This window comes from Cyprinus carpio, chromosome B9 (genome assembly GCF_018340385.1).
Source record: "Cyprinus carpio isolate SPL01 chromosome B9, ASM1834038v1, whole genome shotgun sequence".
NCBI lineage: Eukaryota > Metazoa > Chordata > Actinopteri > Cypriniformes > Cyprinidae > Cyprinus > Cyprinus carpio.
Genome location: NC_056605.1, coordinates 2,473,588 through 2,534,535, shown reverse-complemented (window position 1 = coordinate 2,534,535; position 60,948 = coordinate 2,473,588). Strand labels below are relative to the sequence as shown.

The window sequence follows — 60,948 nt, the reverse complement described above, 5'->3', positions numbered from 1 at the left end:
TGTTTACATGCACCATCATAATGTGATTTAGGCAAAATTGTAATTAAACTTTTCCTTATTTAACTACTATAATTCGATCAAACTGAAGCGATTAAACTCAAAATCGTAGTTACCATAATCGTTTTAAAAAATGTGGCATATGCCAGTTTAAATCGCATTAAACAGGCATGTAAACACTGTAATTGCGTCTATTCCTCACCGATTAAAGTGCATGAGCTCAGACCTATATATATGGCATGCTTTGTTCACACAACTCCTTGACTGAACTCTGTGACATGCGGAAGTATTCTACCAACAATAATTTGCTATGGATGCAGTGTCTTTCACTCACCAACAGGTGTCTCAGAAAATCGTCTGTTCGTTTAATCGGTTTCATAAAACAGAGTCAAAAAAACAGCCAATTAAGGTTCAAAGAGGTTCGCAAATGGGTTTTCTACAGCATTTCCTCTCTGAGGTTGAAAAATTGTGATCCAGAAACCTGTTATTGGTAATCAATACCTTCACAACAGAACAACAGATTCCAATATCTGTGAAATAGCTACTCCCCCACTACCCCAACCAGTCTTTGAGAGGCACTAAGGAAGACTCTAATAGACCTTTTCTGAGCTCACAATGGAGGCAAACAACATCATGCAATAACTCTGATGAGAGTGATTAAGGCACATGGTAGGAAACAAGAGGATGATTGTCTGGAGTGATTGGCTGAGTGACCCTGCATGGAAGTGCTGCGAGAGAATTGAACTCAGTCATTTTGTGTCCTCTTTCCTTGCTGATTATATTAATAAGATAAATCCAAGATCCCCCACCAGGCCTTAACCCGACTATTTTCATGAAATGGGTTACACAAATTTCTTTCGCTGGTCTCTGGAGAGCAGAGTATCAGTTTTGGAGAGGAGGTATAAGGGGTCATTGCTCTCATAGGATTTGTCAGAGATCGGAAATAGATAGAAATGGGGCAGCAAATCAAAGTCAGAAATAAATAGAATTGGGGTAGCCAATCACAGTTTTCTGCCCCAAAGTGGCAAAGACCTAATTAGTGGTGTTTACTACGGACATAAATGATCCCTCAAATCATGCGGCTTGACAAGCAGAGTGTTTAGTTGCTTTTCCTGGTGGATGATGCAATGGGTGAAACATTTCCATGAACATGCAAAGAATCCAACACTATCAGAAATAAAGGTACAAAAGCTGTCACTGTGTAGGTACCTTTTTTCAAAAGGTACACTTTTGTACCCATTGGGGTCTAATATGTACACTTTAAGTACTAATATGTTCCTTTAAGGAAACAAAGTGGACCCTTAATGTACAAATATGTACCTTTTGAAAAGGTACCGCCCCAGTGACAGCTTTTGTACCTTTATTTCTGAGAGTGAAGCATATCTAGAAACTAGAATATCCTATAGACTTGAGGTGGCCTCCAAGCACTAAAGGTGAGGTCACAACATTTTGCAGGAGAAATCTAGTCACCCCAGTAGGAATCCGTGCAATCGGGAGTTTCGTGTGAGGACGGAAAAGTTCGACACCCAGATTTAGCTTATGTTCAAGTTTATCATGCTTATTCACCACACTGATCAACGGAAAGCTGCTTGGAAAGTGACTTGTGCAAGCACTGCTTCATACATCACTACACTATTAACAATAGACACCTGTTTTTGCATGCAAAATGTGACCACATCTTAAGAACACTTTAGAAGCCACATAGCAACACCCTGACAACCAATCAGAAAACCTATTTTTATTCTGATATATGAGCACCTTTAAAATCTAGTTCTAGTTTTGTTTGATTGTTCTGCTAAATCAGTCTTATTTTATGCTCTTTTCTTGTCTGGCAAATAGTTTATAATTTATTTCTGACAGAATCTAATATTTTAATCATTTACAAAGCTTGTCTGTACCACAAAAAAACATTCTTCACCCACTGCACCCCCTCATCTCTGGAAGATTTTTTGGCTGCTGTGTTAACATCGAAAGTTTAAAATGCATTAATTGCTCCTCGCTGATGGGAGATAATCTGCACAATTAAAATAATTGTTCTGCTGGAGCTGTGCTGGAAGAGTCCCCTGTCACAGCTCTTGCAGGAGGCTGGCCATAAATAGCAAGATGCTCCTCGCCATATGCTGCCGAGCTCAGAGGGGACCGCTCTGGTTCAGACTGTCCTTATGCGCCACTTAAGAGCGAATCTCAGCGATAACAGTGGTTAAATTACATTTGTATCTGACTGTTTTTGAGCATTACAAAGATCAAGATAATGTTGGAAGTCTTGCCAGGAAATGTGATGTGTTTGTTTTACCTTGAGTGAATGTGTGTGTGTGTGTTGGGGGGGGGGGGGGGTACAGTATGTCATACCGTGTTTGAGTTATTGCCACAAAGTAACTAGAAACCTGAGATTCTTGTCATTCTTTTCATGCTGCTTGTCTTCTACCTTCAATCCATGAAATTTGTGGGGTCAGGATTTATATAAGTTGAACAGTTCATGGCATTAAACTCTGAAACAATAGTCAAATGCGTCCATTTTATGCATGTTCACACAGATTACTTGGAGTTTGATGTTAGCATGCTGGTTTAATAAAAAATGTATCTGTAATGAGATCTTAATGACATTTTCAATATTGATAGAGAATAATGTTACTTCATACAGTATATGCTACATTTCAAAACAGCCTGTGCATCTGATGAGAATAAATTCTCAAAATTCTGTACATTTGCATGGTTCACAAGGGTTTGGAACAAAAATTGTTCACGAAAAGTTAGCTACAATGATCTTGTGTCTCTCTGCTCTCTTTTTTTTTTTTTACATTTTCACATAAATCTAAAGTTTTGTCTCTGGGGCTCAGAAATACCTTGCTGGCATCAGACTCGACTCTGATCTTAAAATGCTCCAGCACCGTTGTGAATTTCTTTTGTTTAGAGTCTGCCATTAGCAGAAACTCAAGACAAACAGAACCTCTTGTGCTCATTAAGCAGCCGTTACAATGACCCGCTCTCACCCGGAACTCATTAATAACCACTGACGCTTCCGTAAGCCGGAGCTGCTGCTCTTCTTATCTGACAACTCACCATATTTAAGACTTAGTAGACTGGCCACGGGAAAGTTCATTATCTCTGAAGGAAAGGAAAAGGCCAGGAGAATCTGGATACTAATTGGATATATCTGTATATAACTGAAATCAAAATATTCCTGGAAATTATCCCATTAAATAGTGCAACAGTCTGTGGAAATGTTAATAATGGTGCATGTGGATAGTTATTGTGACAAACGACATTTAAATTTTAATAATTACATTCAAACATTCAAAAATATTATTATTATTTTAATTGCAGACACCAGTATATTTCAATTAGAATGTTATGCAGAATTATGCAGAATTCTTCCTGCTGTCTTCTGTACTGATATTGATCCGTTCAAGGCAGACTGAGAAAATGTGCTAAATTGGCTGGGAAAATATCTATACAGAAACACTCTGGGCAAAGTGTGATATGTCAACTGACAATAAACAAATTGATTTAAATACTGATATTTCAGCAGATGATTTTCCTACAGTGCTATAAATATGATCCATTATTATGTTCTAGAAAAACAAATCACTGAATTTATAATAAAGCATTGTTATTAAAAATCAACTGGTCATAACTGTTTTATTAGCTCTCAAATATCTAATTTTGACCAAAACATTTTGTTGTCAAATACCTTTTTCAATTGGAAATACATCTGCACTCATAAAAACATATTCAATAACTTAAGTAAAACATTTGTATACTGATGGAACCATAAATTGTTGCTAAGGTTGGCAAATTATTCAGCTTTGTCACAGCAGTTTGGAGAGTTTTGTCACCAGTGACTTACTCCAGTTACCATACTTCACACAAAAATAAATGGCAGAGAGAGACAACGAAAAAATACAAAAGGGAAAGGTGAAACAAAAAAGGGCGAGATGAAGTGCAGGTCAGGTTGTGCCAAGGGGCAGACTGCTTTGTTTTAATAGTTTAGTACTTAATAGTTTGAAACATTTCTAGAGAAAACTTGCATTTGAGTAATTTGGCTTTTGAATCAAAACTTTAGTTATTGAAAAATAACCCTGGTGATAATATCCCTGTGGCTGAATATCTGACATGTCAGTGAAGCTTCTTTTTCTGAATCTAAAAAGAGATAGAGAGGGAGAAAGAGAGAATCCGGGAAATCAGTCTTTATCTTTGTGAGCTCTTTGACGTAAACACAGCACTCATATTATTTACTGTTATTACTGCTGACAGTAGCTTCTTCTTTAAATCTTTGAGTCAGTTTCAGAGGTTTTAAAGGAAAGTGTCTTGCTTTAACAAGCACAGATCAATAATCTATTTATCCTTGAGTGATGGGAGGAGCTGCTCATTTTTCCAGGGGTAGTGGAATGGAACATTTCTTTTGATTTGTGACAAAAGGCCTAGACACGCACAGACACACTCAACCGAAAAACAGCTTTAGAGTGTAAATATGCTGTTACTGTTTTGATAATTTCAGATGATGTATGTAAAATATCATTTATGCCTTCACAAGACATACTAGCAAATGACTCCCTTCTAGAATGCATTACTGTTACTGTTACAGCTGACTGTCTCACTTACGTATGATCTAAAAGCTTTTCTGTTTTTAGAAAGTGTTGGGAATGTTCAATGTGCATCTACATCCTCCCAAGGCCTCAGTAAATCAGACTGTCAACACAAATCAAATTAGGCAGGTAGACTACAGCGATATGCCAGGCAGGTGGCTGGTCATCCTTCTCTTTTGATGGGTAAATTACATTTGACATCCCCACAAGCTATAAATAGATACACACACATACAACAAGGTGTTTGATCTTGACAAAAGAAATATTATAGCAATTTGATGACATGCTAAATCATGCCTTTTCTGTTTGACTCAAAGGTTAGGGGCATTACTGTGTTTGCTTTGTTGTGTAAACAGATACCATAATTGGCTGTGCTGTGTGCAAATGGGGTGGGTGGGGGGGGGGGGGGGTGGCAATTAAACTCCCAGATGTTTAGTTGCATTTGAAATAGTCCATGTCTATGCGTATGTGAGTGTGGCCTCATTAATACTGTACTGTTAAAACTTAGTACTGTATTTGCAATGGATAATAGATTCTGCATCTGCTGTGTTGTGTAGGCTTTTTAATTTACTCACTGAATAACCCACCGCGACATAAAACAACATTCACAACTTATTTTAAATCAATAATGACACTTATTTTGGAGAGAAAATGAATATGAGACTTAATGTTTTTAATCAGGATTTGACTGAAAATTTAACCTTATGAAGATAAATACACTGATGAATTACACACAAAGATCAGGAACATGTATAACGAAAGAGTCTATTTTGAATTCATGTTTACGCTAAGTTGGTAATCATTGTTTATTGCATTATTTACAACACTATGCATCCAATATATAGATTGTATCCTATTGTATTGTATGCAGTGTTGTGTATTGCATTGTGTTTTCTATGCATGCATACTGTACTAATGTATGGAGCCCCGCTCATGACATGAAGAAAAAAAAAAATATTGCACACGATTTATTCATTTGTTACCTCGATTTATTAGATCGTGCGCACAATTTAGTAATTCGTTCCCTCGTTTTAAGTAAATTGTGCACTTGATATAATAATTTGTGCCCTTGTTCTAGGTAAATCGCACGCACTAAATAATAATTAGTTGTACTTCCTGTCGGCGTACACATTCTCATAAACGTTGCTTCTGTTATGTTATGTCATGTTATGTTATGGACAGAGACAATTTAATTTAATTTTATTTGGAGTTCAGCTTTGTTCACAAAGAAGGCGGATATGATAAGCAGCCTACTGAAGATGAATAAAGCAGCACCTGTTAGTAATGATTGAAAAGTGTGCACGATTTACCTAGAACAGGGTTCCTCAATAAGCGGCCCACCAGAGTAAAATGTTTGGCTTGCGCTAATTTCAAATAAAATTCAAACGCAGCATCAATGATTACCAACTTAGCGTAAACATGAATTCAAAATAGACTCTTTCGTAATACATGTTCCTGATCTCTGTGTGTAATTCATCAGTGTAGTTATCTTCATAAGGTTAAATTTTCAGTCAAATCCTGATTAAAAACATTAAGTCTTATATTCATTTTCTCTCTTATATATATATATATATATATATATATATATATATATATATATATATATATATATATATATATATATATATATAGGTCAGTGGCCCTTGGCTTGGCATTGTTGGCAGAATTCGGCCCTCGGCGAAAACTAATTGAGGAACCCTGACCTAGAACGAGGGAACGATTTATTAAATCGTGCCCACGATTTATTTATTTATTTTTTAATTATTTTTTTTTTCTTGCATGTCATGTGCGTGGCTCCGTATATGGTACATCGATCGTTTGCAATATCACGAATAACTGTGAAGTCAAATTCTTTGTAAGTATAACTTCCTTAGCCAATAAATGTGAATTGTGATTGTAAAGTTCCGCCCTCCCCTGCTGAATGATACACACCTCGGTATCCTGTGAGGAGCTTTCAGACGCGGCGAGAGAAACGCTCAGGAGAACCGAAGAGACTGCCTCGCACACTCACTCTGGGGTCTGAAGGACACGACCTGGCCGTCCCTGCGTCCGTTTGGCCATTGTTGTCTCATTCTCTTGAAACGAGCTCGATAACGCTGGAACGAGTGAGCTTTGGGTTTATGAAGGAAACCTACTGTAAATCTGGCTGTCTAAAGCGCGTCCGGATGAACTGATAACCATCAGCTTGGCTTTAACACACAGGCTCCAAGCAACGTAATCTAGTTAAGTTGTATATGTTCCGCTACTGAGCAGACAGAGGTGGAGAAAAACCTTCCAGAAAGCATCTAGTTTTTGTACCCATCAGCAACTCGTTTCGGATTCGCTCATCTGTGTTTGGACTGTGATGAGACTGACGGAAATCATCCATAACTTTGAGCTGGGGTTTGTGAAACTCAAATGAACAGATGAGTGAAGACCGAGCTGATGGACAGCGCCTGTGGAGAGTTTCCTGCATCCCTGCTTGCAGACCCAACGAGCAAACATGTATCCTTACAACGTTTCAGAAAATAAATAAACGACAGTTTCTCTTTAAACTTCGCTTCTGTCTGAAATGCTACGCAGGTAATAAGAAGCGAGGAAAAATCCCTGTACGGTGAAAATCGGTAAGATTGTTTTCTTCTCTTCTTATTCTTCATATTTTAATTAGACCGGGGCTATCCTCATAATTTGTGCTGACTATTTCTCAGGGTACTGTAGGTTGAGTTTTGAAAGTCAATATATGTTGACAATAACAATGTAGTATTGGGACCAATTCTCACTATTAAGTAGTTGCTTATAGCATGCCTATTATTAACATATTGGTTATTACATATAAATATTAACATTTTATATTATTAACTATTCTACATCCCCGATCCTACCCAATACTAACAACTACCTTACTTCCTAACTACCTAATTCTATTACTGTTAGTTACTGTTAATATACAGTTACTATTAAAATAATAAATTGTGCATAATTAGCCTACATGCAAGTAACCCTGACCATATAGTAAGTACCTGTAGTTAATTAATATTATGCAGTACATTTATAATTAACAAGGGCACCTTAAAATAAAGTGTACTGGCCAAGATACAGTATATTTTTACAGCTATAACAATGGAATCTGCTGTCCATTAACTCTTTAACTTTTTTTCTGTCTTAAGTACAAAAGCTACCTTCCACAAAATCTTAATGATGTTACAGCAAAATGTAAACAATGAAGTAATTATGGAGCAAAGGCAATTAATAAAACAAACTATTGAGGAAATAAGCCAACAAATGGAAAGCTGTAACAATTTATTTTACAGTGTCCTGTTGCACGTAATTACTAAAGTAACAACTGTAAATTATGCATAATTACAAGCAACTAATCTCAAACCTGACTCTTAACCTATAGTAAATAGCCTACAGTTTGTAAGGTAATATCATGCACTGCTTATTTGTGTATCAGTGACATCTTACAATAAAGTGTAACCTATAAGGCTACTGTGTAGGCAAAAATCTAATTATTAAACTAAATAATATTGCTATAAAACGTGGGAAAACTAACATGTCAGCCTTTCATTTAAAATGTACAGTGTAATGATGACCTTTGTTGAAATGTAGTGAAATGTTGATGATATGTAATGAATTGTAGTGTTCTGTGTTCACTTGTATAATCACCAGCTATTAATTATTTATGAATTATACTAAAAAAAGGAACGCTGCAGTAGTTACTGAGAAAATCCTATGTGAACTTATTCATGTGACAACCAGCTTTGGTCTGTTTTTGCTTTTGTTTTTACTTATAACATCTTCATCCAGTGAAAAGGTCATGACATGTCTAATACACTGCTGAAATATCAGACAGTCAAGAAAGCTTCACTTCTGTCTCTGCAGGATAAAATGTCTGCTCTTCATAAGAAATTTGGAAGCGACTATCAGGTAGTGACCACCACATCTTCCAGCCATCAGAAAGACAAGAGGAGGAAACGACAGAGATTTGTCGACAAGAACGGACGATGCAACGTCCAGCATGGAAACCTGGGTGGAGAGACCAGCAGATATCTCTCAGACTTATTCACAACTTTAGTAGACCTCAAATGGCGATGGAATCTCTTCATCTTCATTCTCACATACACAGTAGCCTGGTTATTCATGGCTTCGATGTGGTGGGTCATCGCATACATCAGAGGGGACCTGTACCGAACCCATGATGAGAAGTACACCCCATGCGTGGCCAACCTCTATAACTTTCCCTCTGCTTTCCTTTTCTTTATTGAGACAGAGGCCACTATAGGATATGGCCACAGATACATCACTGATAAATGTCCAGAAGGAATCATTCTCTTCCTGTTTCAGTCCATCTTGGGCTCCATAGTGGATGCCTTTTTAATAGGCTGTATGTTTATTAAGATGTCTCAACCCAAGAAGAGGGCAGAGACTCTAATGTTTAGTGAAAACGCAGCCATCTCCATGCGCGACGGCAAACTCACGCTGATGTTCAGGGTGGGAAATCTGCGCAACAGCCACATGGTTTCAGCCCAGATCCGGTGTAAATTACTCAAGGTAAGGTTCTGCCTTTTGTCCACTTATAGAGTTTATGGGTTACACTACATTTTTCAAGTGTCCTTGTTACAATGTAATTAAACATTTAAGTACTGAGTAATATCAATTGATTACATGTACTTACTGTATGGTTAGGATGGTGGTTTGGTTTATGTGTGCTAATAGGTCTAACATGGATAATATAAAAAAGCTTGTGTTTTCAATACTTATTTACATTAGTATTGTTGAAAAATTATTAAAGGGATAGTCCACCCCAAAATGAAAATTATGTTATCATTTAACTACCCTCATGATGTTCAAAACCTGTCAAGTCAATTTATTTATTTAGCACCTTAAACAATACAGAATGTTTTAAAGCAACTTCACAGAAACATAACAGTATTAATGTTGTAAAATTAATTATAAATTGAATACAGTTCTGCTGTAAAGCAACTAAAAAAAAAAAAATTATTTAGCTTAATTTAGGTCCTGTAACTTGCAACTTGTGTGACTTTCTTCTGTGGAACATAAACGATATTTTGAAGAACATTTTCTGTACCTATTGTCTTCCATTGTATTTTCTTGTCTATAATATGGATGTCAATAGGAACCAAAACTGTTTGGTTACTTACTAACAATATTCAAAATATCTTTTATTATGTTCCATAAAGGGAAAAACGTCATACAGGTTTGGAGCAACATGAGTGAGTAAATGATGATATATTTAAAAAAAAAAAGTGTGTGTGTATGTGTGTGTATGTGGGGGGGGGGGGGGGGGGGTATGTTTCAAACCATTTATACCTACCGTTGCTTTCTACAGCTGCTAAACGCTAATATTAATATTATTACTGTTGTAGCAAGGCCCATATTTACATGAAATACCAGTAACACGGGCACTGTAATGGAAAGTGTTACCCTGCCCTCTGTTGTTCATTAACAGACTCAGCCAGTGCTTGGTAGTGAATCACGACATTCTCTCATTTAATTAGAAATAGTTCAAATAAAAGAGAGCGAGAAAGAACCTTATTTCACTTAAATGTTAAAGTTGTCAATTAGAACAGCATAAGAGACTGTTAAAAATAGGTTCGCAATCCCTGTGGCTGCCATGTTTCAGTGTAGGCCTATATTTTAGTATGCTGGCCAGAAATGCTGCCAAGATTCTTGCCGCATAGTGTCTTGGTAACTTGTGATCGGTATAAAAATAGCATTGGTTTCTTTATTGTATACTTTGAGCTTTAATTTGATGTCCTACCTGTCTGTCCTTTGATGCCTGACTGTCTATCCTCACAGCTCAATTCACCGTACAGTGTCTAAAGCAATTTTTACGCCCCATCTCCCCTCTTTTCGCTCCTGCAGTCCCGACAGACGCCCGAGGGTGAGTTCCTCCCCCTGGATCAGCTGGAGCTGGATGTGGGCTTTAGCACTGGAGCGGACCAACTCTTTCTCGTGTCACCACTCACAATCTGTCATGTGATCGACACCAAGAGCCCTTTCTACGAGCTCTCACAGCGATCCATGCAGACAGAACAGTTCGAAATAGTCGTGATTTTGGAGGGTATTGTTGAAACAACTGGTAAGTAATTCTGTCTGCTGTTTTTAATCATGCATTGCCTTAAGCCTGGATTGCAGTTAAAAGTATTGGTAACACTTTATTTCAGGGTCTCTTAACTAGTTGCTTATTATCATGCATATTACTAGAATATTATCCATTTATTAGTACTAATTATGCACATATTATTCTACATCACTAATCCTACCCAATACCTAAACTTAACAACTACCTTACTAATTATTAATAAGCAGCAAATTAGGAGTCTATTTGAAGGAAAATCCTAGTTGATGATGAACAAGTGTTCCCTATTCTAAAGTTTTACTAAAGTATTATTTTGATGTTGAGTCAAAAAGCATCTGAAAGTTACAGGAATGGTTTTAGTTTTAGAATTCTCTGACGATTTACTCATCCTCAGGCCATCCAAGATGTAGATGAGCTTGTTTCTTCATCAGAACAGATTTGGAGAAATTTAGCATTACATCACTTGCTCACCAATGGATCCTCTGCAGTGAATGGCTGATAAAAAATAAATAAAAAATAAATAAATAAAAATTAAAAAAAACAACCAAACAAAAAACAACATCACTTCAACTCCACACCACTTCAGTACAGTTAACATCTTAACAGCACTCTATAAAATCCTGGGTTATTTTTTTAACCCAAATGCTGGGTTGAGCCTTTTGGGTCATTTTTGAGTGTTTAGGTAGTTTTTGTGTTACCCAGCTCCTGGGTCAAATGTAACAACCCAGTGTTTGGGTTGTTTTGCAGTTCCTTGGTCAAATGTAACAACCCAATGTTTGGGTAGTTTTTGTATTACTTAGATCTTGGGTCAGACGTTACCCAGCAGTTGAGTTATTTATCGCGGTGATTTTGCTTCTCTTCTGGAGAGAGCAGTTCTGACTAAGCACCACTGAATTGATGCATTCGTCGGTAAAATACAGGTTTGTATTCATTTTATTTTGTCTATTAAATGCATTACTGTGCTGTTTATTGTTAAATTTTATGCAGAGCAACATACAGGCGCGGTATGAATCACAAGTGTTGCGGTCTTTTTGCGTGATTGAAAAGACTGATGCTTTGCATAAAATAAACAATTTTATTCATAAAGATACAGAATACAAATACTTTGGATGTTAAAATATTTCCTCAGAGCTGTTTACTGTTTGTTTTTGGGCAGGTTATAAAGGCAGTCGCAGTTTATTTCTGCTATGAGTGAAAAGCAGGGCGGCGGCCTCAGCCGTGAGCAGTTCCCCGCCGAACACGACTCTAGCTCGGGCACGAGAACCAGTGCGGTGCAGCGCAGTTACGGTGGAAACAGAACAACAGAGACTGGTTAATAACACATAAATTACTTCTGTCTAACGTTTGATTTTTACTTTTAATGTTTGTTAAAAGAGTTTAAATATGGGCAATATATATAGCCTATTAAAAACGATATAAACAATGCTGTAAATGATAAATAAAACAAAATAAAGGAAGTTATCATGTTTTTTCATGGTTTTGTGGAGTTTTTTTTGTGGTTTTAGTTGATTTTAGTTATTTTGTTGTATTTATTTAATGTATAAAGTAAAAAATAAATAAGCTAGTAATATAGTAAAAATAAATAAACAATAGCTGGGTTAAATCAACCCATTATGCTGGGTTAAATAAACAACCCAATTTGCTGGGTAAAATTAACCCAAGATGGGTTCTGTTCTATATTTACCCAAATTAGGTTGTTTTTAACCCAGTGTTTTTTAGAGTGTGCATGGAAAACTGCATGTTTGTAATAAACAAATATATATTTAACTTCAAACATTTTTAACTTAAAATTTAAATAGAAAAGTCATCTCGCCTGAATCAGGAGAGAAATATGCACAGACCAAACACTGTTTACAAGCAGCAATGCAAAACAATTATATATCTATAAAAAAATAACCTAAATTTGAGAAGACAGCGGGATGGACTTCACATTATTCTGAATTAAGGACTGATATTTTGGCCAGAAGAGACAGTTTAACTCACTGTTAACTATGACTTTTGCCTCAGTGAACTCCTAATTTGCTGTGTATTAATAGTTAGTCATGTAGTTGTCAAGTTTAGGTACAATATGGGTAGGATTAAGGAATCTTATTTATGGTGATGCAGAATAAGGCATGTGCTTTATAAATAAAAGTTGTGTCCTGTTTGGACTCTCATTCTGATGGCAACCAGAGGATCCATTGTTGAGCAATACTACATTTCTCAAAATCTGTTCGGATGAAGCAACAAGCTCATCTACATCTTAGATGGTGTAGCAAATTAGCTCAAAAGGGAAATGTATATAAATAATTACAATGAATTATAATTCATTAATTCAATTCATTTTTATTTGAATTTGTCATTTTATTTAGGGATTCTTCTCAAAGCAACTTTACAGAAAATTAAGTTTCTACAATATTTAGTAGTAGCTTATCAGTGGTGACTGTCAGTTCATGTGCATATGGCAGTAATGTTCAGAAAAATCAATAAAAGACGTAAACAAACAGACGATTAACACTATTAACAGCAATTATGCAATCAAACTTATAGCAAAAATGTGGTAGTTCTGTATGTTGTCTCTGGGTTAGTCTCTGGGTCATTACAATTATTTAAATCAGCTGCGAGATGTAGCTGTAGCAGAATTAATTGGCATCAACTAATCTGTTCGTCCAGCGAACATTCAGTGTATGTTCATATCAGCTCTAAGAAAGGTTATTTTCGTGGCCACAGATTAGAATGCATTAGAATATGTAGCTGGATCAGAATCGTAAAGGGACATTATTCACAAGCAGGACCAGAAACTCATGTAATTTGTGCACAAAAGTTTTATTAATTAAACGCTTACACACATAACTAACCTAAACAAACACACAAACATACAATCACTCATACAGTACATCGGGAAACGGGACATGAAGTTTGATGGATGAAACCATCAGGAAAACCAGAGAATAAAGCCATGTCAATTAGCCACCTGAGTAAAACCATCAGCACCATTTTACAACAGGGTTTATATCTTATACTAAACCTCTGTTTCGTTTAGTATAACCTCCCAACCAGAAGATGGGAGGGTGATGAGAGATGAGTAAAGAGACTAAAAAGCCAGGCAGGTAACTGAAGTGAGGCCTTTTAAGTTCTGTGGAGGTCACACCTCTCGGGGGTCAAGAGCCAACGGTGACTTGCACTTCTGGAGGGAAAGACTCTTTGTCTCCGAACATGGTCATTTGCTTATGTAACTGGATTGGATGTTGATGCAAAGACTACTAAAGATTCTTAGAACACTAATATGTTGCATAGGTATAAACATATAATATACACTCTCAATTAGATCATCCGAAGACAAACTCATAGAGACCAAACATGGTATAGGTAAGGTTACGTGAATGAGTGTTTCTATCATAAGCATGCATACAACAGTATACAATACAAAAGACAATATACAAGAACAGTAATAATATACAGTAATAATGACCTGAGGATATGAGATAGGAAGGTCAAAGACAGGTTTGTCTGTGAATGAGAGTCCATTTATATGCCATTGTGTGTCTTTCCTATGGGTAAATGAATTGAGAGCTGCTCTGCCCGCATTCCTCTGGGCAATAAAACCAGTGTTATCAGCATTGGTTGCCATGGAACCAGAGGCCTGCTCTGCCTTTTTGAGGGGAAGGGTTCGGCGGAAGGGTTCATAGACCATCAAAGTTGTCTTGTTGATTGAGGGGTGTTACGGAGTATTTCTTATCTAAGATTATCTCTAAGTTTTCATTTTCAGGTGAATTATTAATTTAAGAAATGGTGCAGGGAAAAGGGACTTTGTACTATTTATTCATTTAGAAAGACTACCACATCCTGTTAAGACGACTTACTAAAACAGAAGTCATGGGGTGTCTCACTGGCCTTGAAGTGCACATAATTGATTGTGTAATATTGATCAGCAGTGGAGTGTAATTGTAAACATGCTGTTTGGGGAGGTTGGTAAAACCAGTATGTTGTCAGTGTATATCCCTTAGGATACAAAGCAACATTTTAAAAATCTTATAATCTTTTTTTTTATAAAACTCTTTTTAACACAGAGCTCTTTTTTTAAACCATATTCTATTTAATATTGATACGTTTTATTTTAAAATATGATCAAGCATAAAATAGTCTTGTTGGATGTTTGGAGCTGGAAATATGACTACGGTTGGCCAGCACAATGAGGTTTTCATCTAACAATGTATATTAGTGCTATTCACTGACATTTTGTTAATAACGCACAGGAAGTTTAACTACTCTTTTCCTTTTCCATTTTTTTTTTTTTTTCAATATCTTCCTTCAAGACTAGTTGGTAATTTGGCTTTAGATACGGTATATTAAAAAGTGGGCATGATCACATAACAAAATTCTTCATTCTTCTGTACAAAAAGAGTATATAAAAGCAGTTAGAAGGGGCTTTAACCCAATTTCTGATTCAACAAAACAGACAGTCCCATCATGCATCCATAACATTGCAAACAGCATTGTAAGGTTGCATGGATGGAACTACAACACTGACTATGTTTTTAGAAGCATAGTTTCTGGTAGACAAATACAGTACACATTGATTAATAAAAAATAAATAAATAAATAAAAAAAAAAAAAAAATTTTAGTGAACGTAGTAACTGGTAATTAGAAGTATACACCAAGAGGAAATTCCAAGTCTGGACTCGTAAATATTTTTCAACCTGCTATGAAATAAGAAGTCACTGAAGTCCATTACTTTCTTTCCAGCATTTCTGCTGGAGACTCATGTGGCATGAGCACAATACAACGTTAATAACTGATGAACAGTGAAAGTACAGAATCCCAAGACTCTCCAGTTTCCTGGTGGCTGTAACACTGTTTCTATGGCAACCCACTTTAATCCCCCCCCCACCTTTGTGTTTCCATGCAGCCTTTGAACGTACGATTATTATGAAGCCCTGAAAAGTGTGTGCAAAGCACTTTTTCCTCAGAAAGACAGAGCTAACAGAGGGAGAGAACATGCATCAAACAGAGCACAGAAAGAGGCAGAGAGTGCAAAAGTCTGCCTTGACACTGGGTTCCTGTTAAACAGCTCAGGGATACAAAAAATAGGAACTATTGAAAGTTTGTTTCATATTATTCTTTCATATTATAAGTTTCTATGGTCTGAACAGAATAAACTCTCAACCTAAAAAGAAGTATATTATTTCAAAATATCCAGTATTGGCAGTTTAACAGATGTGTTAGTTCCTCATTGTGTCATTTCCAAAATTTAAATCTTTAAATATTTTTAGTAAGTAAAAATGCAATAAAATGACTTAATTTCAGCGTACAGTATACAGTATGTGTATCACAAAATATTGAAAGATATTAGTCTATAACACAAATATACATCAGCCAAGCCAATACCTGCCCTATAGTCATTGGAATTAAATGCTGAAACATATTTCAGACAGCCACTATAGGACTGGGGAGAGTGTGTATGTGAAATAGATGAGGGAACATTCATCAACATCAAACTACATTCCTTTTAACACTTACAGAGCCTTTTTGTTTTTTTCAAGGAGAGGTCTATTTTGAGAGCTGCCAGTCCACTCAGCAAATATTCCTGAATAGTTCTGACACAACAACAAAAATGTCAGAGGTAGATTTTTGTGCCCGTCATGGTGATTTGAGAAATTTTGTGAATGCAGAATCTCTCCAGCAGTCTAAAGCTTTAAAATAAAACTTCACACACTAGTTTAAATTCCATGAAAAATCTTTCTAGACCTTAGGGTTAGGGTTAGGGTTATATATATATATATATAAATCAATCAATCAATCAAAATAGAGAATATCACAGTTCAAAAACATAAATATGTGAAAGTGCAGAGAGCAATGTTATGTATCGCCTTCTCCTGCGCTGTCGTTACTAAGCAACGGGTTCAATTCACATGCATAAAAAATAAATGAATAAAACCACGTGCGCCACAAAAGAAAAATAAACAAATAACATAACTAAATAAATAAATACACATCCTCAAAAACATATGTTTTTCACAAAAGCAATCCCCATGCACAAAATAATGTTTCACTCGTAAAACAATTCACAGATGTACAACTGTGCACTAAAAGGTTTGAAAGTTTAAAATGTACAAGTTTATTACTGAATCTGAATTTGTGTGAACTACCTTGGATTTGTGTGTTTTTTTTCCCACTTTTTTTTCGTGAACATGAATATGTAAACTCTACATTCTCAGCCATCTATTAGTGTTTGAAACTTTACAGAGGAGCACACATATCATGTTTCATTTATTTATTAAGTTAAGTTTAATTAAGTTTAACTACTCTTTTCCTTTTCCATTTTTTTTTTTTTTTCAATATCTTCCTTCAAGACTAGTTGGTAATTTGGCTTTAGATACGGTATATTAAAAAGTGGGCACAAAAGAAAAATAAACAAATAACATAAGTAAATAAATAAATACACATCCTCAAACACATGTTTTTCACAAAAGCAATCCCCATGCACAAAATAATGTTTCACTCGTAAAACAATTCAACATTTCAAAAACAATTCAAAACTCTACATTCTCAGCCATCTATTAGTGTTTGAAACTTTACAGAGGAGCACACATATCATGTTTCATTTACAGGATTATATTGTTTTATGGCATGCCTCAGACAACCCATCACTGAATCATTCATAGAAAAGCTTGCCTGAAATCACAAGTTCAGGTTAATCAGAACTTCTGTGAAGAACTACTTATACTGTAAAAACCTTATTTTGTTGTTGTTGTTTACAGGTAACCTAGAAATGTGTATAATGTGGTACCTCATTTAACTGATTTAAATGATACAGTACATGATGCACATTTTAGCCTAAATAAACTGCTAAAATACTGCCAAATATGTACTCAGTGTTTGAACAGTTCTCTATTAAAAGTGACCTTGGTCCCAGAGATTAAAAAAAAAAAAAAAAAAAAAAAAAAAACATTAAAATATGTGGTAGCTATAAGGAATAAAGTACTTTTTATGAATGAATGCTTTACTAAATTAAAAGTCTGTTCAGATGAAACAGGCTGTGTTAATTGTTTTGAGCACACTGACCTTTGTGTGGAGATAATTAAGAATAACAGTAATCTGGTGAGAAAGTTCTAAATACAGTGAAAAAGATTCTGATGTTCTTCAGCTCATTGGCTCTGCGATGGGTTCTGGGCTATCCACGTTTTCTTTTCTTGGAATATAATATTGTGTCCTTCACTATCATGCATGAATGTGTTTGCATCCATGCTGTTTGTTGTATTTTCCATTAAACATATCCCAGCATTTTGTGTCCCTGTCCACATTATCATTTCATGAGGAGGATTTTATTTTCTTTGTAAAGGATATTGATGCTTTTCTGGAAGGATGCAGCCCGCAGCAAAATCCCTTCACAAAGAATAATCAAAATCCTACTAAATGCAGAGTGTAAATTTAGCCCTGCTCTGAGATCATAAAGATCTTTATAAATACAGACTGTAAGCTTTGAGCTGTGCTCACCTGTTCTGCAACCAGTGATAAGGAGTTTAATAAATGATGAAACCAATGGGCAGAATATACCACATTGTGCTAGCAAAACCATAGCCTGAATTATGGATATGCAGAGATAAGCTAGTGGCCCTTGAGTGCATACACTGTAAAACCCAATTAGGATAACTCATTTTATTTGAGGAAAACGATTGCCTCAATCCATTCAAGTTTAGAAACCAATAATAATGGGAACCTTTAAAAGCTTTTTAAACAAAGCAGCGTCAATATAGTCTTAGCGTCTGTCCTCAATCTAACCACAGGCTCTACTCTTTAGCATAATAGTTACCCAAAAAAAGAAAAAACATATCATGAAATCTTTTAAGTCCCAAAATAGAACAATACACACTGACAGATTTCCCCTAGCTAAATAAATAAATAACACTCAATTTTACTGAATTTAATATTTAATTGAAATTGTTTCATTTGGTACATTTGATTGATGTGCTATTAGTGTAATCTAACAACTTAGAGGCTTAATTGCTGCTCACTTTGACTGGATATTTAATGTACATTATTTCATATAACAGAATGACTACAAACCATTTAAATCTATATTAATACCACAATTGCGGTTTTAGACAGTCTGTGGCCCTAACTGACATAACATTGCAAACAACTGAGTAGGTCCGGGTTTCCCGATAGCGATTGATCTTAGCGCTTAAGGGCGTTTTCTTCGAGTCATTTTACGATCGTTTGTTATTGTTTCACGTGTGTTTCCCAAACTTAGTTTCTTAGGAGTCGCTATCCATTTGCCAAGTACTACACACTCGTTTACTGAAATGTAAACCTAATGCTGCATTCTAGACAGCTCGGAAATAATAACTATAATACAAAATTATTATAATACAATATTATTATATTATAATTTACATAACAATATACTTTATATAAACATATACATATATTATAGTACTACAGTATAAAATATAGAGACGTTATTTCCGGGTCCAATATTTTGCTGGTCCCCCCTCCGCATCCCAACCCCCCCCACCCCCCACCCCCAGACTTTGACGCATATTTCCTACATTATTTATTTTATTAGTTTTATTTTTTTTATGTTTCAGTCATTCATTTTCGATGTGTATTTCTGTTTTTTCTGCCCTTTTTAATTAGTTAATTTAAATATTCATTTACAAAAACAACAACAATAACAACAAAAAAAGAGTAATAAAGTGTGCAATAAAGTACAATCAAATCCTTATATTATAATCACATTGCACTTGAATAAACTTAAAGGTGTAATCTGCCGATTGCCCTGAAGGTGACCGCATAAATCTGTCTTCTTATGATGCACTTAGGGCTTTACGATTACTCCAGAGCACTCTTAGATCTACGATGATTTTCAAGTGCTACTTAAGTTACGATGCTTTTGGGAAACACCATAATATTAAGATCAGTTGTACGATCATTTTTACGAACTTCTTAGGCTTACGAAGCTTTTGGGAAACTCAGCCCAGAGCAGTATTTTGTGTTGTATTGTGTGTTTGTGTGTGTCATTTCTCAAGTGAAAGGGACTTTGTGGGTAATTGTGTCTTTAGGGATTTGCCATGGCTAGGCTGAATGGTGATAAATTATTTGAGGGTGTGGAGTGGCGCATAACCCCATGTGAACCCTGTTTGGTGAGGAAAAATATCTTCCAAGGTTCTGTCATACACCAAAAGAGAGAAAGAGAAATAATTGGCTCAGCAGTGCAGCTGATGTTGTTCTGTTGTATAAATGATTTGTTCTGTACAGGGCTCATGGGGTTTTAAAGTCATAAATGTTACGATTAGCCCACCTGCATTGAACACGTCTGAGTAATCTGTCAAATCCGTCTATATCAGGCAAAAAATTGCAATAATGACCAAACTTAAAAATATACACATTTTTACATACAGACAAGACAGTAGTAAGGTGAAAATCATTTCTCACCTTTGAAAACAACATTTTGTCTAATATTTGTAGTAGGGGGATGATCGTCAAAAAAAAAAAAAAAAAAAAAAAAAATTCTTATGGACAGACAAATCAAAAAAGTGGAATTTTTGGTAAATATCAAGGTTGAAAATGCAGGGTGGTGATGTTTTAGGCATGTTTTGCTGCAACATAACTTGGAAGCCGTCACTCAAGGAACTACGAATTCTGCTCAGTATCTAATTCTTTAGCACATCTGTCCTAATGAAAGTCTGGACTTAAATCCTTCTGAAATGCTATTGCAGGACTTGAAATGCACAGTTCATGCTTGACAAATGTTGCTGAACTGAAGCCATTCTGAATTCTTCCACAGCGATGTAAAACAGTCATAAATAACTGCTATACATAAAATGAAATACATAAATACTTGTTCTAATTGTTGGCCCTACATTGAACAGATGGTTTGGAAAATGGATGGATGAATGTATCACTTGAATTCTAAATCAACACAGCAATACAGTAAACATGCTTGGTTGCTCACCTGGTATAGCGTTGCATTTGCGATTCAGAGCATTCATGTATGAGTCCCATGAAATGCAAGTTGTGATAAAGTCTTACAAGATTAAACTCCATGGTCGATTCTGCAAATACATTTTTTTTTTATCTCATACATTTGCATTGTGATGTGATATTTTATTTTTTTAAAAGCAGCACTATACTTTTAGCACAACTCAACAGATTTAATTTCTGATTTGCCTCAATACATAAGACAACCAAGGTAATAAAATATCCGCAGATTCATGTTCATTCATTTCAGATAAAACTGAAAGTGTTTTTAGTGCCACTCACTGAACATTTCACTTTAAAAGTGTCATGACATATCCAAGAAGTAACGTAATATGTCACAAGTGCATAAAAAAAAAATAAATAAATAAATAAAAAATATCCTGGATCGTCCATTTCAGTCAAGGTGTTTGCCCATGGCAATAGTTAGCTCACTAGGTTTGTAGACACAACCAGTATAATAGCTCAAATATATTAACATTTGCAAGACATTGTCCTGCTTTTGGGTTTCTCACCTGATTGCTTGGATTTGTAATAGTGATTACACAAAACCCATTATGTTTTCATGGTCTCTGAAAAAATCTCTGACCCATCTGTGTCAGATATAAATGTCTATAATCAGGCTTATAAAAAATTGATATGAATGTTTGTGGCATTCTGGGTCAAGCATTGCTTGATGACTGTCACATAAATGTCTGTATTGTCCCCCGGTCAAAGTAGAACTGTAGCTTTTGTGTTTGGGTCTTTGGTACTATTGATTGATTGTGTTTGAACGCCTTTAAGGAGCACTTTAATCGAGTGCAGATAAACACATGGGCTCATGAACATTTTGTTGGTTGGAATGGCTCCTTGTGAGGTGATCCTCTGGGAAAGACAGTAGCTATTTCTGTCCCATTGCTATGCTATGCCTGTCAGAGCCCTGGAAAAGCCTTTGTGAAAGGAACAGAGAAAAGGAATGGTCTTTTCACTCCTTTTCTCTGACCTTATTTGATCTACAACCTCATTTATTCTGTGTCTTTCTCTACCTATCCCAGTGACACCCTATTTACAAATCTCTTCTCTCTTCTTCAGCTTTACTTAAATGGAAAACCACTCCAATAAAAAAAGAGTTGGGTTTGAAGGTGCAGGAATCAATAGATTGTCTGAAGTAGTAACTAGGGATTCTTTAGATGTTTCTTCCTAATGTTAGTAATTTTCACAAAGATTTCCTTAAACTTATTGGCAGTAATTGCAGTGTTAGTTTATATAGTTTCTGTCCTGCTGGGCTAAATAGAACATGGGAGTGAATTTGTATCATGATGGTGTCATATAACAAAAATATGAAAGACATCCTGCTCTTCTGAAGTACAGTATGGGTCTGCATATTGCCAAATTAAGTTTTTGATGAGACACATTAGGCAGAATCGCATTTTGCTTAGCTCTTGAGACCAGCACAGTAGATTACATAAAGGGAAATCTAAATTCGTCATAGCAGATGAATCTATAGTGCATACACTATTGAAGGCACTGTAAACTGCAGTTCACAACCTGTTTTACTTCAGTAGTTTGTTATATTTCAGAGTGAAACAGTCTAAACAACGAGGAAATGTAGGATGGGAGTTGATTTAATTCAAGTAAGAATGGATTAGACTTCAAAAAATCAAAATAGTACAAATGTTATATATAAAACTAATATTTTATCCTGTGATATAACATTGCTGGAACAATGTATTGATATATAGACATGAGACAGGTTAGGACATAGCCCATAGAAATGAAACAAAAGCCAAGCGCAGAGGCAAAGATCATGGTAAACGGGACACAACCCAGACCATGTGTCAATACAAAAGTCAGAAGAAAAAAAAACCCATCTTGTTCTGTTAAGTTTGTGTGTGTGTGTGTGTGTTAGGGGTGGGAATCGCAGGGTACCTCCCAATACGATATGAATCACGATACATGGCTCATGATATGATAATATCACGATACAGCGATTCTGCGATAATCAATATATTGCTAGACAATTCTATACCGATACATCACGATATCAGTCTAACTATGAAAACAAAATGCCTGTGAAAAGGTTAAGTGCAAGTTCTGTTGACGTAAAACTAGACACACCGTCGGCACTCTCTCACTCATATCATTACTGAGGGAAATCCACCTGCGATCCCAGAGAAGAGGTTAGGCTACTCATGGACTGAATATGCGCTCTGCAGTAATACCGTGATTGGTGCGTATGGTCCACGCTGGAAATCTGTTTATTCTTTGGTTCCTCGTGCTTCCCCGTCTTCATAGAGAGTGCGGTTCATGGCTGCTCAGAGTGCTTTGGAAAGAAGGTGGAAATGGTGCAACCGCAATTTCCACGCATTTTTTATCTATATAGAGCACCTTATCGTAATAATTCAAATATTGTTATTTGGTGCCAGATATCAATTCTCGTATCGCATGAAGAAGGACAACGATATATCGCCAAATCGATATATTGTCCCACACCTAGTGTGTGTGTGTTTAATATATGCAGATCTGTTGTAAATTGTTGCCTTTGTGTGCTATGAATCATTGAATTATTCACTCACTGAGACATTCAAAAAGACCTTTGTGTGCAGCTTTGACACATCATGTTTTGGTTCTACCTTAATTGTTTTATTAATATTTGTTTAAAACTTAACAAAGTAACAACACGTCTTCAGATTATTATCACGATTGTGATTTTGCAAAATGTAATCATCCAGAACAACATTATTTTTTCTCCTGTGATATCGCTTAGTAATTATAGCAATAAAGCGGACTTAAACTGAATTTCAATCACATATGTAACTGACATTCAGGAATTAATGAAGGTATGTGCAGTACATGAGTGTGTATTGGTCACCTGCTCACCGTTTAATATGTATTACTTTATTGCTCCACTGTCATCCTTTTCATTCTCTCTCTTTCCTTTATTTTCAGCCATACCCCATCATCCCATGCAATCTTCCTTCTCATTTTTTTTCTCGATTTATTCTCCTACAGAGCATACTGGGAGATTCTGGAGGGTCCTCTCGCTCTTCTGGCTGTATGAGAATGAGGTTTTGTAGCCTTGAGATAGAACTGTAGTCTTAAAACAGGAGTGAGGAGAACCTCTTGCTAAGAAATTCAGTTTCACTGTGGCATCCATTACTGTTGTTGCCATAGAAACAAATTACTCAAGAAAACATGCAAGATTTGGAGAGTTAGAATATTTAGTTTGTCTGTCTGTAATTTAAGTTTATGTACATGACCATAACATTTTTGGTCACACCTTCTCATCCTTCATTTGTACTGCTATTATTAGTATTATATTACTGATGTAAGTGGATGTATGGGGAAAAATATCAAACATGTATTCTGTAACCCTTAAAAACAGTACTGAAGGCAACCCAAGCTCATTGAAAAACATGACTTTTGCTGCATTTCTGAAAAACCCAAAATACGCTGCTCCATGCATCTGGGTACATTTTTGCTAAATTATAGTGCAAAGTTTGTAGCATGAAAGTGAAATGTCCAGTGACTTTTTGTGAATTTTTTGTTGTTGTGCCAAGTGCAATACTGAGCATGTTTACTACATCAGAAAATCTATTACATATCTGTAGTAATAAATAAATTAATTAATTAAAAAAAAAAAATATTGGCCGGTCATATTGTGCAAGAAACTGCTAGAATTCTTTATTGATCTGCCGCTGTAATTTATTCGAAAATTGACAAATGTTGTTGGTGTTTTACTGCCTCTAGTGTCCATTTCAACTGGAAACTGGAGTGAAATGTGTGTATTTGTACATTTATGCAGTTTTACAGGAATGTAGACAGAGTCATGTATTTCCAGTGAGTGACATTTCATTGAAGGACTTCACGGCTGCTTTTCCTGATCTGATAAAATAAAATAAAATAAAATAAAATAAAATAAATGGAAACTTAAATTATTTTTTTTTTTTTTTTTTTTTTTTTTTTTTTAGCTTTAAGCTAAAACTTTATGCTTTTTTTCTCCCTTGGTCTAGAAACAAAAATAAGCTCTTTCTTTTTAAGTGTATTATATAAACGTCTGCATCATGGATGAGGAAACTAGTTTTTACTGTACTTTGACCAGGGACTCATGCTAAAATAGCAATGTCATTGTATGCCACTTCCACATCAGTGTCCAAATTTTCAAAAGGAGGCTACAACTATATCACCATGGACACTATAGTGACTCTGGACAATTAATCAGTTTCATTGCCAACCAACTCCAGGGACAGGGACATCTGCATGGTTACAGAATGATGTTTAAAAGATGCCCATTAAATAGCTTGTGTCTGACCAGAAAAATAGTGAATGATTTTCAGTTTTTACGATCACAAGTAAACTGTTTTTGAGGAATGCATGGCTTAATTTACTTTAAATACACATACACATTTGCAAACAAACAAACAAAGTGCAATCTCGTCTAACATTTTATGACCCCACTTATTTTAAAGTGGCAAAAGTGCCTAAATAAATATAAATCATGAAATAATATGTAATACTGAAATCAAAACAGCATTTTTGTGTAACATCATTGTTTTGGTGTGGTATTCTGTAAATGAATATGTTCTTTATCTTATTTGCACACTTCTCTTGAAACCTCTGGGACTGAGGACAGGCTCATGCAGGGTTGCCAGGTTTGAGAAACATAACCAGCCCAATTGCAATTCAAACTAGCCCATTCATGTGTTTTTTCCCCCATGGTTTTCCCTTTGACAGGAGTCCTCCTCTGTCAAAATAGCATTCCAGCAGGGTGAGCGAGAGATCGCTTTAACCCGCGGACTAAAAAACAACCCATGGTAACCCTGGTAAACCCAAGAACTTGGCAACCCTGGGCTCATGACCTCATTCGAATGTGTGCATGTGCTACAGTGAGATGGAACAGAGTGTGAAAAAAACTGAAAATGTAAAGACCATTCATCCATTCATCTTCATCTGTTATTTTCACACTTTTAATCCTGGCGAGCTTTTACATTTTGGCTTGGAGAAAATTCATATATTATTGATGGTTAAGCCATATATGTGTTACTCACAATCAAATAGTTTTAGTGGAAGGATAAATCAAGTGCAGAGAGAAGAATCAGCCTGAGTCGTCCTCAGTCCTTGTGTATATTTGTAGAGGTAGCTGAGTGGTTGCTAGCATTCATGCTGGGGCACTGGCTAAGAAGTACAGTACTGCCTGAGAATTTTTCTTTTCTTTTTTTTTTCACCCTTATACTGTCCAAATCCCAAAAGACTGAATTCTCACCTCACATTATCAGGAGAACTCCTCTGCTTTTAGTCTACAGGTGTGAAGGACTGGATTTGTGTGTCAGTTCCACTCACCTTCATTTCTAGCTGTTATTTAAAAGATGTTACAAACACTTTCCAGTCATTGCCTCTCTTTGAACCCTAAGTAATGTAAGTTCTTCCTCCCTGGTCATTTCTGCTTAAGTGATTCTGTATGCACAGAGTTTAGGGGTTTCTTTTCAAAAAGACAGGATCAAAGAAAGAGACAAATAAAGAAAAAAAAGTTTAAAGAACGTACATACTAGTATTGCATCACAAAATCTCTTTTTGACTGTTAACACTGAACCAGTGAACAAATTACAACAAAGAATATAGGTGATGTACTCTGCTTTCTTGGCATGTTTGTGGCTGTTTGTTTCAGCTATAGAAGCACGCAACATCCTGTAGGTGATGCTTGCTCGCTCTCATTGGCTATCACGGGGATCACATCAGAGGCAGCCCGAACAAGAGTCATAAATATCAATTGTGGCGCTTCGTCTCAATCGGGAGCAGTTAAATAACCGTAATGACACCACACAATCGAGGGTTTTCTGGACAAAAAATCGCTTGCAACAAGCCACGAATCAGGCGATCGGGGGTGCAAATCGGGCTTAAAATCGGCTTTAAAATCCTCTAGTGCAGGGACAGGCAACGTCGGTCCTGGAGTGCCGCTGTCCTGCAGAGTTTAGCTCTAACCCTAATCAAGCACACCTGAAAAAGCTAATCAAGGTCTTCAGGATTGCTTAGGCTACGGCTACAGACAAGGTTTTTTTCAGGGTTGGAGCTAAACTCTGCAGGACAGCGGCACTTCAGGACCTTAGCACCTCATACCTAAAGACACTACTTTCTTTATTTAGCCTCACTTGGTATTTATTCAAATCAGCACATGGGAAGTCTACTTCCTCAGTTATAGTTACTTTGATAAAGTACAATTTTCTTTCAAAGAACAGACATTGATATTTTCATGCTACGTACTGTAGGTGCGGTTCCATTACAGATTTGCACAAAACTTTGTCGATATTTTATAAATGCCGATAAAAAAGTGTTGCGAAATGACGCCATTTCCATTAACCAGTGTTATGCAACTAAAACATAACCTTTTGACGGATTTTGGCTATTTTTATTAAAAAAAAAAAAAAAAAAAAAAAAAAATCCATTGCAGTTTGCTTAATATTTCTTTTTCGAATTGCCTGAAAAACCACCTCATGCAAGTGTAAAAACTTTTTTGCGATATACAGTATGGGAGTTTTTGCAAAATTGACGTGTTTCCATTAGGTGTACTTTCAAATCACAATTTAAATTTGTGCGATTTGAAGGGTAATGGAAACGCAGCTTGTGTTGTTTATTGAGTTTAACACTCAGGTGGTTTAGAAGTTAAATTAATGTTGAACATATTTGAATGGTCAGAGGAAAACTCAAGGCACACGGCTACAGATGACTTGATTGCTTTTCTTTCTGCTGTCATCCACAGAGCTGACAGGGTTGTTCATTAAATTATACTACTGTATGCTTGATGCACAGAGGAGTTTCCCCACAATATACTCTACACCACTGCAATGCAGCCCTGCATCCAGCTGAACACAATCACACAGATATTTATGGGATGATACTGGCTGCGAAACATCCGGAGTGCGTGTGTTTTTACAACCAACACTCTTCATGACTTGGGGAAATAGTGGTGACTGAATGTGTAATAACCCTCAGACTGCTGTGCTGCTGATTTCAGATAAATTGTCTTTTGTTTGTTAATGACATTAACATATGCATATGAGAGAACAGCTTTGGATGCAAGAGCTGTGCATATGTACATGGCAAGATTGGGTTTCCATAGAAACAGTGTTGTAGTTTTGATTGCATAAAACCTATTGCTTATGTTTGACATTATTAGCAGTGTTTGCAACTATTGCTGTTACTATTCTTTTTATGTAGGTTAGGCAAGTTGATCTTCTGATCATATTTTTTTTTTCCAAGAACAATTTACCAATTCAAATCCACATCAATCTTAATTAATACTAGTTTTGCATTTAATAATTTATTAGTGATATATAATTGTCCATGAAGGCTGGAAATGAAAAACTCCTTATATTCAGGTGTGCATAATCATTAGGCAGGTTTTCTTTTACAGATAAAATCAGCCAAAAAAGAGATTTAACTCAGACTGAAAGCCAAAAATTATTAAATGCCCATGATAAGGATGCAATACTAATGCAATTTGCGAAGTTAAGGCATGACCACTGGACAGTGAAATGCTCACTGGGTCAGCACAGACAGAAAAAAAGAAAGAAAGAAAGAAAGAAAGAAAGAAAGAAAGAAAGAAAGAAAGAAAGAAAGAAAGAAAGAAAGAAAGAAAGAAAGAAAGAAAGAAAGAAAGAAAGAAAGAGAAAAACGGTAGAGAAGAAAAGACACGTTAACTGTAAATTAGTAAATGTATTATACTGTATAAATTGTATATTGTAATGTAACCAAAATTTCCCTTCAGGGGAACTTGTGCTGTGTCTGATTTAGTCTTATGAACTGGCAAATGAACAGAGCATACAGCACACAGCACTTTTCTGTAATCCTCATTTGAAATATTTCAATGTTTAAAAAAGTGCTATGAAAGGATTTTTTATGAGCTCAGGTTTGTCTACTCAGGAAGTCATTTTATGGTTGAAAATCAGAAGACTGCAATACTTAGCCCATAAGTCAGCTGGCCAAAGGCAGCCTGGGCTGTGCTGATAACATGGGCTTTTTGCTTCTGTTCTTGTGAGAGTTTTATTGATTCTCTTCCTCTGTATTACTTTTTGTATTGTGGATATTTGCTTTTCATCACCGACATTGTACATTTTTTTATTGAGGTCGGATATAGGCAAGCTCAAACTAGATTCTGTTCACTGGAATGACACAAATATTGTTCTCATTTCATGTGACCCTCGTTTTATTGGTCAAATCAGGATATATCAGTAATATAACAAATGAAATAAATCTCTACTTTCAGTTTTACTTATTTTTACACTGCCAGACAAGTCCATAGATAATACACAAGACAACAAATCCTCTTTGCAAACCTTCCATGTATGAGACTTTTTCATGGTTTTGTTAGTAGATTTAAGTTGCATGCATTGTATTTTTAATCTCACATGTGAATATATATGCATAAAGCACTAAAGCTAATCTTTCATGTAAATTGTGTCAAGATATGACAATTAATCTCTCAAAGCAAATCTCTTCACCACTTTCATAAGGTCCAGAGAGAGAGAACAAAATTTAGGTAATCTGATTTTCTTAATCGGTTTCTATTTGTTCTGGCTTGATAAGGTAAAGATGGTGCCTGAATGTTTAATTGTGAAACAATGGAAAGTGAGGCTAGCAAGATTTACATTCATGGCTTGTTGTGACCCAGTCAATTATGACTGAGAGGTTTCGTAATTGATTTATTTTTTCCTCTATAAGAGGCAAGAGACAATCCTGTTGTATCACTGATACATAAATCATAGAAAATTATTTGGAAATTGAATAGTATTCAATACATTTTAAACTATGTACAGTATATTAAACATTTTCGAAATATCTACTAATTACTCTTATATTTAAAGGGGTCATACGATGTGATTTCAAGTTTTCCTTTCTCTTTGGAGTGTTACATAAATACATAGATAAGATAAGATCCCTAAAGTTGCAAAGACTAGTCTCAAACCCAAAGAGATATTCTTTATAAAAGTTAGTACTTGTCTACGCCCTCCTAAAACGGCTCGTTTAAACACACCCCCACATGTCTACGTCACGATGTGGGAAGATTTGCATAACGCCGGCTAAATGTTCACGCAAGGAAAGAAGGCTTAACTTTATTGTTGCTGCTACCGCCACCACCATGTTGTGAAGAGGCGGTGTGTTGCCTTGCGAAAGCGAAAATACTTTGTTTGGCCTTCCAAAAGAGGACACAACTAGAAATCAGTGGTTGAGTTGTATTTACAACACTGTTCCAGAACAGTTCAAACCAAATATTCAGATGTGTGCAGTGCATTTTATGGAGGACTGTTTCCTGATCCTGGGAGAGTAGACTACAATACCGGCGCTTCTGACTCACAGACTGTAAGTACATTTTCAAATTTAAAGCATTTGCCACTGATGATTCAAACGAGAGTTTTGAGCAGTGTAGAGTAGCGCTTGTTGTTTGTCATTTCTCCGATCACAAATGCAGACATGGTTTTGTGTGTACGTGGCGCGATGCAACGCAACGTGTAAAAAGACAGTATAAGTCATTATAATCAGAAATTATATCCCCACTGGATGCAACAAATGCCTTGTTTGTAATGGGTTTTATTGGTTTTGACTCATCGCGCAGGTGTTCTGACGATTTGTGCTACCGTGTCAGATTTTGCCAATTTCGTCTCACTTGTTAAAACACCTGATTCAGATAATCAGCTCGTTAGAAGTAAGCTCTGTGCATGAACTGTATTCCGATTGACATGGTCCATACACAGTGTTCATTGCTCCCTACTTCCTGAGCAGGGGAAATCTGTTGAAGTTTACTTCACTTCAGAACATTCATTCACGAATTTGCGCTGCACAACGTCTTTACACACGAACAAGTGTGCCATCATATACCTCTGTAAATAAATACAATTTAAATTCCCGTCTCGCACACTTAAGTGCACTTTAAATGGAACAAATACATTCACTTCGAATTGGAATCATGGTGGAATATCCTGTGATGTACACTTCGCAGGGCACTTACGTTCAAATAGAACAAATGCCTGAAGCGAAACTGAAGCGAGAGAAACATACAAAATGTGCAGAGCAGGGGGGCGCGAGGACTGGAATTGAGAACCACTGACCTACCCCAACCCTAAACCTACCCTTACATTAGGATAAATACATTGTTGGTAGCATAATCTGATAGGTAGCATTATTTATTAAAACAACGGGACATGGCATAACAGTATGTTATGGGGTGTAACATTTCTGTCACACGCTTGAGGTATTCGGCCAATCAGAACGCACTGGATAGCTGGCCAATCAGAGCACACCTCGCTTTTCAAAACGATGAGCTTTGTAAAAATAGATGCGTTTCAGAAAGGCGGGGGCATAGAGGAGAAACAATAATGTACAGTATGTGGAAAATAATGTTTTTTTTTTTTTAACCATAAAGCACATAAACGCATTTCATTACACTAAATACACTAAATAATGTTCTTTTTAGCAACTTCATATGTCCCCTTTAATATCTTCCATATATCTTCTAATTTGGGCTGCATTGTGGCTTATTGGGTAGCACTATTTCCTCACAGCAAGTGATTCTAAGCAGTTTGGAGAATAGATGGATAGATGGATGAACATTTTTAATTGGCTATGAATGTGCTATCAGTGTGGACAAACTTCTCTCTGTCTCTGGATCAAAAAACAGCCACTGGACTAGAGTGTTGTCATTGCAATTTTGTAATGTCAGAACTCTAGACCAAGCACAAATCTATCATGATCTGTTTGTAACTCAAACTCTGTGTGAGTACTGGTGTAGAAGAAAACATATGTCTTGAAAATGTTATCTTAAAAATGGTCTAGTAATTTCATAGTGCATAGATTTTCGTTTTCTTGTTCCTTTGTAAACTTTGTATGGCAGTTTCATAGCCATTAAATTGGATGTGGAAGCTCTCTTAACTTGTGATTGTTTGACTGATACTTCTCTAATTCTGCAGGCAAAACAACATCATTTGGATGAAAAAAAATAAATAAATCACAATTCAGTATGCAAATAGATTTAAGAAATCATCTTATTTTGATAAGCAAATTATTACTTAATCTATTATGAGTTATGAAATAGCAGGTCATACACAACCACTGAAGTTTAGTGTATGGAAAAAAAGAATGCAACAGCACAAACAGAATGATTAGAAAACGTGGTTTATATTATGCATTTTCTGTAGCATTTATTTTATTTAAGTCAGAATGTTAAGGATTAAGGTTAGGGATAAACTGATTACTGTATCTTTAGCCTAAGGTCAGGTATATAATGTCTAATTGTATTGGTTCAGACTGAATTAATGTTTAATACTTAGGGCTAGGAGTTTAGAAGAAAAAAAAAAAAAAAAAAAAAAAAAAAAAAATATATATATATATATATATATATATATATATATATATATATATATATATATATATATATCATTGCCAGAATGTTTGAGAATATCATTACTGTGTTGCACTGTACTAATAAAGACTTATGATGAATAATAATAATAATAATAATACATGGTAATAAAGAAGTATGATACTCTTCAGAGTGCAGCAATGCTTTTCCCAATTGCATTAGCTTGATTAATCTTTGACCGCTTCATTCATTCCTCCATCTGTTCCTTTTCATGTATTTTCTCCAATAGGCATGACTTGTCAAGCGCGGACGTCGTACACAGAGGACGAGGTGCTGTGGGGCCACAGATTCTTCCCAGTCATCTCTCTGGAGGAGGGCTTCTTTAAAGTGGATTATTCTCAGTTCCACGCCACATTTGAGGTTCCCACACCTCCCTACAGTGTGAAAGAGCAGGACGAGGCCTTACTCATGTCCTCTCCGCTCATGGCCCCATCTCTGTGCAACAGCGGAGAGAAGAACAGCTCCCTGGACTGCCTGGAACTGCTGGAGGATCCAGAGAGCACGACCAAATTACCAGCCAAGTTGCAGAAGATGACAGGTAGAGATGGGCTGCCCAGGAAGCTCCTGAGAATGAGCTCCACCACATCAGAAATGACATACAGCCTTGGCGAACTGCCCATGAAGCTCCAACGCATCAGTTCTGTGCCTGGGGTCTCAGAGGAAAAGCAGGTTTCCAAGACAACTAAGATTGCCACAGAGGCCATCAGCAAATCAGTTGCGGACTTGCCACCAAAACTGCAAAGACTGGCTGGGGGAGGAGGCCGCATGGATGGACACCTGCCCCCCAAACTCCGAAAGATGAACTCTGATCGTTTCACATAGACGGACTTGTGTTTTTTCATCTACTGTCAAAAGGACCCTCATATAGTTTAAGATGTTAAGCTTGTATATACAGTATATATAGAGAGAGATTGAACATATGCAGTACCAATGAAGTAGGTTAATGTAATTCAAAACGTCTGTTCCTGTGGTGACTTCACATACGGTGAACAGAATCTTTCAGGTTGTTATTACTACAAGCACAGTCTGGTATGGATGACAACCTCAAGTGCATGTTAAAATATCTCTCTCCCTCTGATGGCATGACAAGCTGTACATATTTATTTGCCAAGGAAATGTTAGCAAATATTAATTTCTCCAAGCCATATGGCGATGTAGCAGACAGTTCCTCCTATGTGGCTAATTAAGCGTTATTCAAGTCACACAGTTGCGTTGTTTGCCATAATGCCTGTTTACTGAGCTTATGTTACAATGCATGTTTAACTTAACAAAGGTGATAAATAGATGTTCAGACTTACTAATTCCTTGTTTCAGTGTTCATACATGCTTTGTTTGAATTTTTCCCATGCATGGTTGCTAACTGATAGACCAGTAATAATCCTCTTACAGCATAAAAACATAATTAGTTAAGTAATTATTTAGAATAGTAAAGCTATTGAACACATAACAAACATTATTGAGTATTATCAATGAATACTTGACTGTGGTAAGCTTTTTATGGCTTTAGTATTTATTGAGAGTATTAGAAAGGGGGGATGGTTGTAAAGAAATCAATTTGGAAAAGCTGGTATCTGTCACCTCCTTTATAATAGCACCCAAAAATATTGCCTTTTATTTTGCTTTATTTTTTTTTCTCCATCTCCCTAAAGTGGTTTGAATGCTGACTTGCTTTATGTTGATGAAGAAGAAGATGCTTTGCAAAAAGTTGATGCTGTACTTTTTAAAAGAATGGATGCAGAAATAAAAATATACAAACAAACATCAGTATAAACACCTTTCCAATACGTGCATTAACTAACAATTAGCAATACATTTGTTACAGTATTTATTCATCTTTGTTAATGTTAGTTTTTTATAAACAATAGGTAAAGATTTTAATAATGTATTAATAACAATTTTAAGTTAAAATTAACTAAAATTAATACATGCTTTACAAGTATTTTTAACTGTTAGTTCATGTTAACTCATGCAGTTAGTTAACATATACCAGCAGTGAAAAATACTTCTGATACCAAAGAATGTACATTATATTCCATGATGAAATTGTTCCCCTTTGTCACAGTTTGAAATTACTTGAGAACAGAATTTCCATTTCTGGATGACCTGTTTCTTTTACTGTAACAGAGCAATAACTGAGAGACTGATGAATATCAAAATCTATGTAAACATTTAGCAAACTGACCTATGATTTCAACACAAAGTTGTTCATACTTCATCTTCTTTAAACCTGAAACATCAAATAATACACATTTCACTACAGGTTAGTCAGGGCAATTGCAACCTGACTACCATTTTATTTATTGCTCACAACAGTAAATATACTTTCCATTTCATCAATAGCACCCTGCATTTTATTTACAGAACACTTGTTTAGTGGAGAATATTTTGTGATTACATTGCACGCTGCTTCTTTGTGGTGCATAAATGACACACTTCAACTTAAATTCTGGACATTTCAATGTCTTTCACAGCAAATAGTTTCTAAAGCAGATTGCTTGACAGGGACTATAAAAAATGTATTTGATGTGCTTTCAGGACATTAGGACTTAGTGTAATCCCCTCTTTCCACATTATTAAATTATTTCTTCATAATAAGTCAGGTGAAGAATCAAGGAATGAAATATCTGATTCTGCCTCTTCAGCTTTCAATAACCCTGGACTTAAGTGCACCTTCTGCCTTATTGAAAAAAGGATTTAAAGGAAGGTTAATTTTATTCCCCCATCACCATCACATCTGCTGCCATTTCTTTCAGAATTTGAAAGTAATGTCGGGCGTCTACGCAGTCAGTCAAGTAGAACCGAGCATTAGTGGCCTTGATTGGCTGATCCTTTAAAGTGTTGCGGTAGTGTCTGAATCCTGGTAGTGTGCACCCTCACTGAGCACCTCTCTCCCAAGAGATTTTTGCCTGAATTGCCATGGAGATCCCTGCACTTTCATCCATTAGCCACAGCATCATTAAAAAAGAGAACTGTCACTTGAAGGTGGTTTACACCTGCACCTTTATAGCTGCTGTATAAGATGAACAGATGACAGGTGCATTGAAGGCCACTTCAGCCAGAAGCAGTGGCACTAAATAGTCACACTGGCAGGCTGACCCCTCACTGTCATCCTCTCAATCACTTCTTTCTATTGTTGGCTTTGTTATATATAAGTCCTTTTGACTCTCCATAGCAGGTCTGTGGTTAATATCAATGAAGAAAAGAATGAGGATTGAGGCTGAAACCAATACCCAATTAAATGCTGTCTATAAAACCAGTCAACCAGTCTTTAATGAAGAGATTGTTAATTAGTTCTATTGATTCAGAGCTGGGTCATTCTCAGGAAACATTGCTATTAGTGTCTGGAAATTTCAGCAAGCTGGCCTACATACGCTATTGAAAATATCTTTCACTTGGAAATTGCACATAAACCCCCATGTAATTATGACTAGAAAAAAGTGAGTATATATATATGAGTTAAGTTCATTATTATATTAATAAAGTTCATTATCCTCTTAATAATCAGATAAATTAAACTATATTTCTGAAAAAGAACCAGCTGCACTGTTGTCAGCCATGTGTGCAATGTCTTGAGAGACAAAATTTTCCTTATCCACTTAAACAAACAAAAAAAAAAACTTTAATCACTTCGTCTCTGTGTGATCCTGGAGTTTGAGAGGGGAAAAGGTGTTCCAACTTTCAAACAACCAACAACAACAAACCCTCCTCAATCCAGGCAATATCACAAAACTCCTCCCCCCAGTCTGCTGTCGCTTCACACCACTCACGTGCTTACTGTAGGTCTGGAACCCCACAAACACAATACAGTGAAACAACCTAGTGCAAATGAAATGCCACTTGATCAATATATAGTATAATATCCTTTATTAGAAACATTACTTATACAATACATTCTCTAAGTTTAACTGTTCATATATTACCAAAAAAAAACAAAAAAAACACTTGCATTATACAGTGCCAGACATTTCCTGTTGTATTGAGAGTGTAAGATAATTGAGGTGGTTTTGCTGTACTGTGGAATGGTATGGACACATCCTCAATACACACCATGACTATTAATGTTAAAAATGTGTAAATACTTAGCGAATGCTAGCATATGCCTATAGCCCTAATTTGTCATCTAAGTGATGAACAGCATTTGTTTGCTTGATGATTATCTATATACCTTCATAGATTCCACAGTCCCTGGCTGGAAGCACAAGTTGGAATCCAAAAGATTTTATTAATGTCTAAAATATGATTTCCATCACACAATCACAGGCATGTTACATCACAGCATTTGAAATGCAATACAAATTTACACTGCAAATTAGCATAAGGCTGGCACAGCATTTTGGAAAAGAACTATATTGGAACCTTTACATAAAATCATTACTTTTTTTTTTTCTTCTCAGATGGGGAAATATCTACCATTATACACCCAATAAAGTGGCTTTTAAACACAAATAATTAATGTAAAACTACATCCAAAATCTGCTACATACTAATATTACTCCACATACAGTCTCTGCCTGCCAATAGTTTGATGTGTCAGCCATTCATTTGCAACTCATAAAAGCTCTATTTCTCATTTCATTGAGGACTGCTCTGAATGCCCAGGGCTAAATTTAGAGTGTTGACTTTGTGTCAGCGCTGAGTGTGCCTGTTTTGTTGCCTTGTTGACCTACTGCTGGGTGGAACTTGCATGGATTAAAATTTTCTAATCTACTTGGGCTGAATGTTCCAAATTACATTTCTCACATGTTTGGTTTAGCTCTGTCTGTCCTTCAGACAGAGAAGTTGAATTACCTATTTGGTATCTGCTGAATTATGTGCAGAAATGCAATATTGAGACAAGTGTTGCATCAAGAGTAGTCTTTCCCTATAAACGTGTTTTGCTTTTACCTCTCTTATCAAGCAGGATTTCTCTTATCAAGCACCAGTGAAAGCACTTAAAGTGGTTTCCATTCAGAAAAGATCGGCCCTAAAACCGAATCACTCACTCCAAGAGAAGCACAGGTGTTTGGCTCAAGACTCAACATGTAGGAAGCAGGCAGATGTCTGGCACTTTCCTTAAAGCTTCATATGTTATTGTATCTGGCTGTCCTGTGGCATGATTTCTGCTGCATAAAAAATAAACCATAATTAACTTCCATAACGAAGAAAATTATCCTGTTTGTTTACTGTTTGTCATGCATTACCATTCAATATCCAGCTGTGACAGCTTTTAAATTGACAGATATGATGATTTAACAAAAATTATTTTTCTTTTATTTACACTCTACAAAAGCTTTTACTGGTGTGGTACCCTTTCAAAATGTACTAATATGTAATACTTAGGTATTAATATGCACCCTTTTAAACCAATGATTTTGTGATGATTTTGTACCAATATTCCTAGGTTGCAAAAATTGCTACCGTTATATAAAATTAACAAGTTAACAAATTAACAAATAAAAGAGCCAGTATAATAATATTTTGATCTGGAAACTTTGTTTTTTGTGTTTTTATTTTTATTATTTTAATGTTTTAGTATATGATTTGTTTTTTTTGTTTGTAGTTTACTGAACTAAAATTAAATAAAAACTTATATACAGGTGCTGGTCATATAATTAGAATATCATCAAAAAGTTGATTTATTTCACTTATTCCATTCAAAAAGTGAAACTTGTATATTATATTCATTCATTACACACAGACTGATATATTTCAAATTTTTATTTCTTTTAATTTCGATGATTATAACTGACAGCTAAGGAAAATCCCAAATTCAGTATCTCAGAAAATTAGAATATAACTTAAGACCAATACAAAGAACGGAATTTTAGAAATCTTGGCCAACTAAAAAGTATAAAAATGAAAAGTATGAGCATGTACAGCACTCAATACTTAGCTGGGGCTCCTTTTGCCTGAATTACTCCAGCAATGCAGCGTGGCATGGAGTCGATCAGTCTGTGGCACTGCTCAGGTGTTATGAGAGCCCAGGTTGCTCTGATAGTGGCCTTCAGCTCTTCTGCATTGTTGGGTCTGACATATCGCATCTTTCTCTTCACAATACCACATAGATTTTCTGTGGGGTTAAGGTCAGGCGAGTTTGCTGGCCAATTAAGAACAGGGATACCATGGTCCTTAAACCAGGTACTGGTAGCTTTGGCACTGTGTGCAGGTGCCAAGTCCTGTTGGAAAATGACATCTGCATCTCCAAAAAGTTGGTCAGCAGCAGGAAGCATGAAGTGCTCTAAAACTTCCTGGTATACGGCTGTGTTGACCTTGGACCTCAGAAAACACAGTGTACCAACATCAGCAGATGACATGGCACCGCAAACAATCACTGACTGTGGAAACTTTACACTGGACCTCAAGCAATGTGGATTGTGTGCCTCTCCTCTCTTCCTCCAGACTCTGGGACCCTGATATCCAAAGGAAATGCAAAATTTACTTTCATCAGAGAACATAACTTTGGACCACTCAGCAGCAGTCCAGTCCTTTTTGAAGCGAGACACTTCTGATGCTGTCTGTTGTTCAAGAGTGCCTTGACACAAGGAATGTGACAGCTGAAACCCATGTCTTGCATACGTCTGTGTGTAGTGGTTCTTGAAGCACTGACTCCAGCTGTAGTCCAGTCTTTGTGAATATCCCCCACATTTTTGAATGGGTTTTGTTTCACAATCCTCTCCAGGGTGTGGTTATCCCTGTTGCTTGTACACTTTTTTCTACCACATCTTTTTCTTCCCTTCAACTCTCTATTAATGTGCTTGGACACAGAGCTCTGTGAACAGCCAGCCTCTTTTGCAATGACCTTTTGTGTCTTGCCCTCCTTGTGCAAGGTGTCAATGGTCATCTTTTGTACAACTGTATAGTCAGCAGTCTTCCCCATGATTGTGTAGCCTACAGAAATAGACTGAAAGACCATTTAAAGGCTTTGCAGGTGTTTTGAGTTAATTAGCTGATTAGAGTGTGGCACCAGGTGTCTTCAATATTGAATCTTTTCACAATATTCTAATTTTCTGAAATACTGAATTTGGGATTTTCCTTAGTTGTCAGTTATAAACATCAAAATTAAAAGAAATAAACATTTGAAATATATCAGTCTGTGGGTAATAAATGAATATAGGATACAAGTTTCACTTTTTGAATGGAATTAGTGAAATAAATCAACCTTTTGATGATATTCTTAATATATGACCAGCACCTGTAGATACTTGTATAGACTGTTCCCTGTTTGTGGAGAGCTCATTAGATAATTACCAATCATTAGTCATTCCTTAATCTTGTCTTCTAATGTTGTTTCATTACATTTTATCCACACTTCCATCTTTCCTTACATCACCCTTTCATCCTTCTGTTCATCTTTCTCTTCTCCTCATCCCGTCCCTTGTGAGAACACCTCTGTGTGGCTTTGCTGACGTACAGGTGATTAGTCCGAGAAAGGCTACAGAGACGTGGGGGAATATTTGATTCACAGCAGCTGCCCTCTTTACTGTGGAGTGTACAGATGGGGTGCACCTGGGTCCCTCAGCTTTTTCACGTACACACACTCTCACACACTCATATGTGTAGAGTACACATAAAGATGTGCACACACACACAAACACATAAACTCAAGTACATGCATGTAAATATAGATATTAAAAAAAACCCTTACAAATCTTATTTATGTTTACCACATTATGTAGCATTATAATTTTTTTTCCTGTTCATGTAGATCTTGAGTACCCTTTCACAGGTTCACTCAATGTTGTGTCAGGCTGCGACTTGTTGAGCTGAACATATTTTTATATTTTGAACATGAAATATACAGTAATTTCTTGCTCATGCTCCACAAGAGTAATGCCTTTGGAGAATGGGGGAACCCCCTCCCATAACAAAAGAGTGTTGGACCCTGTGCCTCAGGCATCATCCTGAACTGCATGACAGGTAGAGGAGGGGGCCAAGTCTCGCTGCAGCCGGACAACCCCCCAAAATGCCTCTGTTATGCTTCCAAGCACCCCATTCAGTTCCGGGTGCTGATGGCAGTGTGTTTGTGACCAAAATACTGTTGTGAAACCGCTGTTATAGTGGGAAAAATAAAACACAAACATTTTCAAAAAGACAGTAAATTCCCTCTTCCACTCATTGCGAGCGTCAGGTCCCCCCTAGGTGGCACACCACTCGACCAATCCAGCGGGCCGAGGCCTGGCAGGCCATCCCAGGAGTGTCAAGCTGGGTAATGGGGATAATAAAACAAGGTTACACACTCCAATTCGCTCGAAGACCCCCACGTTTCAGTGGTGTGGTCTCCACCTTGGTTCTGAGCGAAGATGCACACGTCCTACGCACCGAGGTGATGAATTTCCTGGCAAGAGGAGCCATAGAAACGATTCCCCCAGCCAAGAGTGGGTCAGCATTCTACAGCTGTTACTTCCTCATCCCCGAGAAGGATGGCGGACTAAGGTCCATCCTCGATCTCAGGCACCTGAATCGCACCCTCATGAGATGCCCATTCAGGGAACCAGGTTACATACAATACCATAAATATATATATATATATATATATATATATAAACCTGCAAAAAACTTTGAAATGTATACTCAAGCACGAACCTATGGTTACAGGAATGAATCATCCCAGAAGAACTCGGGATCCTGTGGCTGAATCCACATCCACTCTTTAAAACCTAATGAACGTGCAGAGAGGACCAGCCTGCTGCAGCACAAACATCCTGCAAAGGCCTACCTCCTGATAACGCCAATTAAGCAGCCTAAGTACGGGGAGGGTAGGCTCTGATGCCTAAAGGTAAAGAGATACTTTGTGCCTTATAGGCAAAATAAATTGCATTAGAAACCCAATGTGTAATGGTCTGTTTGGTGGCAGTGGATCATTGGTTGTGCCAGCCAAAGGGCTTGGACCGAACATAACCTGTTCAGTCTTTCCTGCTCTGGCTCACACACAGTAGTGAAACCACACTTACCATAAACACACACGGAGCAATGGGAATACATATTGCTGCTGCGCCGAGGGAGCAGTTGTGGGTCTTGCTCAAAGGTCTCACCTCAGTCGTAGTATTGAAGATGGAAGTGAGCGCTGGTTATTCACTCCCCCCACCTACAATCCCTTCCGGACCTGAGACTTGAACCAGCAACTGGATCACAAATCCAACACTCTAACCATTGGACCACGACTTCCCCAAATGGAAAGTCAAACGCTTATGATAATGCTTCCAATACAAAAAAATCCCAAGAAGGAACTCATGATCTGTAGATAAGCCTAAGCTACCTGGCACCATGCAAGAAATTAGATATAGGGAGATGCTTCCCCACATATGTCCTGTCAATATGAATGGCAAGAGGAGGCAAAGTACAACTTCAGGATAGAAGAGCTTAGCTCTGCTAAGAGACTCTGAAAAAACTGGAAAAACCGGGCAGCTAACTGAGTTTAAGTGATGCACACTGCAATGCAAATAAACACTGTTAAGTGCATAAAGTCTTCTTGTGAAGGGAGCTCTAGTGTCGAGAATGGTATCAATGACCTCTGTCAAAAGATCAGTCTCTAAATCTCGAGTCAGAGATTTGCAATGTCGTAGTCCATAATTAAACTGCGAATATCAGATATACTTTGTTTTGACAAACCTTCGCTAGAACTCCTACTGTAGGAGCAGAGCATGTGTGGAAAGACATACAGATGCAGACTTGGCCAAATCTGTACCCTAGAAGCCAGCGCCAATAGGGTGAGCCAGAGGGGATAGGTCCACTTCCTCTCAGCTGTACCTTTTCCATATGGACTATGCTATTTCTGGATGCAGTTAACAATATGTGCCTCTTTCCTGTCTTGACAGGATTTCTGTTCACCAATTCAGGTGTCCAGGAAGTCAGCTGCCTTCAGGGAGAGAAGTTTGTCCTTAGCTCTAAGCATCAACATGGAATGTAGCCCATCCTGGTGACTTTTGTAGAAGACTACCAATGTGTTGATTGTCCACACCAACAAATGGTAGCCCCTAAGCCTCTAAAGAGGAATTGTTTTGAGGCTAGAAACACAGCCCTCATTTCTAGGCAATTTATGTGCCACAAGAAATGAAGGCCTTCCTAGGCCACACCCCAAGTGTGAGGGACCCAAGGTCAGAAGCCTGGCCTCCGAATAGAAAGGGTATGAAGCCCTCGCTGTGTAACCCTTATCATATGCAAGGAATTGCAAAAAGGGCCTTGTTTGGAGTAAACTTTTCCAAAAGTTTGCTTTTGGAAAAGCTTTTCAGTTTAAGGTTATTTCTATGGCAGAGGTTTAGCAGGATAGAGGTGAATTTTCCATGAGATTATCTTTGCCTCTTAGTGTTTAAGTATAGTCTAGCAAGGTGACCCTTTTAGACTTTGTTTAATAATGCACATATTCCTTATTGTGTGGTGAGGTGACATGAAGCAAGAAGATCCCCCTTGGTTGAGTCCTGGCTGAATCAAGAAGCCTTTATGTATCAATTCCCCACTCTGATGGTTTCATCCAGACCCTTTAGAAAACGTAATTATTCATTAATATTGTAACAGTATTCTAGACATTACTACAATAAAAAGTACTTCAAAATAGTGGCAACTCTTGCCTGATCTTGCACAAATGATCATGTCAGTCAAGATCACCACTGATTGTTGGTCTGAATGCAATAAAACGTCTTGTGAATGGCTTTTTATACATCTTAGAACTGAATGTCAGAATGTGCCATAGTGCATTTTATGCCATGATTTAAACTAACTATCCGGAGCTAACATAACCACCACCCCCATCCCTGCTTCTAACAGTTGCACAGATTTTCCCATGTAGACAGTAAGACAGCACCAAAAGTGAAAGCAAAGAAACATATTTAAAAAATAAAAATAAAAAATTAGGAGCAACTTCTGATCAATAATAAAAAAAAAAATTCTGATGTAAAATTAGCCTTCCTAACAGTGATTTACAGGGGGATTTTCTTTTTACCTTTGTAATGGCATTTTTCTAATTTTATTAAATGTATGCAGTGTTTCCTAATAATAATAATAAATAATAATGATAATAATAATACTAATAAATAACAACATACTAATTAAATTAACAGTACTTTATTTTATTTTTTTCAGTTAGGTCTAACTATAATCTATTCAGCTGTAAAATAACACTGGGTAGTGTTCACTGTATAATGAAAGACAGCAGGAGGATTATTAACTGTAGGCTGCTGTCTCTTTAAGACCTAATGCATGATCAATATACTGTTACACATGGCTCTACTCTTACTTTTTTTTTAAGAGCGCTTGTCCTCCTAATTAAAAAAAAAAAAATAGGAACACCTTCTGATCAATAATCAAAAATTCTGATAAAAAATTAGCCTTCCTAATATGAGGTGACTTGACTAAAGTGACTTACAGGGGTATTTTCTTTTTACCTTTGTAATGACATCATTTTCATCTATGTCAAATTCAAAAATGTATAATTATTATTTTTTTTTTTTATTTCTATTTAAAACAATATAATAAGAAGTAGAATAAGACAAATAAGTTACCAATCATATGAAATTAGTTTTAATAAAAAAATGTATTTGTACTACAGATGGTGCACAGAAAAACACAAAAGTGGTTTGCAGGTACATTTTCAGACATTCAATGAGGCTCAGAGGTGGCATGAGTGCAATTAAATTCATACATTCATGTGGAGATTAATGTTTTAAATATAAAATTTTGAACATAGAAATATTAAATGATTTAAATAACTGAAATTATACGCTATAAATTAAACTAAATTCGCCAGCAGGTGGTGGCAAGTCACAGATTTTATCACTGAATCATTCATTCAATTGATTCGTTCGACCGGCTGATTCATTCAGGAATGAAGAAAGTGACTGTCTTTGTGAATGGGTAATCATTCCTGCTGACTCCAAGTTGGCACCGCTGAGTTCGGACGCTGTCCAGGTCGCCCCGCTTAGATTGTGTTTTTATTTACTTTTTTACTTAGTTTTGCTTTCTCTTTTAACACACATAATGTCTGCACTGATCATTTAATACAAAGAAACACTTTTGGACATTGGACACCACTTCACTGACCTGTTTCAGAACACTTTATCCTCCAATATGTCAGGGGGCGGGATAGACAGAGGACTCAGATGCAGGCCACAAGCTACCGAACATGACAGGACAACACAGACCGCAGGGGAAGCCGAGAAGGCACCCTGCACCGTGACACAATCCATCGTGGCCATCTGAGATTCTCCGGAACGCCAAGATGAACAATGGCCACCTGAATAACCACCCAAGGCGACGGATCAAGAAACACACACAGGAAACGCGCTGGGATTCGCAACAGACTGAGGAAAAGAGCTCACAGTCCTCCTCTACCGAGCATTCTGCTCGCCAATGTCCAGTCTCTGAAGAATAAGATGGATGATCTTAGAGCCAGAATAAGCTTCCAACGGGACATTAGGGACTGTAACATCCTTTGTTTGTCTGAAACATGGCTCACAACCTCAGTCTCGGACTCTGCTGTAACACCTGATAACTTCTCTGTTTTACGGAATGACAGAACAGCTGAGGCCGGTAAATCCAAAGGTGGAGGAGTGTGTTTCATGATTAACAAGAAATGGTGTGACCCCAGGAATATTTCCACTCTGTTGCACTCCTGCTCGCCTAATCTGGAACATTTATCCATTATTTGCCGCCCATTCTGTCTTCCCCGAGAGTTTTCATCGATCAGCGTTACTGCTGTTTACATTCCACCACAAGCAGACACCAGCTTGGCTTTGTCTAAATTTCATGATGCGCTCAGCGGCAACATCAACAAACATCCTGATGCTGCTATTATCATCGCTGGGGACTTTAACAAAGCCAACCTCAGGCAGGTTATGCCAAACTTTTATCAACATGTTTCCTGTCCAACCAGCGGAGCGAATACACTGGATCATTGCTACTCTCAGTTTAAGAATGCCTACAAAGCTTGCTCACTACCGGCTTTTGGCAAATCGGATCATGCCGCCATTTTCCTCACAACGGAATATAAACAAAGGCTCTTTCAAGAACCCCCGGGGCAGAGGGTGGTGACGCGCTGGTCCGCCCACTCAGAAGCCATGCTACAGACAGCTCTTGATGACGTAGACTGGGACATGTTTCGGGCAAGTTCATCTGATGTCAGCGAGTTCACGGATATAGCATTAAGCTTTGTAAACACCCTAGCCGAGCAAGTAACTGAAACAGTAACTATAAGGACCTTCTCTAATCAGAAACCGTGGGTGGACAGAACAATCTGTGCAGCAGTAAACAAACACACTGCTGCTTACAACGCTGGTCTTTTGTTGGGAAACATGAGCGATTTTGGAAAAAAAATCCTCTGCAGAGGTGAGAGCAGATCCGTCGCTGGCTGACGAGTTAAACTCTTTCTACGGCCGCTTTGAAAACAATCTAAGCAGCACGAGTCTGCCGATCAGCGCGTCATGAAACAGCAGTCAGAGCAGCAATATTCATGTAATCACCGTGTCGGAGGACGAGGTTCGGAGGGCCCTAAAGAAAGTGAACGTCAGGAAAGCAGCCGGACCTGATGGGATTTCTAGCCATGTTCTGAGGTCCTGCGCTGATCAGCTCGCTGGTTTGTTTACATCCATCTTTAATGAGTCTCTTGCTACCTCGGTGGTTCCCACCTCCTTTAAAAAATTTGTCATCATCCCTGTGCCTAAGAACAATTAACCCTCTTGTCTGAATGACTATCCTCCAATTGCCCTTACATCGATATTCATGAAGGTCTTTGAGGGACTGGTTAAAAAGTACATTTGCTCCTCCATCCCGGATACTTTGGACCCTCTTTAGTTTGCTTATCACCCCAACAGATCCACTAATGATACCATCTCTCACAACCTGTAGCTCAAGTGGTAGAGCATTGCATTAACAAGCGCAAGGTTGGGGGTTTGATTCCCCGGGAACACATGATAGGTAAAAATTGATAGCCTGAATGCACTGCAAGTAACTTTGGATAAATGCGTCTGCTAAATGTATAAATTTAATTTTAAAATTTACATTTTATCCTGCACTCTTCTCTCACGCACATTGACAGCAATAATGAGAACTATGTAAGGCTGCTATTTATCGACTATAGCTCAGCTTTCACTGCTATAGTCCCCATAAAGCTAGCTTCTAAACTCCATCACCCTGAACGTAGGAGCCCCACAGGGCTGTGTCCTGAGTCCCCTGCTCTACTCTCTCTACACACATGACTGCGTGTCTTCCCACCGCTCCATATCTATTATCAAATTTGCTGATGATACTGTGATTCTGGGCATCATTCACAACAATAATGAGAACGCATACTTGGATGAGGTAGAGAAACTAACATCATGGTGCCAGGACAATTATCTCTCTCTCTGAATGTAAGCAAAAATAAATACCTGATTGTTGACTTCAGAAAGAGACAGCAGCAGCCTTATACTCCTTTTATGATCAGCGGGACCCCTGTGGAGAGGGTGAGAAGCTTCAAGTACCTTGGTGTTAACATCTCAGAAGACCTGACTTGGACTTCACACATCAAAACACAGATTAATAAAGCCAGGCAAAGACTGTACCATCTGCGACAGCTGAGGAAATTCAGGGTTTCGCCAGTAATCCTGAAAACTTTCTATTCAGGGGCCATAGAAAGTGTATTGACTCACTAGATATCAGTGTGGTATGGGAACAGCTCCAGTCAAGACTGCAAAGCCCTGCAGAGAGTTGTGCGCTTAGCTGAGCGCATCTCAGGGTCTGCTCTCCCCTCTCTGCAGGACATCTACCTCAAACGCCGCAAAAGCAGAGCTGTTAAAATCATCAAGGACTCCATCCACCCCAGTAACCATCTTTTCACTTTGCTGCCATCTGGTAAGCGCTTCCGTAGCCTGATGGCAAAAACCGAGAGACTTAGGAGGAGTTTCTTCCCCCTGGCCATCAGGCTCCTAAACTCAAAACCAGCCTCTTAACATGTACAACTATCCACTTAATATACACTTAATCAGTAAGATATTCATCATTCTCTACCTCATATTGACATACTGACAGTGTCAACCTGTTTGCACATTCAACTCTTGTACATTCCTGTGTATCTTAATATTTAAGACTACAGTATAATGCACATATGCACATTTGCCTCTTGCACATTCCTGTGTATCTTAATATTTAAGACTAAAGTATACTTTCATGCACATTATTTTCTATTCTATATTTAATTCTACAGTATACATCTATTTTATATTTTATTCTTATATTTGTATTATTTACTTTTATTTCATTCTTTCATACTTATATTTATGTATATTTTCATCTGTGTTGTATTCTTTAATAATTGCACTGTCTATGGAGCGGACCTGACTCACATTTCACTGCTGGTTATATATGCTCTATATAATCGTGTATGTGATGAATAAAATCTTGAATCTTGAATCTTGAATCATGAATCACTGACTCACTAGATTTGTTCAAAAACGCACTTTCATTGAATGAATGAAACTCGGCTGTGTTTGCTTTTAGAGATGTGAAGAGGCTGAGCTATTACTATATTTGGAACAATTTTGTTGAAAAAAAATAAAGTAAAATCAGGCAGTACTTGTTTATTGAACTGTTGTGTTAAATCAATATCACATTTTCAACATTTCAAATCAATATCACATTTTAAAAGTTCTCAAGACTCTAAAGCACGTGCTAATGATACATTCCTTCATCTGTCATCAAGGTATAAGCGCAGAACCTGAATGAGTAGAATTGTTATTAATAGCCGCAATCCCGCTCAGAAATTCAAGTCTGCTCTGTGTTCTCTGCTAATAAACTGACTGTGAATGATGCGAGCGGCATCACTGTTTCTGAGAAGCTGCAGCCGTGGCAGGGATGATTATTGGCAGAACAACAATAATGGGCTGCATGTTTCTTTTCCCTTCTTTTTTTTTAATTTATTTTTTTTTAATTGACGGAAATCCGTCATAGACTCGCTGCAATTAACAGAAATCTGTAGCGACGGAGAACTTTAATCCATGCGTATAGCACTTTATATAATACAGATTATTTTAAAGTGGTTTCAAAGAAAAAAGTATATTAGTGTTACAGAATTCATCAATTATAAAACAACTTTAATTCCAGTTAATTCAGGTTTAACAGTGATGTTATAAAATTGATTATGAAACAATTAAGCTATAAGCAGCACTACAGAAAACAATATGGTAATTATTCATCTCTGGTTTGTTCAGTTTATTCAGTAACTGTATGTGTTGCAAAGTTTATAAATTATAAAACAAATTAAATTAAGCTATAAATCAGCTCTACAGAAGACATCAGTGTCATTATTCAGCTCAATTTAGCTCAGTGTTGATTCTGTTCAGTAACTGTGTCAGTGTTGCAAAGAAAAGTTCATCAGCTGTGAAATGAATTCAGACACAGCTCTACAGAAGACAGTGTTGATTATCCAGCTCAGTTAGTTCAAGTTGTGTTTTCATCTGATAGTGCCTGTGCAGTCAAAATAATAATACTTTATGAATTCTAATTGACTTATAAACCCTAAATTAGAAAGCCAAAGGTAACAGTGTCAAGGAACCAAAAGGGAAGAACCAGGTTCAGTCAAAGGCCAGTTCTTCTCTGTCCTAAATGGTAAACACAGTGTAAATTATTATTACAGGCTGTGTCAACCTATCAACACCCATTGCCAGATTTTGTGGACTTATATTATTCAAAAATCTGCACTCTGCTCCCACTGATGCCTCTGATTGCACATTTTGCCTCTGTAATCTGATGCATTTCTGAGTGCAGTAGGATATTTTATGAGCATTTATTTAGTTTTATCTATGAGGGATTGATTGGATGATGAACAGGTACTTACTTATGTGTTCTCAGAATGCAGACATGCAGAATATACACCAAAATACAATTATTTTTCAATGAACATGTTAAGAGGCTTTGCCCTGCTCCACCCAGGTAGGAAGTGTCTGTCAAACTAGCATAAGCATATGTGACGTGACATACAGCCAAGTATGGTGACCCATACTCAGAATTCATGCTCTGCATTTAACCCATCCAAAGTGCACACACACAGCAGTGAACACACACACACCGTGAAAACACAACCGGAGCAGTGGGCAGCCATTTATGCTGCGGTGCCCGGGGAGCAGTTGGGGGTTTGATGCCTTGTTCAAGGGCACCTCAGTCGTGGTATTGCCGGCCCGAGACTCGAACCCACAAAGGAGTCAAACCCTCTAACCATTAGGCCACGACTCCCCCTTATGAGGAGAATTATTATTACAAAATCCCCATATTACTTCTTGTCTCATTAGTGTTTAGCACAGTTGTCGTTGCTAGGAAACACTTGTTTGTTTACTGTGTTGAGACGTGCTGCATTTGGTCTCGTACTCTATCGCATACGTTGTCAGTGTTGTGCTATTGTTTTTTCCTTTTTTTTGATAGTAATTTTAGTGTGTTCAAGCGCTAGCAAAAGACAATGTAAAGAAATACCCTTTGAGAGAAGCAGTTAAATTAGTGGAAGTTAAAAGCAGATTGTAAGTGTATTTATTTCTTGTCTCATTAGTGTTTAGCGCAGTTGTCGTTGCTAGGAAATGCTTGTTTGTTTACTGTGTTGAGACCGAGTGGCAACCTCCCGCTCTCTCTCGTGAAGCAAACAAGGAAGTGACTAAAACTGTAATTCATCGACTGGCCGCTTGAGGCTGGCTGCAAAAGGGAGTCAGTCCCATAGACTCCCCATGTTAAAATGCCCAACTTTACAGCAGAAAAAAAACTGTTTACATCCTGGTTCAAAAAATGATTTTGGTCTATATAGCTAATTTTGCCCTTCATGACAATTATGAGGGGGGTGAATTTTTTTATAACTCATCCATTTAAATTATATTAAGCCTTAAAGTTCTGCATAATTAAGGGCATGGACACTTGAGTGACAGGTGGATTGCCGCTGCTGACAATGCTGTCGCACTAGGTGGGCGTGGATTCAGCAACCAGCTCCCGCCTTTTTGCCCATTTTCGATTATCTGGGAGAGTTGCGCAGTGACGCGCTGCCAAGATGGCGACGGCCCGCTCTGCACACTTTGAGCTTCAAAAATGCTCTTCAGGAGTCTATGGGTGACGTCGCGGACACGACATCCATGTTTTTATACAGTCTATGGTTAAGACGTGCTGCGTTTGGTCTCGTACTCTATCGCATACGTTGTCAGTGTTGTGCGCTTGCTTAGACTTTGTTGTGATAAACAGTAAAGTGTGTTTGAACGCTAACAAAAGACAGTGTAAAGAAATACCCTTTGAGAGAAGCAGTTAAATCAGCGGAAGTTAAAAGCAGATCGTAAGTGTATTTATTTATTGTCTCATTAGTGTTTAGCGCAATTGTCGTTGCTAGGAAACGCTTGTTTGTTTACTGTGAGAAGTACTGCGTTTGGTCTCATACTCTATTGCATACGTTGTCAATGTCTTGCTTAGACCTTTGTTGTGATAAACAGTAAAGTGTGTTCACCTGAATTCAATTTCCGTTTTGTCTGACGTGTATAAAAAAAGGTTAGTATACTGCGGCAGTGGTCGCGACAGCCCTCCTGTTAAGCCCTCCTCGTGTGAAGACCGAAGAGTGTAAAGGCCATCGACTCTACCGTGCGACTCCACCGGGCAGGGACACCGGCAAGGGATATAAGTATTGTTTTGATTAATCCTTTTTCCTTCTACTTGTTTCAGTTTTTATAACCAATTCTTACTATGTGTTTCCAGATCCCTACTATCACTACCACTTGCAAACCACGCATCACACACTGTAGGAAGCACAATCCTAACAACCTGCACACTTTGCCTATGTCTGCTAATACACTCCTTTCATTTTCTATTGGTCTCTGGAATTGCCAGTTTGCTGTAAACAAAGCCAATTTCATTACTTCTATCATTAGTCATTCAAAGCTTAATCTCTTGGCCCTGACAGAGACCTGGATCAAACCAGAGGACACTGCTATTGCCATTTTCCCACTCCCCCCGTTTGACTGAAAGAGGTGGAGGTACTGGTCTGCTCATCTCTAATGATTGGAAATTTAACCCTTTACCATCTTTGGGTATCAACAGCTCCTTTGAATCTCATTCAGTTACTGTTACCTACCCTCTTAAAATACATTTTGTAGTTGTCTATTGACCCCCAGGACCACTAGGTAACTTTTTGGATGAATTAGATGTGCTGCTCTCAACTTTTCCTGAGGATGGTACTCCCCTAGTTATGCTTAGAGATTTCAAGATCCACCTAGATAAACCTCTATCTGCTGACTTCCACACTCTGCTTGCCTCTTTTGATCTCAACCGAGTGTCAACTACTGCTACTCACGAGTCAGGCAACCAACTGGACCTTATTTACACACAACACTGCTCCACTGATCATGTACTGGTTACTCCACTGCACACCTCGGATCACTTCCTCCTCACTCTTAACCTCAACATGGTTTCTGACACATCACTTACCCCTCCACATGTCATCTTTCGACGTAACCTATGCTCACTCTCACCCTCCCGGCTATCTGCAATGGTTTCATCTTCGCTTCCTTCCCATAAACTGTTAGCATCTTTTGATGCTAACAGTGCTACTGATACTTTCTGCTCCACTATTACATCTTGTTTAGACACTGTTTGTCCCTTGTCTTCCAGTCCAGCCCGTACCACCCCTTCTGCCCCTTGGTTATCTGATGTTCTACGCGAACATCGTTCTTAGCTTAGGCGCAAATCCAAAAATTCTACTGACCTTAATGTGTATCAGTAACTCCTCTCTTCCTTCTCTGCTAATGTCTCCACTGCTAAAAGGACATACTATCATAACAAAATTAACAATTCATCTAACTCTCGCATGCTTTTTAAAACATTTTCCTCGGTCCTTTGTCCTCCTCCTCCCCCTCCTGCTTCATCTCTAATAGCTGATGACTTTGCCACATTTTTCATTAATAAAATTAAAAACATCAGTGCACAATTTTCCACACCACAATCCATCAAGCACATCTCACCAGCAAACATACACTCATTCACATCCTTCTCTTCACTCTCTGAGGCAGAAGTCTCCAAACTCATCCCTTCTAATCATCCTACTACTTGTCTGCTTGATCCTATTCCATCTCATCTCCTTCAAGCCATTTCTCCTGCAGTTGTACCTGCACTCACTCACATCATTAACATATCCCTCCACACTGGTGTTTTCCCCTCATCATTTAAACAGGCTCGTACAATTCCACTACTTAAGAAACCCACCCTCAACCCATCTCTTTTAGAGAACTACAGACCAGTTTCCCTTCTTCCTTTCATTGCAAAAACACTTGAACGAGCTGTGTTCAACCAAGTCTCTGCCTTTCTCACACAGAACAACCTCCTTGACAGCAACCAATCTGTCTTCAGAAGTGGACATTCAACTGAGACTGCCTTGCTCTCAGTTGTTGAAGCCCTAAGACTGGCAAGAGCGGAATCCAAATCTTCTCTATGATTATATATAATTAACTTAATTATTTAACTTTTATAATTCAAAAATGCAATGAATACAAAAATACATCGTGTTTTTCATCAATGAGATCTTTATTACAAGATCAACTTGTGGCAGACAGTTAAACTACGTTCAGTTAGGCAAACCGAACATATATGCGTGTGCATATGTGGTGCTCTAAAGCAGCGGAACCAGGAGCTGTGAGCCGGCATTCTTAAACAGAGACCTCATTTGTTCCAAAATAATATTAATACAAAAAAATCATGTTAAACAATAACTTAAACAAAAAACATAATAATACTTAGATCTGACAGGTTTTGTCAAAATGTAACTCAAAACTATCCAAGCCAGAAGAAAGGGCCAGATATTAGCCTTCCTAACAATTAGGCTAACTTAACAAATTAGGCTACTTAAAGCCTTGTGAAAAATAACTAACTTAAGTAACTCGCATACAACTTCTGCACCAGTCTACTGATTTTTGTTGAGAAATATAAGCATGTTGACATGATCTGGGGTCAGACGCGACCGCAACCTTGTGACCGTCAGTCCAGCCACTGAAAACACCCGCTCTGAGGGGACTTACGTTGCCGGGATGCACAGGTACCTCCGCGTTAACTTGGCCAGCCCGGGAAACCTTATTCTGTTCACTTTCCACCAGTCTGTAGGTGTGCAATTCAGGGGTGGTGGAGTCTTCCTAAGAATGTTCTGAAGTTCTGCTTTGATGCCAGCCTCACATTGAGTGGTATAGTGATCCCCAAGGAGTTGTGCCATAGCAGATGACTGGGAGGTCGCGACTTCAGTGTTTGCGATCCCCTCGTCCGTGTCAGACAATACAGCCTCGACTCCCCCAGCCTGTTGGATAGCCGCCCTATCGGTCCCCACCGCCTCTCTCAGTTCAACCAGTTTGACATTAGCAGCCAGTCTCTGTGTTGGTGTAAGAAAGCCCAGGTGTTTGTGACGAGGGTCCAACATTGATGAGATCATGGGGGCGAATGACACAAACTCACCAGACTCAATCTGTATAAATATATGATGGGGAATCAATAATCAGAAAACGTTGTATTTTTTGTTGTTTATTTTACGAATAAAATTAATATTAAAAGTAATATTTTTATGGAGTAAGAGTAACAGTTTCATTCTTCGTGGGGCTTATTGCTTAAATCTAAATAGGTAACAAATAAACAAATACATGTGTTATAATAACATTATATTTTTTATTGTTTATCTTATGAATAAAATAAATATTAAAATGAATATTTTTATGGAGTAACAGTTTTATTCTTCGCGGGGCTTATTGCTTAAATCTAAAAAGGTAACACGCAGATAACAGGAAAGTATCCATGTAATTATGTAAACTAAGATAAAAAGTTTAGCTTACATTCATTCGTTGGATGAGAGAGGAACGCACTTTTGTCTTGAATTCGATGAGTCTGGGCCCGTCTCCTTCACTGCGCATGAGGTGGATATTGATGAGGCCGAAGGTGACGGGATAAGTGTTCGAGATGGAGACGTCTTTCTCTGCAGACATAACCGTGGTGGCACATTTAAATGCTGACAGCACGGGCTGTGTGTCCTCCATCAGCTGTCAGTACTTATCCTTCAACTCCAGGATCCTGGCATCTTGAAGCTTGGTCACGGTTCGGTCCAACAGTACAGCAACAACAGCCCACCACTGTTCCACCAGCTGATCAAACATCTCGCACACGGAGTTCCACTGTGTTTTACACGACTGGGTAAGCCGGTGAGTTGCGAGGCCCATTTGATCCTGTTTCTTTTGCAGCGCTTTGGTTGCTGTAGTGCTGTGATTAAAGTGGCTAACGAGTTTACTAGCCGCTGATATCACCCGATAAAGATATAGTGCAAATCCGTCATTTATGGCCAACTGGAGGGTGGGTGCAAAGCAGGCAATGGAAATCCAGGGCACTCTGGTGCGACTGTTGGCAGCTACAATATTGGCCGCGTTGTCATAAAGGCATGCAATAACTCTGCCTTTAAGTCCCCACTGCTCTACAGCTCCATTCATTTTATCAGCGATGTGGTCAGCTGTATGCCGGCCTGGCAGGCTTTCTGTGAGCAGGACGGCTAAATTAATTTGCCAGTCATCACTGATGTAGTGGCAGGTTATGGTGATGTAGCTCTCAGCTGTTAAAGCGGTCCAGCAGTTAATCATGCCCATCCCTACTCTACACCCCTTTACCTAAATTCATTACTTCAAACTTATGTGCCCTCTAGAAGCTTGCGTTCTGCAAGTGAACATTGCTTGATTGTGCCATCCCAAAGAAGCACAAAGTCACTTTTATGGACTTTTAAATTAAATGTTCCCTCCTGGTGGAATGACCTGCACAACTCAATCCGAGCAGCCATAGCCATATTCAAGAATCGGCTAAAAACACATCTCTTCCATCTTTATTTGACCCTCTAACTTTAGCACTCACTATTCTAATTCTATTCTTAAAAAAATCTAATTACCTTTCTAATCTTTTTGTATTCTATCTATTTTCTTTTCATTTATTTTACAGTTATAAAAAAGACCTCTAACACTAGCTTGCTCTATTCTTTTTCTATTCTATCTGTTTTACTTTTTATTAATTATATTATTTAAAAGCCCTTGCTACGTGTACTGCGTTTAAGCTAACTGAGACTTGTTATACAGGTGCTGGTCATATAATTAGAATATCATCAAAAAGTTGATTTATTTCACTAATTCCATTCAAAAAGTGAAACTTGTATATTATATTCATTTATTACACACAGACTGATATATTTCAGATGTTAATTTCTTTTAATTTTGATGATTATAACTGACAACTAAGGAAAATCCCAAATTCAGTATCACAGAATATTAGAATATAACTGAAGACCAATACAAAGAAAGGATTTTTAGAAATCTTGGCCAACTTAAAAGTATAAAAATGAAAAGTATGAGCATGTACAGCACTCAATACTTAGTTGGGGCTCCTTTTGCCTGAATTACTGCAGCAATGCGGCGTGGCATGGAGTCGATCAGTCTGTGGCACTGCTCAGGTGTTATGAGAGCCCAGGTTGCTCTGATAGTGGCCTTCAGCTCTTTTGCATTGTTGGGTTTGACATATCGCATCTTCCTTCAGACTGCGTCTTTACACCTTTCCTCCGATTGCTTTGCTCCCGGGAGTCCTGGCCAAGGTCCGTCTTCAGGGGTCTAGCCTCTTACTGATAGCACCCCGTTGGCCGACCAGAGTATGTGTCTCAGATCTTATATCCTTTCCTAATGGCTCGCCATGGGCGATTCCGGTCAGGAGGGACCTTCTCTCTCAGGCACAGGGGACATTGTTTCATCCCCGGCCCCAGGTCTGGAACCTTCATGCCTGGCCCCTGAGGGGGACCAACTAAGAGATGCTGGGCTTCTAGCCAATGTAGTAGAGACTATTCTAAGTGCTAGGGCTCCCTCTACTAGAATAAGTTATGCCTTCAAATGGCACATTTTCAAAAATTGTTGTACGGCACACCATGTAGACCCAGTTCACTGCCAAGTTGTTTCGGTGCTGGAATTCCTGCAAGAGAGTGCCATGTCCTCAGGCACATGTCCTGGTACTCTCAGAGTCTATGTGGCCACCATTTCAGCTTGCCATGGTCTGATTGATGGGGTTTCTGTGGGAAAGCACCCTTTACTCACCCGCTTCATTCGTGGAGCCAAGTGGTTGAGGCCACCCACTAGATCAACAGTTCACTACAGCAGAAAGTTCCATTCTCGACCATACATCCAGTCATTCTTGAAGTCTTCTGCCCTCCGCTGTTCACGACAACGGAGCAGGAAAGACTTCACATACTGTGTTCAGTACGTGCTCTTCAGATTTACGTCCACCACACCAGCAAGTGGCGTAAGTCGGGGCAGCTTTTCCTATGCTATGGGGGCCACAACCAGCGGGCGGCTGCCACTAAGCAAACTATGTCACATTGGGTGAGGGATGCTATTGCCCTAGCCTATGAGGCACGTGATTAAGCTTCGCCTCTAGGTGTAAGGGCCCATTCAACCGGGGGGTTGCATCTTCAACAGCTTTGGCAAGAGGTGTCCCCTTGCATCAAGTTTGTGATGTGGCAGGTTGGTCCTCTCCGCACACATTTGTTAGATTCTATAGTCTGGATGTTCATGCTACTCCAGGCTCGCATGTCATTGAGTCGACATCCCAGAGTCATGTCTGAGACTTCTTCGATGTTTGTGCTCACACACTACACAACCCTGGGGGGTCCAGACACTTCCAGTGCGGCGGCGTTGGTATTCTCGTTACCATTAGCATTTGATACGCAGCATCGAGAGTAGCTTTTGATAGGGAACATCTCGGGTTACTTGACTGTAACCCTGTTCCATGAAAAAGTGGGAATGAGATGCTGCATCTCAATGCCGAACTGTAGACCTGCCTGGATGTCTCTTCAGACAAAGAGTGTTCTTCCTGCTTCCTGCTTGCCTTGCTGCTGTTTTGTGATCGTAGCTCCGTGTAGCTTTGTTTTTCTGTAGAATCTTTATATTACTATCACTCTCTGTTGTTTAAAGTGATAAAATATAACCTAATTCCCACCATATTTCTGATATTATCTATCAATCTAATCTGATTAATTTGATCATTCACTTTTATTTTAAATCCGCGAGTGCAGTGCACCTGCATCGTGTTAGCACTCGTTAGCTTGTCATTAGCATTTCCATTTGTGCCTATCGCTGTTTTCTTTCCACCTCTCCTCTCTCTTGCTACTCTCTCTCTCCGGTTTTTCACAAGTTCATCAAACAACTGTGGTAAGAATCTTTCATCAAGCACGGTGAGTAATGACTTCTCCTGCTATTGTTATTTGCACTGCTTGCCACATGTATAGTTTATCTATATCTTTATGATGAGGGATTCACATGTGATAAATGCAGGGAAATAGTTAGGCTGACAGAGAAGATTTCAGAATTGGAGACACGCATCCAAACTTTAATTGAGGACAGTAAGAATGTGAGGGCTCTAGATACGGTTTTGGATGCGTCTAGCTCAGGGAGTCCTGTACATTGTTCAGTTCCGGTAACAGGGCCTTTGCAGCAGGGCAACTGGGTGACTTTGAGGCGGCATAGTCGTGGGTCTAAACACCACTCTTCTGTTCCGATCAAAACATTAAACAGGTTCTCCACACTCAGTGATGCACCCACTGAGAAACCTGATGAAAGTGCTCTAGTTATTGGCGATTCTATTGTACGGAACGTGAAAATAGAGACACCAGCCACCATAGTCCAATGTTTACCGGGAGCCAGAGCACCTGACATCTTAGCAAATTTAAAAGTGCTGGCTAATGTTAAACGTAAATACAGTAAGATTGTTATTCACGCCGGCGCTAATGATGTTTGACTTCGCCAGTCGGAGATCACTAAAAATAACATTAAAGAGGTGTGTGAACTTGCAAGCATTATGTCAGACACTGTAATATGCTCTGGTCCCCTCCCTGCTTACCGTGGTGATGAGATACATAGCAGATTGTCATCACTCAATGGCTGGATGTCTAAGTGGTGCCCGCAGAATAATAGATTTCATAGACAATTGGACGAGCTTTTGGGGCAGACCTGACCTGTTGAAAAGAGATGGTCTTCATCCCTCCTGGGGTGGTGCCGCTCTTCTCTGTAGAAATATGGCACATAGTCTTAGAGTTTGTACTTGACTAACTGGGGCCCAGGTCAGGAAGCAGACAGACTGGCTAAACCGACCGTCTGCTAGCTGCCTCCAGTCACAGAAGTCAGTTAATTCTCAGCACATAGAGACTTTTTCACCAAGATATCACACTATAGATACTGTGTCTGTTCCCCGGGTTGGGAATTTTTAAAAAAGTTATAATAAATTTAAGAGCAAAAATTTAATTGAGGTTCAACAAATAAAAAACAGATGTAATACGGATAAACAAATGATAAAGCTTGGCTTATTGAATATTTTTCAAGTTTATTTGTATAGCGCTTTTTACGATACAAATCAATGCAAAGCAATTTTACAGAAAATTAAGTTTCTACAATATTTAGTAGTAGCTTATCAGTGGTGACTGTCAGTTCATGTGCATATGGCAGAAATTTTCAGAAAAATCATTAAAAGACGTAAACAAACGACGATTAACACTATTAACAGCAATTATGCAATCAAACTTATAGCAAAATGTGGTAGTTCTGTATGTTTTCTCTGGGTTAGCATCATCTGAGGTCCTCTGAGGGGCTGGCATCATCTCTTCTCAGGTGTTCTGGATCCAGACTGGAGCTTGTGTAAATCCTAGTTACATCCCGTGGCAAAACAGAGAAACAAATAGAGACATAACTAGCGTAGCTGCTGTTTCAGCCAAGTAAAATGAATTAGTTTAACCCAAGCTAAAGAATAATAATGCGCATTTGATCAGATATAACTGCAGTCCAAAATTATGAGATGCATTATTTGAATGCTTGGCCAAAGAGGTGTGTTTTTAATCTAGATTTAAACAGAGGGAAGTGTGTCTGAACCCCGAACATTATCAGGAAGGCTATTCCAGAGTTTGGGAGCCAAATGCGAAAAAGCTCTACCTCCTTTAGTGGACTTTGCTAACCTAGGTACTATCAAAAAGCGTGGATGGGTTGTAGCGTGGTAGAAGACTTTTCGCTGATGTTGAGCGGATCGGGAGTAAAGGTTTGTGTCGATGCCGCCCATTGACGAGAAGGTTGCGAAATATTCTACGGGGCGGGTGTCGACACTTTAAAAACTCGACCCCTGCCATCCAAGCCCCTTAAAACCACGGCTCGCTTGGGAAAGGGAGAGCGTACAAAGGCGCAGGTCAGGCTGGTGCTGCCCCCATACCATGGCAGTGCTCCAAGCCTGTATACGCTGAGATCCGGGGCCCAACCCAGGCAGGCGGGAGGACCTGGTCTGTCTTGGTCTGAGGACCGTAGACAGGACCAGGGTTAGTGTCGCCTCGTGCGCCCCCTCATGGAGGAGTAGGAGCAGAGGAGGCGAGCCTTCCGCAAGAAGAGGGACTTAAGGGAGGTCATTCAGCACAAGCGCAGCAACGCTCAGCGGAAGTTGATCTCCCTGGAGGGCCTTTTCTACCAGCCCTCTCCCTCTTTTGTGACTCCCCAGGCGTTTACGTTACACCAGCCCTGGGCCTTATGAGGAGAACTATGCTCTGACGGCCCGCCGTAGCAACTGGTTGATGTGAGCGCCTCTTTTAGTCATGTAAAAGTGGTGGACCCCAGATTCATTGAGAACTCTCTGGCGAGTCTTCACTCCGCACGCCGCAGGTGAACTTTTTGGTTTTAAAATTCTGTGTGTATAACTAACACTGATTTATATTTCTCTACAGACCTTGTTCCCTGTATAGACCTAGGGGGTCATTCTTAGAGGAGCAAGTTTAAGTATTGGACTTTAGGGCCCTGAAGCCTCCCCCAGTTGGTGGCTAGAACGAATTAGGGAGAAGCTCAAAGAATATTTGGCTTCCGTGCTGAGTATGTGATTGCCTTCCTGTCATAACATTTTATATGCGTGGTGGGCCACCTCATTCTGTTTTAGCCTCAGGGCTATTAGCCACCAGGGGTAGAGTAGTTGGTCTTCCTAAAAAAAAAAAAAAAAAAAGGAGAGCTTCTTTTTTTTCTTTTAGGTTTAGGCTGACGCTGATGCCTCAGATAGATCTTCGATAGATGTCCTGCCCATCGGCTTCTGTGACATTATTGGTATCCTGGGAGGCTCCCGCCTCCCTGAGCCCCCAGGCGCCTCAGTAGGTTGAGTGCTCTGGCCAGCCTCAACTGCAGGCTGTGGCTCCTCCAGCCCCTCAGGTAGATCTATGCCAGGTCGCCTCACCCGGCCGCCTCTGTAGCCAGCCTCAGGCCATGCTGGGATGCTGGAGGCGTGGCTAAGTATAGCTGCCACATTCATTATGTGTTAGGCTTCCTCCCCAGATTTCAGCCTCTCCTCCTTAAATGGGAGTTGTTGGCTAAGCGTCCGCCTTTCTCTGCATTCAGGGGTGATAGAGTAATGCAGGGTGGTAGATGAGGTGCATCAATCGGGCAGGGGGTTAGACCATCTTTAAATCTCAGTGAAATGACAGTCTGGCCAGACCCCGCCGAGGAGCAATGAGGTATTTGGGCCTCTAGAGGCTGAAAAGGCTCCACTCCAGCCGGGTGGGCTAATCACTCGATCGATGGAGTTTGGAAGTGTGGTTGAGCTTGCAATTTAGCCCAGTTGCTTCCCTAGGCTGGAGGCAGGACAAATCCCCTATCACCCGCCCCCAGACCACTTACCCAGGCCCGCCTCCTGTCCTGCTAACATTGCAGGGGCATATGGTTTATTTACTCCCCGGCTTAACTCAGGGTAGCGTTTTGGGTGAGGTCATTTCTCAGCTCTGTGATTTATCTACCTCACACCACGATGGTTCGGGGCTGAGCAGGGAGTTCTAAAGCTACATTTTTCATTCTGGTTTTTGAACTCCAGCTCTCTTGAAGGCTGAAGCATTTTACCATAGGCTGGCGCCTATACACATTTTTAGGTAGAATAGGCCCCTATGGGGGGCCTCACCTAGGAAGCAGGGAATGGCGTATGTTGTAGC

General features: G+C 38.4%; 1 protein-coding gene across 2 annotated transcripts; it reads left to right on the top strand.

Moving 5' to 3' along the window:
* Positions 1–6,526: 6,526 nt before the first annotated feature.
* LOC109068323 (G protein-activated inward rectifier potassium channel 1-like) lies at positions 6,527–33,787 on the top strand. 2 transcript variants are annotated; one of them, XM_042730603.1, is made up of 4 exons: positions 6,527–7,186; positions 8,445–9,113; positions 10,449–10,665; positions 32,245–33,787. In XM_042730603.1, the coding sequence occupies exons 2-4, from the start codon at positions 8,451–8,453 to the stop codon at positions 32,835–32,837; spliced, it is 1,473 nt and encodes a 490-aa protein (XP_042586537.1). In that variant the 5' UTR covers positions 6,527–7,186; positions 8,445–8,450; the 3' UTR covers positions 32,838–33,787. The 2 variants fall into 2 exon arrangements, with proteins under 2 accessions (XP_042586537.1, XP_042586538.1); XM_042730604.1 differs by lacking the exon at positions 32,245–33,787 and adding an exon at positions 11,822–12,101.
* The last annotated feature ends 27,161 nt before the right edge of the window (positions 33,788–60,948 follow it).

What these genes read in the sequence shown, in the direction of transcription:
- LOC109068323 (XM_042730603.1), top strand. Translation starts at nt 8,451, where the DNA reads ATGTCTGCTCTTCATAAGAAATTTGGAAGCGACTATCAGGTAGTGACC. An exon ending in TCCGGTGTAAATTACTCAAG is followed by an intron (nt 9,114 to 10,448) that starts GTAAGGTTCTGC and finishes TCGCTCCTGCAG; the next exon opens with TCCCGACAGACGCCCGAGGG. An exon ending in GGGTATTGTTGAAACAACTG is followed by an intron (nt 10,666 to 32,244) that starts GTAAGTAATTCT and finishes TTTCTCCAATAG; the next exon opens with GCATGACTTGTCAAGCGCGG.